The sequence below is a fragment of the Podarcis tiliguerta genome (genome assembly GCF_965153285.1).
Source record: "Podarcis tiliguerta genome assembly, chromosome: 3".
In the NCBI taxonomy this organism is placed as follows: Eukaryota; Metazoa; Chordata; class Lepidosauria; order Squamata; family Lacertidae; genus Podarcis; species Podarcis tiliguerta.
The window spans coordinates 7708827-7771489 of NC_139536.1; the positions used below are offsets into that span (position 1 = coordinate 7708827).

At 44.4% G+C, this 62663-nt stretch overlaps 1 protein-coding gene and 2 long non-coding RNA genes across 4 annotated transcripts; 1 reads left to right on the forward strand and 2 right to left on the reverse strand.

Annotated features, from left to right (window-relative positions):
* Nucleotides 1–1271: 1271 nt before the first annotated feature.
* On the reverse strand, nt 1272–5570 carry LOC310674048. Its single transcript, XR_014509356.1, has 3 exons — nt 5483–5570; nt 2675–2795; nt 1272–1399 (listed from the first exon to the last, which is right to left on the reverse strand). It is a non-coding gene; the product is annotated as an uncharacterized lncRNA (long non-coding RNA).
* Nucleotides 5571–19431: 13861 nt separating this feature from the next.
* Nucleotides 19432–23439, reverse strand: LOC310674430. The gene is made up of 3 exons (XR_014509591.1): nt 23307–23439; nt 21079–21326; nt 19432–19610 (listed from the first exon to the last, which is right to left on the reverse strand). It is a non-coding gene; the product is annotated as an uncharacterized lncRNA (long non-coding RNA).
* Nucleotides 23440–23487: 48 nt separating this feature from the next.
* Nucleotides 23488–33652, forward strand: LOC310674734 (uncharacterized protein). Of its 2 annotated transcripts, none has more exons than XM_083434342.1 (5): nt 23488–23649; nt 27014–27134; nt 30606–30627; nt 32987–33138; nt 33514–33652. In XM_083434342.1, the coding sequence occupies exons 1-5, from the start codon at nt 23577–23579 to the stop codon at nt 33554–33556; spliced, it is 411 nt and encodes a 136-aa protein (XP_083290468.1). In that variant the 5' UTR covers nt 23488–23576; the 3' UTR covers nt 33557–33652. The 2 variants fall into 2 exon arrangements, with proteins under 2 accessions (XP_083290468.1, XP_083290469.1); XM_083434343.1 differs by lacking the exon at nt 23488–23649 and adding an exon at nt 23656–23944.
* Nucleotides 33653–62663: the final 29011 nt, after the last annotated feature.

The window sequence follows — 62663 nt, forward strand, 5'->3', positions numbered from 1 at the left end:
CTGTCAGGGACCGTGCTGAGGAGGGCTGCACAGAGGAGGAATGGTAGGAGCCTCCCCCTGCTCCTGATCAGGATCCTGAATCTTCCCAGGAGCAGGAGGACAGTATAGATTTTGAACAGTGGTTTGCAGAGGGGCATAGTTCAGAAGGCAGAAGCTGAGAAGAAATGGGTGGGGAACAGCTAGGAGGAGGAGAACTGGGAGAGAGAGAAAGTTAACAGACTCACTGTTGTTAGAAAGCGTTCATCTACTCAGCCAAAGGTCAAGGTGAGGAGATAAGGTGGCAGCACAGAAAGCACAGTGGTTGTGAGACCAGGTGGGAAGACACGGTAGTGACATGTGTGGCTACGGAGGTAAGGGGTGGAACTCTTAATTGGAAGCACCGCCATTCCTCGGAAATGGATTCTTTGTTCTCTCGCTGTGATCATTAAAATTTCTAACTGGTAAGAAGACTCCTTTTCCTTTGTTCTACTTATCTACTCCCAAGATGGGAAGGAGGACAATTCCCTGAAGCCAGACAGCTGCTGAAATGATGGGACACACACACACACACACACACACACACACACACACCAAGAAGGACCATCTTCCCTTCAGATCAGCAGGTGCAAGGTGCATACAATGTGAATATAATTCTGCTGCAACAGGAACTATTTCATCAGATTTGGCCATTTGGTGCAATCTAGCTCATGTAAACAAGGTGGGAGATTTGGCAACCGAGTTCAGTGAAGTATAAATGGTAAAACATTAGAATTTGGGCTGCTCTTATTCAGTGGCGTTGCATGGGTTGTCAGCACCCGGGGCAAGGCAAGTAATTTGCGCCCCCCGCTGCACTGTCCCTCCCCCAGATAGTCCCTCGCTCTCTCTCCGCACTGCACCGCATGCCTGGCACACACACCCCTCCACAGTGGGCGGCGACCCGGCGGCTCGGATCAGATTTGCACAGCCAGCACTGCAGTGAGAGAGAGTGAGTGAGCCAGGCAGGGGCAGAGAGCTGCGAGTGTGAGCGCCCCCCCCCCCAGATGTTGCGCCCGGTGCGGCCGGCCCCCCCTGCACCCCCACGCTACGCCACTGCTCTTATTCAGAGACAACTTGCAGGGTCATAAAAGTGTCACTATCTCATCTGTGTGCATTAGGTCCATTGGCATGTGGTTGTACAGGGGGTGGGGAATAAAAAAGGAGTCAAAAGAAGCAATCCATAATCTTCCCATTCCCAAACATGAACCGATCCATTTCAGTCACAAAGTTGCATTACAAGTTGTTTTTATTTAGGTGGGAGGCAATCACATCTCTCTGTGTAGTAAAATCCCAAGTGTGTGGTCCATAGAAGTTTCACAGTGGCAAGAGGCAGTGAATTCCAAGTAGGCCATTGAGATGTGGCCAGGCGGTCGCCAGTTAACGCCTGCACAGATAAGGAGGACACAGAGAGACATATTTTATTCTAGAAAAATTTGACTCTAGAAAGTAAATTTGGCTCATATGAAACGTACAGTCATTCCCTGACCAGCTACAGAAATGCGAAGAGTGTCATTCAGCAAATCCCCAGCTGTTAAGAGCATATGGAAATCCTGCTTGGATCTGACAAACGATCCATCTAGTCTATCATCCTGTTCTCACAGTGGCCAACCAACTGCCTATGGCTAAACCACAAGCAGGACCTGAGCAGAGCAACATCGTCCCCTCTTGGTATTCAGAAGCTTACTGCCTCCGACCATGTAGGCAGAGCATAGCCACCATGACTAGTAGCCACGATACGGTAGCCATTGTTCAAGTAAGATGAGCGGAAGAGCACTAGATTCAGCCCACTGTTACAAACAGCCAACAGGTAATACGTTCCTGGTCCAAGTTGCATCTTCAGATGTCTAAAAACTCATGTGTTATATCATACCTTGGTATATGTCTGGCAAGGGATGACATGTACTGGAGATTTCCTAAGGATGCTTTTAGCCATTGGTTTGGTTCACAGTCTTTAGACCTTCGGGGAAATTGCTCCAGATATCTGCCATGGAGTTCCACTTGCAGAGCAGAGTATTGCGGGGGTGGGAGTGGGACTGATAATCTGCTATTTATTTCTTTTTTATAAAGTGACTAATAAATGGATTACTAAGGAAAATGATCTTTATTTAGTGCACTTTTATCAAGAGTACTATCACACTGGAGGTTCTTTAGCTTCTTAAACTTCTCTTCATTTCTCTTTCTCTATTTACTCTCTCTCTTCTCTTTCTTTATTTTTCAATTTCTCTCTTTTAATTCTCTTTCTTCCTTTTACTTTATCTCTTCCTCTTTGTTTGTTTGTTTGTTTGTTTGTTTGTTTCTGTCTCTCTCTCCTTTGCCCCTGGGTTAATGTTTTAATTTGGATTTTTTTAAAAAAAATATGAGAATAATCTTTGTATTTTTCTTTATAAACTGTATTATTATTGTTATTTTTAAAAAAGTACATCGCTTCATTTTTTACCATAAAAATCAATAATCATAATCATAGATACATATGTATATAACCTGCATTAAATCAGCAAGGGGTCTTGATTTGCTATTGTTTAAAGATAGTAAAGAGAAAACTATTTCCACCAAATTAGGCTCCTGAAATTAGGCTCCCCACTGAAGGGATCTTGACCCTGGCTCCTACGTTGGCAAAAATGTGCCTTGTTCTCTTTCAGCCAGAGATCTTTGCTCTCACCTGCAGCAGGCAATCTTTCTAGCACAATTCCCGATGCGCTTGTAGTCACCAGGACATCTGCGCCTCACACATTTTCCATGGGCTTCACGACACTGCTTGGCATTACCGATTCTAGAAAATCCTGCAGACACAAAGAGACACAAAATCAAGTTGGAGCAGAACTGAGCTCTTTGCAGTTTGAGGCTTCGGCATAAACAGACCAGCATTTCCTATTATTTTAGCATTGCCAAGTACGACATAGTCAATTTTATTTATTTAGCTTGTATGGTAAAACTGGGACGCAGGTGGTGCTGTGGGTTAAACCACAGAGCCTAGGACTTGCCGATCAGAAGGTTGGCGGTTCGAATCCCTGTGAAGGGGTGAGCTCCCGTTGCTTGGTCCCTGCTCCTGCCAACCAAGCAGTTCGAAAGCACGTCAAAGTTCAAGTAGATCAATAGGTACCGCTCCAGCGGGAAGGTAAACAGCATTTCCATGCGCTGCTCTGGTTCGCCAGAAGCGGCTTAGTCATGCTGGCCACATGACCCGGAAGCTGTACACCGGCTCCCTCGGCCAATAAAGCGAGATGAGCGCACCAACACCAGAGTCGGCCACAACTGGACCTAATGGTCAGGGGTCCCTTTACCCTTTACCTATGGTAAAAGTAGGGATGTTGGAGAAGTCTGGTGAAAACAGAAACAGAAGCAGAAATTGCCAATGTTCATTTATTCACCCCATTCTAGAATGGAAACCATTCCAACTTAGGGTTGCCATATTTCAAAGAGTGAAAATCTGGACACAAAAGTTGTTTTTGAGCTATTTTTAAGGAAATTTGCCAAAACAATAAACACTTCTGACATGGGTGGACAGACACCCAGGTTTCCCCAGATATTTTTACTGATTTTTGGAAAGTCCACACGGGCACCATTTCCGACGGACGAGTCCCGGATATGTCTGGGAAATCCCAGACATATGGCAGCCCTATTCCAACCAATATGATAGATAGATAGAATATCTATTTGCATCGGCCACTAGCCATAACAATAAAATAAAATGTACTGAAGATAGAGGTAAAAACCTAACAATAAAAAATACATTTTGGGGGTTTACATCAATATTCAAATAATAGATCTTATTCTCATTGCCCCTGCTTGCAGTTTTTGTTGTCACCTGATCATCTTGATCTGCTAAAAGAAAGGACACAGTAGCAATGGCTGAGTGACCTGGCTTGGACAATAATAGAGGGCTAATAACCTCACTCCTCAAATCCTTATAAAGAGTGCAAGCCAGAAGCACATGAACCACTGACTCAATACAGTGCTACCTCGGGTTAATTCGTTCCGGAGGTCCATTCTTAACCTGAAACTGTTCTTAGCCTGAAGCACCACTTTAGCTAATGGGGACCTCCTGCTGCTGCCGCACGATTTCTGTTCTTATCCTGAAGCAAAGTTCTTAACCTGAGGTACTATTTCTGGGTTAGCAGAGTCTGTAACCTGAAGCATCTGTAACCTGAAGAGTATGTAACCCGGGGTACCACTGTACTTCCATCTCCACAGGGACCTAACCATTTTTCCAGTGGAATTTTTTGAAATCGACCCTCAAGTGCAGCCGAAGGCAATATATTCAATCTTGCGAAAGTGAAAGCACATCTGTATTTTGGAATTGTTAAATTTTGCAAATAGGGTGCCAAAGTGTCAAATTGACTAGGTGGGAAATAATCATACCATGGACAAAATCTCCTTATTGTGGCCTTATTCCTTATTCTGTCACTCGATATCATATAGGCACTGTCTGATTAAATTATTTGCTTTACTGAAGCCCCGTGTTAGTAGCTGCTGTGGTGATAAACCAGAAAAGTAAAGCTTTTGGTTGACAATTTTAGTCCAAGCACTCTCATGCTTGTTATTTACTGTTGTTGTTGCTTTCAGTCTGTTCACATTAGGTAACGGATCACATCCCACCCATCCCATTTGCACTCAGATTCTTTGCATTGGAAAAAAATGGGGTAGAATAACACAATGGCAACATAATTTACCTAATTTATGTAATTATGGAAATTTTCTACAACAGACAGCAAGATGGTGTTGCTAGACTACAACTCCCATCAGCTGCAGACAGTTGTCCAATGGTCATGGCACATGGGAGGTGGAGTGCAGCAACATCTGGAGGACCACAGACTCCCTGCTAAATGACAGGAAAATGTAACAAGTGAAGCTTCCCCCACCATTTAATTTTCACACCAGGAAAAGCTTCCTCTACTAAATTTCTGCAAGCTAGACTCACTGCATATGTTTGCAAGGACTTGTCCAAGACTGAGCCATGGCTTAGCGGTCAAGGATTTGCCTTGCAAACAGAAGGTCCTGGGTTCTCCAGGTAGGGCTAGGAGAGACTCCTTCCAGAAATCCTGAAGAGCCACTACCACTCAGTGTAGACAATAATGAGCTAGATGGACCAATAGTCAGTAGAAGGCAGCTTCCTATGTTCCTAAGACAGGAGCTCCTTCCCATTCCACAATCAGAAGCTTCTGGGCTAACAACTAAATCTTACATCAACACTGGTAGCAAGATAGTGTTCCCAACTGCACCTCAGGCATCAGGATATACTAGGCACCAGCAGAGGAGAATGACTATGGGCCTCAGGAGGAACACCTGGGAGCTGCTGTTGATGCCTCCAGAATTTGTGAACATCCTCCTACAGTCTCATCTTCATCCTGTCCTCTACCAAAAGTTCTTACCTGCTTCTTGTCCACATGGGAGTAAGTCCCGTCAAATCACACTTGATTTTCACAGAGTTTATACAGAGACAAGGGTTGTTTAAAAAATATGGCATTACCTGGAACCACCAGCAGCATCATGCAGAGAAGCCCAAAAACAAGGTGAAGGAGCCTCATGGCTGAAGGTTCAACTGCAATCTACCACCACTGGCAACCTGAGATGGAGAGGGGATGTAATGCGGATATTTAAAGGCTTCTAGAGATGGTGACATACCAGGTTGTTGCAAAAAGGGGAAATCCAGACTTGGTTTTGCAAGTTCTTCATGTCAACAACCTGAGGCCATTTCACAGACCCAGCATTTCACCATGTTAGGGGCATCTCCAATGAACTACTGGTTCGCATTAGAGGACTACAAGGTGGAGATCTCCCTTAGCATTCCCATCTTGATATTTTACAATGCATCTTGATATTTTACAACCCATCTTGATCATTTTTAAAAGAGATGTAGGGAATGTCATCAGACTAAGTGTTCTGTAGAAGTTTAACCAGTCCCAAAGACTTCCAACAAAGTCTCAGCACTACAAAAATGTAGAGATGGCCACCAACTTGGATGGCTTCAGAAGAGGATTAAACAAATAATAGTAATAATAATAATAATAATAATAACAACTTATTATTTCTACCCTGCCCATGTGGCTGGGCCTCCCCAGCCACTCTGGGCAGCTTCCAACAAAATATTAAAATACAGTAATGCATCAAACATTAAAAGTTTCCCTAAACAGGGCTGCCTTCAGATGTCTTCTAGAAATCTGGCAGTTGTTGTTCTCTTTTACATCTGGTGGGAGGGCATTCCACAGGGCGGGTGCCACTACTTAGAAGGCCCTCTGCCTGGTTCCCTGTAACCTGGCTTCTCACAGTGAGGGAACCACCAGAAGGCCCTCGGGGCTGGACCTCAGTGTCTGAGCAGAATGATGGGGGTGGAGACGGTCCTTCAGGTGTACTGGACCAAGGCCATTTAGGGCTTTAAAGGTCAGCACCAATGTACTGGGAGCCAATGTAGGTCTTTCAAATGATGGAGGATAATGTCTACTGACCCTAAGGACTATGTGCTCCCTCCATTTTCAGATACAGTTTGCCTCTGAATACCTATTGCTGGGAATTGCAAGTGGAATGAGTGCCGTTGCTCTCAGGTTGCAGGCTTCCCATGGGCATTCAGTTGGTCATTGTGAGAACAAGATCCTGGTCTAGATGGGGCTTTGGCAGGGCTCTTCTTGTGTTCTTATTTTGTTCATAAAATTCCTAACCACCATCGCCGCCACCCCCACCCGCATTCGCCATAAGGTGCTTGGGTTCTTAATGGAATCAGTAAAAACAGAACAGCAAAGGTCACAGCAAAGGGACCTAACAGGAAACCAGCTGAAAGATGGGGTTATCTCAAAACTTTTTTGCCCTTTTTTATTATGCAACTTCTCACTCAATGACCTCCAGGAATGCCCTCAACCTCTGTTTCTATGGCCCAGAGCTACTGCTGGGGATTTTCAATGCAACTTCCAAAGAACTGGTATGCACCAACTGGCTAGAGTAAAACTGTGTTGTGCAACAACATCTGCAGCCTGTTGGAACAGGATGCTGGACTAGATGGGCTAATGGCTCTTCTTATGCTCCTACAGTCTTTGCAAAAGAGTCTGGCAGGCACCTACTGTTGTCATCAAACATGTCTCGGCCCAGATTATTTATTGGACTCCAAAAGCCCAACAAATTACCTTCTAGACAGCCTATTGGTTCATCTTTTTTAGGAATAATGAATCAGATCAGTCATATCGCACTGTCCTAGTGCTAAGCTAACCCATATAATGTTGTTGTTGTTGTTTAGTCGTTTAGTCATGTCCGACTCTTTATGACCCCATGGACCAGAGCACGTCAGGCACTCCTGTCTTCCACTGCTTCCCGCAGTTTGTAGCTTTGAAACACTGTCCAACCATCTCATCCTCTGTCGTCCCCTTCTCCTTGTGCCCTCCATCTTTCCCAACATCAGGGTCTTTTCCAGGGAGTCTTCTCTTCTCATGAGGTGGCCAAAGTATTGGAGCCTCAGCTTCAGGATCTGTCCTTCCAGTGAGCACTCAGGGCTGATTTCCTTCAGAATGGAGAGGTTTGATCTTCTTAACCCATATAATAGTATCTCTAAATTAATTAGAGGAACAATATAAGGTAGGACTTTTAAAATAGCAAAGCCCACCCCCTCTGTCATGTTTTCACTAGACCTGCCAAAGCTATGTTTGCCATACAACACATTTAGTCAGAAGGAATTCCCATTGTATTAAATGTGGCCTCAAACCTTTGACCTTCTGTTCTCTAGTTAGGGGATTACCCCACACACCCCCACACATTCACCTGTAATCTAGGAGGTTTTGGTTCCTTCTCAAAAGTTTCATTACCTCATCATCATGCAGGGCACCATTTAAAAAAGATTGTATTGTGTGACTTGATATTCCTGTTCTTCTTCTTTTTTTTACAGGATACTGAGTCCTGGTAAATCCCCAAGGGGTAGGAAGAAAAATAACTAGCCATAGATAGCTCCAGGGCATGGTGTATGTGGTATGTGCATGTCACCGAGAGCCTCTGCTATGATGGAAGAAGATAAGCATACAATGGAGGTCTTGTTCCCTGATGAAGAGAGCAAGAAAGCCAGTAGCCCTTTGGACAGAGCTGTGAGCAATTCAAGTTAGAATTGCTGTAGAGTTTATCCCCACCATTCTGGCACAATCCATTAAGAATTTGACCTCCTTTTCATCCATGTATTTAAAATAGATTAGGGCCCATCTGCACCCCATCAAAACAATTTATGCAACAATAAAACAGCAATAAAAAACTACACTTAAACAACAGCAATAATAATTTTATTAATTATACCCCACCCATCTGTCTGGGTTTCCCCAGCCACTCTGGGGCCTTATTGTTGTTGTTTAGTTGTTTATGACTGACTCTTTGTGACTCCATGGACCAGAGCACGCCAGGCACTCCTGTCTTCCACTGCCTCCCGCAGTTTGGTCAAACTCATGCTGGCAGCTTCGAGAGCACTGTCCAGCCATCTCGTCCTCTGCCGTCCCCTTCTCCTTGTGCCCTCCATCTTTCCCAACATCAGGGTCTTTCCCAGGGAGTCTTCTCTTCTCATGAGGTGGCCAAAGTATTGGAGCCTCAGCTTCACGATCTGTCCTTCCAGTGAGCACTCAGGGCTGATTTCCTTCAGAATGGAGAGGTTTGATCTTCTTGCAGTCCATGGGACTCTCCAGAGTCTCCTCCAGCACCAGAATTCAAAAGCACCAATTCTTCAGCGATCAGCCTTCTTTATGGTCCAGCTCTCACTTCCATACATCACTACTGGGAAAACTAAAACAGGCAGTGGGTGGCTAGGGATGCTCACTGTGTAGGCGGCTAGCAGTGCCCCCCAACGCTTGCCACAAGGGCGGTGAGCAGCTAGGTATGCTTGTCATGTGGGTGGCTAGCACTACCCTCGCAGGCTGGCTAGCTCTGCCCCCGCACTGCTCCGGGTGCCTGAGCAGGTACCTCTGCCTCTTATCTCAGATAGTGGCACTTTCTCATGTTCTCTCAAATGCACGATTCCACAATTTCTTTCTTTTTCTTTTTCTTTCCAGATTATCAAAAGAAATGAAAATAATCCACACTTAACGACCCAAAATTCTCATAATGATCTAAACTCTTTTCAAGACTCTTTTCAAAAGATGTAGGGAAATTAACAAACAGCTAAATCCATTCCTCAGCTTGGATCTTATAATTTAAAGGGAGGAGTTTTATCTCAGTTTTATGGGGATTGGAGAAAGCTTTGAAACCTCAGGTAGGTGCAAAGGAAAATAGGTTAGAATAAAGAAAAAAAATAAAAATATTATTCAAGAGCCAGCACAATATATTTGCATTAAAGTTAAAGAAAATCACTATAAACGGCTCTATCAATGGTATATGACTCCATACACAGTAGGATTTATAGTATGTACGATGGAAAACTATAGACATTTGAATATTAAGGGTGTATATGAAACACATTTGCTTAGAGTGAGAGATAGCAGTGGTAACCTGTTGGAACAGGTTAAAACTTAAAAAAAAAACTAGGCATTCACTTCCAATATGACTCCTCCTGGGATAACCATTGTAAACTCTCACTTAATGGAGTGGATACTTTTGCTCGGCCATTACTTGTTTCTTCTTCAACAGAGAGAATCAAAACATCCCAGCTGCACTAAAGGTAAAGGTACCCCTGCCTGTACGGGCCAGTCTTGCCAGACTCTAGGGTTGTGCACTCATCTTACTCTATAGGCCGGGAGCCAGTGCTGTCTGCAGACACTTCCGGGTCACATGGCCAGCGTGACAAGCTGCATCTGGTGAGCCAGCGCAGCACACGGAACGCAGTTTACCTTCCCGCTAGTAAGCGGTCCCTATTTATCTACTTGCACCCGGGGGTGCTTTCGAACTGCTAGGTTGGGAGGCGCTGGGACCGAATGACGGAGGCGCACCCCGCCGCAGGGATTCGAACCGCCGACCTTTCAATCGGCAAGTCCTAGGCGCTGAGGTTTTACCCACAGCACCACCCGCGTCCCAGGCATCCCATTATAGACTGGTGCAATCAGAACCTGTGGCTTAACCTTTGAGTCGCTGCTTATGCTCCCACTATTAGAAGCATTCCAGACATTCAAGCACAGAATAATAGAGATTTTATTCCAAACCCTTAGCAGCACAGCCAATAAAACCTGTTCCCCATGGGGGTTGGGAATTCCATCCTCATTTGGCCAGGATGCTCCATATTTACATCTCCTTTATTATCCCCATCTATACAGAGCTCTTTCCCTAGCAAGATTTAATGTTTTGCCGTCTGCAGTCTTGCAAGGTAGGTTCTTGAGAATCCCATATTCTAAATGGCACTGCCTTCGTGGCACAAAGCAGGTCCAATCCATCACACACATTATCACACACATTATATATTTTTGCATAAAATGGGCAATGAAATAAAAGTATTTGCCCCCCTTATTGAAGGAGGGGGTCTATGGCACCAACTCTCTCAGGTTGACTGAAGGTAAAGGTAAAGATACCCCTACCTTTAGTTGCAGGCGACTTTGGGGTTGCGAGCTCATCTTGCTCCATAGGCCGGCGTTTGTCTGCAGACAGCTTCTGGATCATGTGTTCAGTATGACTAAGTTGCTTCTGGCAAACCAGAGCAGCACACGGAAATGCCGTTTACCTTCCCGGCGGAGTGGTACCTATTTATCTACTTGCACTGGCATGCTTTCGAACTGCTGGGACTGAGCAATGGAGCTGGGACTAAGCAACGGAAGCTCACCCCGTTGCAGGGATTTGAACTGCTGACCTTCCGATCAGAAAGCCCTAGGCTCTGTGGTTCAAGACCACAGCGCCACCCGCGTCTGTTGACTAATTGTAGGAATGATGTTGTGGAGAATGTATAAAGATTTTTGAGTGACGCCATGAAATTGCGTTACCATATGTCCTAAGAGCCACTTTTGTATCTCACGATGTCTGGACAGTTTTATTCTAAACTGCCTCCTTCTATGTTTTGTTATCTGTGCTGGGATCCAATCTATGTATATGATGGTACTCTTACGATGCCAACAAAGGAGATTGATTGATTCACTAAGTGAGTGAGAGATGGGAGACAAGGAAGAAAAAAACAGATATTTATTTTGATATTATAGGAATATGGTGACTGTTAATATTCTGTATATTATGGGTGCTTAAAAAGTTTATAATTAGCTATTTGGTGTGATAACTGTATATTGTGTTTTGAAATTTAATAAAGTTCAATACGTTAGTAATAATGTTAGTCTCTTGAGAGTCCCATGGACAGCAAGAAGATCAAACCTCTCCATTCTTAAGGAAATCAGCCCTGAGTGCTCACTGGAAGGACAGATCCTGAAGCTGAGGCTCCAATACTTTGACCACTTCATGAGAAGAGAAGACTCCCTGGAAAAGACCCTGATGTTGGGAAAGATGGAGGGCACAAGGAGAAGGGGACGACAAAGGGCGAGATGGTTGAACAGTGTTCTCGAAGCTACTAGCATGAGTTTGGCCAAACTGCGGGAGGCAGTGGAAGACAGAAGTGCCTGGCGTGCTGTGGTCAATGGGGTCACAAAGAGTCAGACATGACTAAACAACTAAACAACAACAACAATAATGAGAAAAAGGAGGTGGTGAAGAGGAGGTGGAGAATAATAACGAATCATCTCCAGGATGGAGCTTTGTCAAAAGGACAAAATAACACAAACAACCCAGAACTTCTCAACTAAGCACACTTTATAGGGAAGGGCCATAACTCAGTGGCAGAACATATTCTTTGCTTGCAGAAGGTCTATGGCACCTTCACTTGGGATTGTGAGAGAAAATGGCCAGAAAGCCTGGAGAGTCTGACCTAAATGCTGACAAGGCAGACAAGGCTAAGTTGGATGTACCAATGATCTGACTCTGTATCTGTTCCCATGAAACATTTATTCATAGCCAGCATAATTTTGAAGGCATGAAACTGGGCTTTTTATTTCCATTATTTTAATGGTACGCAGCAAGGTGCCTTTTCATAGCAGAGCATCTTTTGCCTGTGGTCCGAAGGACAGTATTCTTCATCGCAGAAGCCTCCTATACTTTCACATTTAGCTTCACCTTCCTTTTTGTTATATTGTCCTGCACAAAAGAAGAACAATTGTGAAGGTAATAAATATAGCGTATTTTTCGCTCTCTAAGATGCACTTTTCCCCCTCCAAAAATTAAGGGGAAATGTGTGTGCGTCTTATGGAGTGAATTCAGGCTTCGGGCAGCTATCCCTGAAGCCAGGAGAGCAAGAGGGGTCGGTGCACACCGATCCCTCTTGCTCTCCTGGCTTCGCTTCACTGGAGAAGCGCTGCGCAGCTTTCCCTCTCTGCACAGTGCCCCTTCAGCAAAGCGGAAGGAGAAATGGAAGGGGCTCCGTTTCTCCTGTCACTTCGCGAAAGGGGCACTGCGCAGAGAGGGAGAGAATTTTTTTTTCTTTTTCTCCCCCTTTAAAACTAGGTGTGTCTTATGGTTGGGTGCGTCCTGTAGAATGAAATATACGGTACATGATTGTATGACCTCGGCTATATCTCTCCCCACCAAAGGAAACACTATTAGCAATGGATTTCAAAAGGGGTGGGGAAAACAATTCTTATCTGTTGAAATTGTCCAACATTATATAATGCCAGCCGCCCAGAGTAGCTGGGGAAACCCTGCAAATGGATGGGGTATAAATAATAAAAATATTGTTAACATTATTATTATTATTGGTGAACAATGGTAGAAAGCAGAGAGATTTCTGACTGCCTTCCTGGAGTTCAGTGATGAGGGAGGTATTCCTTTAATGCAGGGGTGGGGAAAGTTCAGACCCAAGAGCCCTGTACAGCCCACCTGGCCTCTCTGTCTGGTCTTTGGGACTCTATACACATCCTTGCCAACCCTGCTGAAATATACATACTCAGAGTCGAGAGTGGATTTCATGCTCTTTATTCAGCTCATAGTGGTGAGGAGGAATGGAAGTTCCCCCAGAATGTCTGCTTTATATACATTATTTACACAATGGGCCCCACGTGATTGGCTAATTCTGGGATTCTCTTGTAGGCCAATCAGGTTGTGGATTCAGTTCCACCTGGAGCTGGATTGGGTGGTTTCTGTGGACCAATCAGACCGCTGCATTCTGAATCCTATGGTTCTAGGACCAATCAGACTGCTGCATTTGGGATCCTATTCAACTCAGTACATAACACCTGCCTTGGGCACTTTTGTGTGGCTGGAATGTGTTCATAAATTTGTATGATGGAGGACATGGCGGAGGGGTGTCTGGTGCACACAGACCACAGCCCTCAGAACATCCTCAGACTCCTCTTGCAGCAGAGGACAGGGCTTAAAACCGCTTATCCTCCCTGCTCTTAGACCTCAGAACCCTTTTTCAACATAGGATTTAGGATAGCCTCCTTCTTCTCCCTCCCTCCTACAAACACATTAACTATTCCCAACCGCTTCCATAGAGATGTCTTTCTGCTTCTCTGTTTCCTCTGTCCTCCATCCACCTTTCTCCTCCTTTGTCTGAGGCTTGAAAAGCAGAAACAACCATTCCCGAGGCTACACCTCTGTTCTTCCAAACAGATGGTTTGGGATGGGAAGGAAACATAGCCAGCATCCCCTCCATCAAACTCAATATCCTGTCCATTAATAATTTGTCAGGCTGCAGGGGGGCAAAGCCACAGACACAAGCTCCATTTTTTATATATATAAAGTTGCTCAAACCTCCAGATGTCAGTAGACTTTCACTTGTAACTCACTAGGTAACTGGATACAGTTAAGATTGCAAGCCGTTAGAATGTAACCGTCCATCCAGTCAAAGTTAACTGCTGCAATTCTCCTTTGCTATAAGCAGAATCTGAGTCCAATTCACAAGAAAGTTCCCTTTGCAGAGCCTGTCGGCAAAGATCGGAAGCTGACTTCCTGTTTTGCTTCCGTTCTGCCAAATTGTAATTTTAGAGTCTAGTTCTAAGTTTAAAATGTTTTATTGGCTTTTACCTCTAATTAGGAAGATCTGCTGCTTCTGGTGATGGATCGTAGCTTCGGCAGCAGGCTGCATTGTTGCCGAAAGTGATCTCAAGCCTCTTCCCCTTCCCTCCCATGCGCACAGCAGCAGCCGGGAGGCGATCGGGGGGGGAGATTTCTCACTCTGCTGGACTCCTCAGGTCCCCACTCTCCTGTGGGGGTTTTTTGGGGGTGTGCTGAGCTCTAGCGCTGCCCTCCAAGCCTCTCTGCCAGCTCTGTGTCGCAGACGACACTCAGCACACCGCCATTGTCCTGCGCAGCAGACCGGAAGTCCCAATGTCTTTGTTTTTGTTTTTTAATTTCAATGCATGTCTTACCTGCAGAAAACAGAAGCATCTCAGAAAACAAAAGGGCAACCACGAAAAGCCAGCGCAAACGCATTGCTGAAGTTTTACTCAGATCTCAAGTTGAGCCGTAAGAGCAGACTACTGAGGCAGAATATGCTGGTGATTGTTCTGTGCCTCCTGGACCGCTTAATAGCCACCTATTTGTAGGGTTTTGTGATATACTGACATGTAAGCTCTGTGCATTGGTAATCCGGATGTGATGCGCATGATGACAGGAACTATTCATTAAGGATACAAAAGAGGAACATAAAGTGAAATTTATGACATTAACCGTGAAATATTTTAAGAGTTCAAGGATTCAATGGCATCTATTGTTTTAACAGTTGCTGTTTCCTGCTTTCAGTATTGTGGTCCATGGTTGTTGCTCCTCAAGGAAACGCGGAGTACCGAAGCAAGGAAATACTGAACAGTGTGCATTAAATTAAGGAAGTTTTTTGGATTCGGTGCATTGTAAATTTGATTTTATAACCCTTTGGTTGACAGCTGAGTGGAACACTAAGAGCACTATTTCTATTCTGCTGGCGGCCACCCAGAGTGGCTGGGGAACTAGAACCAGATGAGCAAGATATACATGATAGAATTATTATTATTATCTGAGAAAACTGTTGTGATTGTTGTTGTTGTTTAGTCATTTAGTCGTGTCCGACTCTTCGTGACCCCATGGACCAGAGCACACCAGGCACTCCTGTCTTCCACTGCCTCCCGCAGTTTGGTCAAACTCATGCTGGTAGCTTCCAGAACACTGTCCCACCATCTCGTCCTCTATCGTCCCCTTCTCCTTGTGCCCTCCATCTTTCCCAACATTAGGGTCTTTTCCAGGGAGTCTTCTCTTCTCATGAGGTGGCCAAAGTATTGGAGTCTCAGCTTCAGGATCTGTCCTTCCAGTGAGCACTCAGGGCTGATTTCACAAAACCAAATGCCTTGAATGCAAAAGTGCTCAGTTTGCATAGGAGACTGTAGGAAAGATGTTGTTTTGGTGCTCTGAGAGCATCCACAATATGGTTGAATGCAACTGGGGGAGATTTCATAACAAGAAGAAACTACATTGCATTTAGTCAAACCATTATTTCCTTGCTTTGGTACACTCTGTCTCCTTGAGGGCTACTAGGCATGGACTGCAATGCCTGAAGCAGAAAATAACATATAGGTAGAAACTTTTTAAACAATAGATGCTATTGAACCCCAGAACCCTGAATAAATATAATGGAGAATGCCATGGACTTTACTGTCTGCTCCTTGAACATTATGGCTTCCCAATGAATAAAATACAGAATATATGGCGATTAACTCTTTGTTTGTCTCCTTGATTAAGTTTATGTCATCACGAGCAGTACATTTGAATCATCCATTCATAGGGCTTAGATGTCAGTACGTTACAAAACCTCGTCAATAGATCAGCATTCAGCCTTCCATAAGACACAGAGCATTAATCAAAGTATTCTGCCTCAGTAGTGAACTTCTGCACCCAGGGCATGTGGGCCTGTATATGACAGCAGCCTCCCTAATTATTCCACTCAGTTGCCAAGCAAAGGGTCTGAAATGGAATTTACAGCGCACAGAATGCTGAATATTAATGCACTGATCAGCAGTTCCTTGATTTGGTACTGTATACTGTGTCTCCTTGAGCAGTAGTAGACAGGGACCACATCACCGATATAATTTTGTTAAAATATTTATTAAATTTATGTACTACCATTTTATCTGAAGATAGTAGGGTGGTTCACAACATTAAAATACAAATGAAAACACAAAATGCATCATAAAACAAAAGCAAAACAAACCAATGACAAATAACAAACAGAAACTAGAAACGTTATTGAATCCAGAACTCTGCATGAATAACGTCATGAATTTTACTCTTGTTTCTTGAAAATTCCCAACAGAAATGCTGAGAGGTGGTTTCTGTCATGGCTAAAGTCTTTGAGGTCAGATACTGGAAAAAGCTGGAAGATTCTAGAAGGTTCATTTCTTTCGGAAATATTGCTTTGACTATCTCAAGGTCACGCTAATAAATTTGTGCAGTCAGCAAGCTGGTCATTTTTTTTCTCCCTTTCTCTTACTTTCGTTTGTACCTTGCATGTCTGAAGTTCTTTTTCTCTGAAGATTTTTTTGTAACAAAGTATTTGCATTTAGTAAAAGTTTCTCTCTTACTGATGAACGTCTGACTGTGTATTTTATTTACTACACAATGCAGTTCATCAGTTTCAGTTCCTCCCTCGTTACACACGCCATGGCCTTCTCTTGCAGTGTTGGGAACAAGGATCTGTGCCACAAGACATGCATGACTCCAGGATTGTGATCCTCTACAAGAACAAAGGTGACTGCTGGACTGTAACAACTACTGTGGGATCTCTCTGCTGAGTACTCTGGGGAAAACCTTCATCCGTGTAGTTCTCAACAGATTACAGTCACTTGCTAAAAGGTAGTTGGACGAGGGTAGCACTGCGGTTTGAACCATTGAGCCTTGGGATGCCAATCAGAAGGTGAGAGGTTCAAATGACCCATAATGGAGTGAGCTCCCGTTGCTCTGTCCCAGCTCCTGCCAACCTAGGAGTTCGAAAGCACACCAGTGCAAGTAGATAAATAGGTACCGCTCTGGCGGGAAGGTGTTTCTGTGTGCTCTGGCTTCCATCACGGTGTCCGTTGGAGCAGTAGCAGTTTAGTCCTGCTGGCCACATGACCCGGAAAGCTGTCTGTTGACTGTTAACAGAGAAATCTGAGGGCTCCCTTGGACAAAAAACAAGGGCACCAACCAAGAATGCCAGAGCAAAACAGCAGCCCTGATCTTTATTGAAGACTGTTGCAACAGGACTCCCACCTGCCGCAAGGTGGAAGCCCTGAACCAAAGAGAACCCAAACTTTTATTAGCTGCTAATCCCCATGTTACACCCCCCCCCCAACTACATCACTGATACATCATGGTTACATCATGAAAGGGGAGTCTGGTGGAAGTAATCTGAGCATCCTGGATCCTGCCCCCTGATTCCCCTTGCCCTCCACCAAACACCCATCAAGTGTAACAAAAGAGATATTTACATTTCCCTGTTTCCCAGCCAAGTTAATCACACCCTTTTGTGAGAGCCAGTGTGGTGTAGTGGTTAAGAGCAGTAGACTCGTAATCTGGTGAACCGGGTTCGATTCCCCGCTCCTCCACATGCAGCTGCTGGGTGACCTTGGGCTAGTCACACTTCTCTGAAGTCTCTCAGCCCCACTCACCTCACTGAGTGTTTGTTGTGGGGGAGGAAAGGAAAGGAGAATGTTAGCCGCTTTGAGACTCCTTCGGGCAGTGATAAAGCGGGATATCAAATCCAAACTCTTCTTCTTTTGTCTTCATCTGGGTTTGTTATTTCTGGAATGGCTATCTGTCTGGCACTCAGGTATCAGGATGCCAGGAATTATCACTCAGGCAGAGGGGCTGTTGAGTAGCTGAGCTCACTTGTCTATATGAATTTCTTCCCAGTTTTCCCAGTGAGCCAGTACATAGATACATTTGTCAGCGAATTCTTACATTTGGTATTGTGCAGCAGAGGCCCTTTGAATAGATAGGAAGAAACTACGATGAAGTGTTTTGTGGGGACAAATCACAAAAGCCACAAAAGTGATTGTGCTGATTTTGGTAGTGGGCTGCATGTGCATGATATCTGCTGGAGGAGCAACCCCCCCCCCAACCTATACATAAATTCCTGCAACAGGACAAACACTGGTTCCCTCGGCCTGAAAACAAGATGTGTGCTGCCGCAATCCCATAATCGTCTTTGACTGGGCTTAACCTTTAGCTTTATTTTACAGTCCCTTGCTGAAAGGGTCTATCCCAAGTCACAATGCAGTTTTGGAGCTCAGAGGTCAACAGCCGACATAATTTTCTCACTGCGTTCGCTGTGGGAGAAATGTTGAGAACAAGGACGCCCTGGGTACACTGTCTTCATAGACCTGACAGAGGTCTTTGACCTTGTCAGCTGACTCACTTCACAGCTCAACAAGATAGGATGCCCACCTAATTACAGTCATACCTCTTGTTACGTTAGCTTCAGGTTACATCTTTTCAGGTTGCGTCCCGCGGTGACCCATAAGTACCGGAAAGGGTTACTTCCAGGTTTAACCGCTCGCGCATGCACAGATGCGCAAAATGACGTCACGCGCATGCACAGAAGCGGTGAATCACAACCCGCCCATGCACAGACATGCAGACGTGGCTTGCGTTCCTTTCAGGTTGCGAACGGGGCTCCGGGACGGATCCCGTTCGCAACCAGAGGTACCACTGTATATGAATACGGGAAATGTTAATGTTATGGGTACTTAAAAAGTGTATAAAGAAGGGACATGGAAAAGAGTTAAGAGCCTCAGACAGAAGATCACCAGGTTGATGGACTATATGGAACTGATAGAAAGGATTGACAGAATCCGAGACCAGGGAGAAGAGACGGTGGAAGAAGATTGGAAAAAAGTTTATAAAAATTTATTTAGAGAAATATTGTAAAATTAATGAGTGTTAGAAAAATGTTGGAATGAAATTATATGGCTTTAGTAGAAACATTATAAGGAGTTAAGTATAAATAAGCTTTTAGGGTTTTAATGGCAAGATAAGGTTAAAATGAATTAAGACAATTAAATGACAGAAAACAGTGAAAGATGGAAAGGATTTGCTGAAATGATTAATAACTAGAATATAAAAAAGGGAGGTGTGAGGAGGTCGATGAAATAAGTTAATGAAAGATAAAGATATGGAAATATTGGATGTGTTTTTAACGGTTTTTGCTTTTGCTTTTGTTTTGATGTTTTGTGTTTCTTGTTTTTTTATGCATTGTTATGTATTGATTTGTATTGTTTATTTTTTCTCTTTTTCTTACTTTTTTCTGTAATATTTAAACTTTTAATAAGTATTATTATTTTTTAAAAAAGTGTATATAGTTAGTTATTTGGTGTGATTCTTGGGTAATTTTTAAAAATTTAATATTGTTAAATACTAATTATTAAAAAAGAGAGTGAGGAAGTAGAGGAAAGGGATGTAGAGAAGAATGACAATGGAGACAAGGCTGAGCTGGAGGGGCCAATGGTCTAACTCAGTATATATTCCCATGACACATTCATTCACAGCCAGCACAATTAGGAAGACATTAAAGTGGACTTTTTATTTCCATTCCATCCTGACTTGCTCTTAAGAGGGTATGCAGCAAGGTACATTGTCGTAGCATAACTTTAATTCCGTGTGACCTGAAGGACAGAATTCTCCAGCGCAATGACCTCCTTCCTTGATACAAGCTTCTTTACCTTTAATTATATAATCCTTTCCTATACAAAAGAAGAAGAATTGCATGAGAGGTGAAGGAAATAAATATAAATCGCTGTATGACTTCAGCCATATGTTTGGGGGCACTCTCATTTTGACTCAAGAAAATCACCATTTTATAGTTCAAATCAGGGGAAATAAATACAGTAAATGGGCAAAAGTACAAAGATTCACAAAATGTTTAGGGGTATGTGTACCCCTGCATCCCCCCAGGAAAAAAACACTGCTCTTAGCAATGGATTTCATAAGAGGGGCATAGCTGTCAACTTTTCCCTTTTCTTGTGAGGAATCCTATTCGGAATAAGGGAATTTCTCTTAAAAAACGGGAAATGTTGACAGCTATGAAGAGGTGATGGGGGGAATATTAATAAGGGATTCCAACGTATAGTTAGCAGAGTAACAACTTAAACACATTGCAGGATTCCCAATAAATAGACCAGAGGCAATTCTATTTCATCCAGCAGAGCTTTACTGCTACTGAAAGCAAATGAGCATAATGGTCACAAATCTAATAAATTCAGGATTGGCACCATCCATAAGAAATCCAGTTGCAGGAGAGAGACTTAACTTAAACTTATAATAAGTCTAAACTATGTACAGAACACCACACCAGAAGGAAAAGAGATAGAAAGAGTGAAACCCAGGCTCCTTTTGGCCTTACTTTTATAGCCAGTTCAAACCAGCTGTACTCAGCTTCTCTGAAGGAATAACCCAAACATCATGAACCTTCTGCTTGTTTCTTTCACACAGAGAAGCTTCCAGAGGTTTCCAGAACCCTCTTGAATTAAGTAGAATAGGAAAGATCTCTACATATCAGATCAATACTTAGAATCATAGAATCATAGAATTCTATGATTGAATTAAGTAGAATAGGAAAGATCTCTACATATCAGATCAATACTTCCTGCACTAAGAAATGCAAACTGACAGTATAGTCCACTGAGCCTCTCTGTCAGGTCCTCGGGATTCTTCCCTATACGCCTCATTGGCTGTTCTTGCTCATAAGCTTATGGGCCTGGATGGAGGACATGGGATTGCGTGAGTAGAAAGCAACCTATGGGGCACAGTGATTACAACGCTCAGAGCATTCTCAGATTCCCCTTGCAGCAGAGGACAGGGCTTAGAGCTGCTCATTGTCCCAACCTTTAGACCTAAGGACCCCTGTTCATCATAGGGCAGAATTTAGGACAGTGTCCATTCTTACCCTCTTCCCTAGAGATATCTTTCTGCTCCTCTCTTTCCTTTGCCCTCCATTCACCCCCCTCCTCTTTCTCTGTGGCTTGTAAACAAAGCCAGCATCTCCTTCATCTCCATCACACTCAATACCCTTTCCGTTCATAATTTGTCAGGCCGCAGGGGGGCAAAGTCATAGAACATAACATGGGCATGATGGCACTGCATGACTTCCAGCCCCATTTCATTCTTCTGTCATTTCTGTCTGGATGTTTTTAATTTCAATGCATGTCTTACCTGCAGAAGACAGAAGCATCTCAGAAAACAGAAGGGCAACCATGAACAGCCAGCGCAAACTCATTGTTGAAACTTGACTTGGATCTCAAGTTGAGCAGCAAGAGCAGACTACTGAAGCAAAATACTCTGATGATAGTTCTGTGCCTCCTGGAAGTTCGAATGTCCACCTATTTGTAGGTTTTTGTGATATACTGACAGATAAGCTCTGTGCATGAGTGATCTGGTTGCGATGCACGTGATGACAGGAACTATTCATCAAGGAAAGAAAGGAGGAAAATAAAGTTAAGTTCTTGATATCAACCATGAAATTTATTCAGAGTTCAAGGTTTTAGTGGCATGGATTACTTTAAACGTTGCAGTCAATATAAAATTTGCAGCTTTCGGTATTGTGGTTCATGGCAGATGCAAATTTATTTATTTTTTAATATAATTTTTATTACATTTTCTGTATTACAATTTCAGATCAACATTTTACATACTTAAAATATCAATGATTTCCCTTCTTCTCTTTCCATGGTTCATTTTGCATATCTTACATCCCTGCATATTTTACAAAAACTTTACCAATTGGTTTTCCATTATTACATCCATCAAAGATTATTTACACTGTTGAATTTATCTTAATGCTGCCAGCGATTTCAGCTGTACACAGTTATTTTCCATATACTCAATAAACGTTTTCCAATCTTATTTAAACGTATACTCTCCTTGTTCTCTTATTCTATATGTTAAGTCTGCAAGTTGTGCATATTCTGTCAACTTAAGTTGCCAATCTTCTTTGGTTGGGACCTTGTTCATTTTTGGGTTAACAAAACACGGGGCGCAGTTGTTACATACATAAATAACCTTTGGCAGATGCAAATTTAGAGGAGCACAACTGGTTTGTCCACACTGGGCGCCAAGCTGAGAAGGCACCATAAGGGGGGTTGCAACAATGACTTAGAGGTGAGAGGCAGGTGGGAGCTGAATTTTGTTGTCGCACACGAGACCACTGAAATATGAAAGCCCAAAGCCTGTCACTGCCATGGCAGTTTCTCCTCAAGGAGCCACGGAATAACAAAGCAAGGAAATGCTGAACAGTGTGCATTAACATAATGAAGTCTTCAGGATTCGGTGCTTTGTAAATTGGGTTTTATGACCCTTTGGATTACAACTGAATGGAATGCTTTGACTAAAACAGGGAAGGCTGTTGTGAAACAGGCCCCCATGCCTAGGATGCTCAGGCTAGGAGAAAAATCTGTCTGTCTTCCACAGGTCTGGGTGTACTACCAACCAATTTAAGCCATATTCATTATACATTTGAGAGCAACCAACTTCTGTATGCCCCCAGAGTACCAAAAGTTCATCTTTCCTGCAGATAGCTATTCACCTGTCCCGGGCTCCTAGTATACGAGGACTCAGACCATTCTTATCATCGAGCCCTCACTGGGGATAATGTACAAATTTCCTTCTCTGCCCCTGCCCCTTGATATGATGATGGTGGTGATGATGATGATGATACTTGCACCCCTCCCAACTGACTGGGCTGCCCCAGTCACTCTGGGTGGCTTCCAAGAGAATATAAAATACACACAATACATCAGAGATTACGGTAAAAGCTTCCTGATACAGGGCTGCCTCATAAGAAATCGCCTGCCTTCCACTGGGTTGTAATCCAATAAAAGTTCCCTGACTGTTCCTGTTGCATCTCCAGCACTGAGGGAATGCTTCATTTCACTGAGGCAAAGATCTACATTGGCTCCCAGTATGTTTCCAAGCACAATTCAAAGTGTTGGTGCTGACCTTTAAAGCCCTAAATGGTCTTGATCCAGTATACCTGAAGGAGCGTCTCCACCCCCATAGTTCTGCCCAGACACTGAGGTCCAGCGCCAAGGGCTTTCTGGTGGTTCCCTCGCTGCATGAAGCCAAGTTACAGGGAACCAGGCAGAGGGCCTTCTCAGTAGTGGCAGCAACCCTGTGGAACTCCCTCCCACCAGATGTCAAAGAGAACAACAACTACCAGAGTTTTAGAAGACATCTGAAGGCAGCCCTGTTTAGGGAAGCTTTTAATGTTTAACAGACCACTGTATTTTAATACTTTGTTGGAAGCCACCCAGAATGGCTGGGAAAACCCAGCCAGATGGGCGGGGTATAAATTTATTATTATTATTATTATTATTATTATTATTATTATTATTATTATTCTAACAAAGAGGTCTGTATTGCTACTGCCAAGGCCACTTTCTCACCCTCTTTATATAAGTGGTTTTCCTGTGTTTTTTTAGGATCCCTGGTGTTGTTATAATATCTTTCATAATCCGGCTGCCTGGGGGATGCAAGGAATGTATACAATTGTTTGGAGTGAGGGGGAAGTGTTCTTGGCAGCCTCGGGAACTGTTGCCAAGGAAATTGGAACCTTGGGCAGGTGATCCTTGTAGGGCAGTTAGGCCAGCAAGGAAGGGTATGGGGAGGAATGTTGAGCTAGTGAGAGAGAGAAAAGTGCTGTTGGGGGCTTTTAAATGGCACTGGATGACGGGAGACAGCACTCAGAGCCTTGGCGTGGCTGTGGTGGAGGTCAAACAAAACATCAAGGTGGAACAGAAATGGCTGCAGCTGTAGACTTTGGGCTTTCAAATTGCAAGCGGCACACTTTGCGAGGCCAAAATTTGGTGCTTCCTTGCCTCTCACCTTCTATTCTACTCAATTCACTATGCCATAGTTGCAATGCCTGGGGCACCACTAGGCTCAGCACCCAGTGTGGTGGAACCCGTCACACAGCCCTAACTCTGCTTCTGAAAGCTCTGGGGACAACCAGGAGCCCACAACACCCAGGAGTAGCATGGGGACATTGCCTCATGTGGGCACCCAGGCAACTCTGCAGAATCAGGTGGGTCTTAACATGAAAAAGAGACTCATGATTAACTTCTTATTTTTTTAGGGATTTGCAGTGGCACCAGATTTCTACTTCATATTTAAATTTTGAATATGGAGGAGATTTCATACCAAGAAGAAACTACATTATATTGAGTCTGATCTTTATTCCATCTAGCTCAATATTATTTCATTTTCATTTATTATCCACCCTTCATCCAGGGTGGGTTTCCAATGATTAGAAATGCAGTTCTAAATGAGATCACAAAAACATTGTTGGTCTGAAAAGATACATCTCAGTCATCTAAGGCCAGAGTAAACAGGTTTGTGGAATGTTGGCTGCAGCTGCATAGAGTGCCCTTTAACTCATCTCCTGCAATCAGTATCTTCAGTGGAAGAACGTATGCTATCACCACCTGAGGCATGACTGGGCCAAGCAGCACCACCACTCTCCTCTCGCCACCCACAAATCAATCTTGACCCTGGGGTGGAGCTGCAGATGGTGTCATTGGGCCATCGTGTGAAAAAGCTGTCTCAGCAGCTCCCTTGCACCAGAGCCAGGCTGGTTGCACCCCCTAAAAACACACACACACACACACACACACACACAAAACGCCCAGTGCCATGGCCTCCCAGCCCCGCTACACTATGCCACTGACTGTCTTCACTTCAGTGAGATAGTAGGGATAACACTCTTTGTAGTACACCTGAGCATTAAAATCTAACAAATCCTTGTACAGAAGAAGACAATTATGAGCTTCAATGACATCATTCCTTTTAACTTCTGATTCCATGTCTTCTTATAGCCACATTTGCAGACTGAAACAGTTCTAAGAGGGTGGGGGGTGTTGTGTTGCGGACTATAAAATTAGTCTCTGCTAGGCTCTGGAATGTCAGATTTCACCGAGAGCTAATATTGTTAGAATTCCTGCTCCATGATTGCAGTCATGGGATTTTTGTCTATTAAAGGTAAAGGTACCCCTGCCCGTCAGGGCCAGTCGTGACCGACTCTAGGGTTGCGCGCTCATCTCGCTCAAGAGGCCAGGAGCCGGCGCTGTCTGAAGACACTTCCGGGTCACGTGGCCAGCGTGACGAAGCTGCATCTGGCGAGCCAGCACCAGTGCAGCACACGGAAACGCCGTTTACCTTCCCGCTATAAAGCGGTCTCTATTTATCTACTTGCACTTAGGGGTGCTTTCGAACTGCTAGGTTGGCAGGAGCTGGGACCAAACGACGGGAGCTCACCCCGTCACGGGGATTCAAACCACCGACCTTATGATCAGCAAGTCCTAGGCACTGAGGTTTTACTCACAGTGCCACCCGTGTCCCTTGTTGTCTATTACATGACGGTATATATTTTGACTCCACAGAGTGGGAAGTGACAGAGGCAGGGTGTTTGTGTTACTGTGTTCTGTGAAGTGGGACTATTGCTCTTTTTGTTCTTTTTCTCTTTGCTGTCTGATGCTAGAGAGAGAGGGAGCCATGTTGCAGTGCTCCATGTGTGTTTATATGTAAATAAAGTAGATTAGCCAAAATGCTGAGTTGCTGAGGTCTGTTACACACACTGCAAACACTCTGCGGATCCCTATGTGTGCCGATGTCTGTTGGCATTGGTCTCTGTGATGTTCGGGCTGAAGAAAGCTTCTGAAGTGCCTGAATGATCAACCAGGAGGGAGAGAACATGCTAGTCGGGCATGTGTCTCTGCCAAGTGTAGGAAAAGCTCCTGACAAATAAATGGCTGATCTATATTTGCATGTGCATATACGTATGTTTGATAGGAAGCTCACAAGCAGGAACCAAGTGTGCCAGCTTGTGCCCTCCCCACTTGTGATTCCACAGCAGCAGGGTACTTGCCAGTCAACTGGCTCCAATCTTGAACTCATGATCACTGCTATTCTCAGCACCACCCAGCTCATGAGTTTGTGTCCCTCTATTTTAAAGCCATCCAAACTGGCAGACATCATTATATATTATGGTAGCAGGTGTTATTCTTTCACAATGTGCTGCTTGAGGAAATGCTCCCCCTGCCCATGCCCTGAATCTCCCAACAATCTGCTTAACTGGATGAATATTATGAGAGAAGAAGGGACAACATATCTCTGTCTGGCTTTTCTATGCCACACACCATTTCATGTGCATCTATCATGATTCCCTGTTCCTTTCAGACCCAATATTTCTGAAGATAAGGCTCACCTGTGGTCTGTAGAGACACAAGACTGAGATCAGAACAGTCAGCTTTTAAAGTGGGCTCTAAAAATATGAGATTGAGGGACTGCGGCACATTGGGTTCCTCCCTATCACCTGCAAATGAAGAAACCCAAATAAGGAGTTGGTGCAGAGAAGCAAAACAATTCAGATTATTCCATTTAAGGAACATTTCAATCCATGTCCACCAGAAGGAACAAGATTTTCCTTTGATCTGCCGAGAAGTGACTGGATATATGCAGAAGCACCATCAAGAGAACACTTCGTACAAAAATGCCCCCTTTAAGAACCTTTGCCAGCTTCATGAACTGTTGCAAACATCCCATGGAGGACCGCAGTGCCAACCTGCTTTTAAAGGCTTGCTGAGTTCTCATCTCTCAGTTTTGCTCATCCTCCCCAGCGGCAGAGTCTTCCCACCTGTCTTCTTCCAAACATGAAGATCTTTTGCATCAGTTTATTTCTGGTCTCGATGGTTCTCCTGGAGGCATCTGGTCAAGAGCTATTGAAGATGGACTTTGGGAAGAGCATTTGTCAAGGTTAAGGGTTCACCAGACACTCAGTGGCTCCAGGGTGTGTCAGTGGAAGAGACAGGGGCATAAATATTCTCCACGGACTTAAACTGAGCTAATTGTTATCTCTCTCCCTAAGCAACTGCTCTACAACTCTCAGGATTATTTGGGGGAGAAATCTGATGAGGACTTAAAAAACAATAATGCTATTCACGTCTTCAGGTTGAGAGAAATGGGCTCCCAACATTCCATATCTTACTTTTTTAGGGGTGTGCACAGACCACAAGATGAAACTTGTATCTGTAACTTTGGGGATATTTTCTGCACCTCTCCAAAAATCTATCTTTAATAGAGGGCTTCCTTTCTGTAGGCTATATGGTTCCAGCACTAAAGCGATGTATTGATGCTGACGGCTATTGTGCTATTGACTTATGTCATCCAGGTGATACATTTATTCAGCGATGCTACAGAAGGAGGCCTTGCTGTCAAAGGTGAGAATATGGGGCCGGAGGGACAAAATGGGATGGAAATAAAAAGTCTAGTATGTTGCCTTGACACTTTCCCCATGAAAACCCACTCTTTAACCCTTTCAGCAATTGTGGAAAACCTAAATTGCTGTTGGTTTTGATTCAGTGTTAAATATCAGGTTTTCCCAGGGGAAGCCGTGGGAACAAAAGGAAAGCACTCAGACATGGATGAGAAAAGTACAAACCAGAGCAAGTACTTCTGAGCTGGAGCAAGGACTTCTGAAGTTATTTGCAGTGCCTTGGTGATTCAGATGTAAAGGGGGAAATCCTGCAGATACGTGTCTGATCAAAATTATGCTTCTAAGCTGACTGTATAAGTCAGAGGTTCTCAACCTTTTTGAGTCCATGGCTCCATTGACCAACTACATTCTTTCCTCTGTGGGGCTGAGGAGCCCAGTTGTGTCACCTGTTGCCTGCAGAGCTGGTAGTCTCTCGCCCTTTTTTGAACACCCTCCCTTGTGGAGGCTTCCCTCAGCCTCCTCTCCCCTCTCCTTGGGAGTCTTCTGGGCAGCAGCTGCTGCTGCCCCTGGTCTCTGAGCTCTCCCCACCCCACACCAAAGAGAGGTACCTCCTCCCACTACCCCACAGGGGCCTGGGACTTGTCTGTCCATTCCCAGCAGCAAGGACTGGTAGACTGGCTGGCTGTGCTCCCTTGCCCTCTTGGTTGCTTACTCTGAGGCCACCTCAGCTCCTGGCAACCAGCCCCAGAGGCACCATTCGCCTGGGGAACTTGCAGCCAGGGCTGCTGCAAGAAACAGCTGTGTAAGCCTTTGGGAGGCAGAGATGCTAGAGGGAATCAGAGGAGAGGAAAGATGGACAGAGGCCAGTGTTGCCCACGGCACCCCTGACCATCATTCAAGGCCCCCTAGGGTACCATGGCACACTGGTTGAAAACCACTGGTATAAGGAAACACCAGGACGAGAAGTGGGACAGGACAGCTCCTTCAAAACTGACAAGTGCAGCTTGCAATGAGAGGGCATGGTTTTACAAGTGCTATCCAATCAGCATGTTTTGAGTGAGGGAAATAAAATACAGTGGTACCTCTGGTTAAGGACTTAATTCGTTCTGGAGGTCTGTTCTTAACCTGAAACTGTTCTTAACCTGAAGCACCACTTTAGCTAATGGGGCCTCCAGCTGCAGCTGCGCCACCGCTGCACAATTTCTGTTCTCATCCTGAAGCAAAGTTCTTAACCCGAGGTAATATTTCTGGGTTAGCAGAGTCTGTAACCTGAAGTGTATCTAACCTGAAGCGTATGTAACCTGAGGTACCACTGTAGTGATATAATACATACCCTCCAACTTTTCTCTGATGGAAATAGGGATGTCCTATTCATTATTATTATTATTATTATTATTATTATTATTATTACTACTACTACTACCACCCCACCCATCTGACTGAATTATCCCAGCCACTCTGGGCAGCTCCCAACATGTATAAAAACATAATAAAACATTAAATATTTAAAAACTTCCCTGTGCAGTCAGCTTTCAGGTGCCTTTTAAAGGTTGTATAGTTACTTATCTCCTTGGCTTGAGGGCAGTGGCGGAGCAAGCCGATCGGTCGCCTGGGGTGGTACACGTGCCCTTCACCCGGGGGAAGGGCCAGCTGGGGCAGGATGCTCCATGGGGCCTCTGAGGAGTTTGCCTGCCTCTGCCCACTCAGCCACCCTACAGCTGAGGGGGAGGCAGTGGGCGGACCATTTTGTCAGCACGGAGCCTGCGCACGCCCAAGCTAGACATGCTCAGGCGTGCTGCAGGCCCCGCGGTGAGTACCGCCTGGCATTTTATTATTATTTTTTTAAGTAATATTTATTAGAGGTTTAATAGTTACAGAAAAAAGTTGGGGGGGAAACAATAAAAAATTTAACAGACAATACATCGAAAATAAAAAGAGAAACAGAAAAAAATACAGCAGAACAACAACAACAACAAAACCATTTAAAAACACATCTAATATTTCCATATCTTTACCTTTCATTTACTTGTTTCATCGACCTCCTCACACCTCCTTTTTTGTATTCTAGTTCAATTAGCTATTTCAGCAAATCCTTTCCATCATTCTCAATTTTTTGTTCTGTAATTTATCTTAACACAATCTAACTTTACATTTTCCACTTCGACCCATTAACAATCAGTTTTTGCTTAATTCTTTATAACATTTCTGCTAAAACCATATAACTTCATTCCAGCATTCTTCTAACATTCATTAATTTTGCAATATTTCTGTAAATATACTTTAAATTTTTTCCAATCTTCTTCCACCGACTCTTCTCCCTGGTCTCGGATTCTGCCAGTCATTTCCACCAATTCCATGTAGTCCATCAGCTTCATCTGCCATCCGCCTGGCATTTTGTCACCCCCCCCAGTTGTGACACCCAGGATGGACCACCCACAATGCACCCCCCTTCCTCCACCCCTGCTTGAGGATCGCGTAACTCCATTCTCTCCAACATTTATCCAGTGAAAAGAGGGACATCATAAGGAAATGCAGGACATTCCGGGATCAAATCAGAAACTGGGATGGCTTCTGTAAATCCAGGACTGTCTCTGGAAAATAGGGACACTTGGAAGGTCTGGTAATATAATTGCTTTGCTTTCCAGCACTTCTTGCTCTTTGCATATGAGAATCTTCATTGTAATAGTAGTACTCTGTGACAGTTCGCATTTATTTCCATGACTTTTGTGCAGTTGAGGTTCTCAGCACTGTGTGCTGGCCTCTCTAAAGAGTTAACAAGTCTGCGTTCTTAATATCCACCTGTTTATAAGGGTACCCCTCCTTTCCCTGAAACACCTGCTGTGTGTTATGCTTATCTTCTTCCATCTCAGCAGGTCCCCACGCTGTCATTGCAAAACATGTCCCCGGGAACAATTTGTGCCGTGGGGATTTTACTGAAGTTGGCTTAATGTAAAAATAAGCAGAATGGGCACGAGAGGAAACTTTTTAGCAGGAAGTAAAATGTCCTTGATTCCAGGGGAAAGGGGAGAGATATCCAACCCAGAGAACCGAAAGTGGGAGTCTGAGCATAGTTTGGGGTGGCCTAGTGAGAAGATCCAGAATGCTGCTAGACGCAAGAGAAGAGTACAGTAAATCTGGTCCAATTTGTTAATGAGATAATGACTTGGATGTCTAAAAGTTAATCCATATGTTTTTTAGGTCTGTAACTAATCAGGTCTAATCTCTAGGGTTTGGCACATGTCTGATGGCGCCAAGAAGTTAAGTCCCATCAAATGTAAATACCTGGGGAAGTAGGCAAATCATAGCACTGTTGGTCTCCTGCTTTGGGTTTCTAGGGAGAAGGTGAAAAGGAGACAAAGCCATCTATTTTCTATGCGGTCCATCGCCACCCTTCTCCCAAATTCTGAAGCACCCCTTTTCTTGTTGTCTCCATCTGGTCTCACTATTTCTCCCTGTATTTTTCTTCTTCTTCTAGAAAAGATGACATTGAAGTCGAAGTAATTCCAGGTATAATGAATCTGTGTATACATGTAGTGGGAATGGCAATGATCCTAAACTGAATGTAGGGTGGAGTCTGATTAAGAGCAGTTTGCTCCAGATGCATAGCCGGAATACATAAATATACATTCACCACAGTTTCAAATTGTTTACAAGCAGAAAGTTCCAAATCCATAATATCCATATCCATAATAACAAGAGAGAGAGAGAGAGAGAGAGAGAGAGAGGAGGGGGGATTGGAGGGGGGGATAGACACTAGGCAACATGAAACAAACTCCCAAATGAAAATAAAATGCACTCTTAACACAATCACTTCCACAGTATCATCCTCACCATCCATTCACACAATCACAACTGTTAAGCACCTCGTGCAATATTTTGACCAACCAACCACTCATGCTTAAATCAAGCACATTCAAGAACATAACAACCAGCAAGAAGTTATGACTTCCAAGTATTTGACAATGGCAGCAACAAAAACGACTCTCTGCTGAAATGAGGTTTCTGGGCTTAGGACAGGGGCTGGCAACCTAAGGCCCATGGGCCAGAAGCGGCCCAGGGAGGCCATTTAACCGGCCCCTGAGCCGCCCCTGAATTGAGCTGCCCACTCGGCAAGTCCCCACACCACGCTGTGCCAATTTAGTGCAGTGCAGAACAGGGACTCTATTCTGAGGCTCCGGAAATCGCTTCTGCACATGCCCAGACTCCGAAAATCGTGCCTGCGCAGTCACAATTTTCGGAGTCTGGGCATGTGCAGAAGCGATTTCTGGTGCCGCGGACATGAGCAGACGCGATTTCTGGCATTGCGCTGCGCCGGCCCGGCGCACAGAGTTTCTCCACGGGAGTGATCCAGCCCATGCCCAGTAAGCCTTGCCGACCCCTGGCTTAGGATCTTTACATTCTTAAGAGTGTGTCCTTGGCATCTGGCTCTGGTTTGTGGAACGTGGGGTTCTAGTAAAAATGAAAGCAGTTCCCGTAAGCCTAATTTCTTCCCAAACCTCCTTTAATCGCTTTAGGGGGTGGGAATGTGCTTCTGTTTTGTTCTTTTGACTTTTCTGAGGAGGGGGGAATGGGAAGAGCTTGCCACTAATGCTCAGGCAGAGGGGCCCATCCACAGCTAGTGACGGAATGGGGGTGCTGCATCTACAGCCATGCCCCACAGAGAGTTCATATTACTACATTGGAGTACTGTGTCCAGTTCTGGGCACCACAGTTGAAGAAGGATACTGACAAACTGGAACGTGTCCAGAGGAGGGCAACCAAAATGGTCAAAGGCCTGGAAACGATGCCTTATGAGGAACGGCTAAGGGAGCTGGGCATGGAGAAGAGGAGGTTAAGGGGTGATATGATAGCCATGTTCAAATATATAAAAGGATGTCACATAGAGGAGGGAGAAAGGTTGTTTTCTGCTGCTCCAGAGAAGCGGACACGGAGCAAGGGATCCAAACTACAAGAAAGAAGATTCCACCTAAACATTAGGAAGAACTTCCTGACAGTAAGAGCTGTTCGACAGTGGCATTTGCTGCCAAGGAGTGTGGTGGAGTCTCCTTCTTTGGAGGTCTTTAAGCAGAGGCTTGACAACCATATGTCAGGAGTGCTCTGATGGTGTTTCCTGCTTGGCAGGGGGTTGGACTCAATGGCCCTTGTGGTCTCTTCCAACTCTATGATTCTATTATTCTAGTTGCCTGACAATTAACATCCCTAGCACAAGCCTTGTCTGTAACGCTCGAGAGATTTGGTGGATGGGAAATAAAGATCATTATATTCAAAGCTAATGTGTCAGCTGTACCAACAGGGAACATCATAGGGGTCTGTTAAATGGATAAAGCATTTTTGTATTCTGAGCCAGGGGGTAATGGAGGTAATGTTTGTTTTGGGATTGGAAAGGTTAGTTTACGGCAGCCTTCCTTCCCAGCCTGGTGCCTTCCAAATATTTGGGACTAACAATTCCCATCAGACCTAGCCAGCAGTTGGCAAAGACTGGTTAATTGAGCCATGCAAGAAGTTATTTTCCCAGGCTGATGCATCTGCAAACAAAGAAGTGAAGCAGTCCAGATCTCTGAGTCCCTCTGCCTGTACAACTTAGAAATGTTACTGAGTAATGTGCTTTTCAGTGCTCAGGGTGCTTTAATGATTGTTAACAGACTCAGCTTTCACAACAGCTGTTGCAGGTAGACTAGGTCATATTTATATCTGTCCATCTGTCAGTATGAAGCTAAGATATTGCCAGCACAAGCTTTCTTCAAAATAGCCTGCAGCCGACCACAGGTCTGAAACCAGTGAAAAGCAGCTCCTACACAGGAACCTAAGGAATCCCAAATCTTAGAGTTAGATTAGCTGGTACTGCATTTTGATTAGCTGGTACTGCATTTTGAAATATTTAATAGTAAAGACGAATGTGACGTTGTTGGAGGGGTCTGCCATTTGAACACCTACAACCCTGGGAAGTGCTGGAGTCTTTGTTATATACCGCTCGGATACTGCATCCCAAAAGGTGTTTGCTGTAAAAGGTGAGTATGAAGGCTTACTCCCCATAAAATAAAAATTCATTGATTTGAACGTGGAATGATTCGCATGTTCTTGCCTGGAGTTAAGGATGGGGTGAATTTAATTCGGTTCACATTTAAAGGTGAGCTTACCTAAATCATGCTTTCCAAATGTGAAAACTATGAACACATTTCTGCTCAGCAAAATGTGGGGATCCTGCTGTATACCTATCTCCTGTGTGTGGATGCTGCTGTTTTGGCAACTTAGTGGTCAGAGAATGAATTTGCTACTTGTATTACTGACACCTACACAATGACTGAGACTTTTGAAATTAGGACGGGGTGGGTTAATTGTACATGTGGATGTTAACTCGGAATGTCAAAACCTCTAAGTTTTAGGCCAGACAGCTCCTTGCCAGAAAACCTTCACCTTATATATTAAGGCCAGCCGGACTGCCTCAAGGACTTTTCACCATCTGAAGGAACTCAATGGAGTATTTGCAAAGTAATAAATGCAATGTAGTTGTGCTAGTGAAAATCACTCTCTCTTTTTATTTGAAAGAGGCGGGTAGAGAATATCGTACTTTTATCCAGAAAACCAGTTCGAACGAAAATGTCTAATGCACAGGTGAGGAATCTGTGGCCCACCAGTTGTTGACGCCATCCAGTTATGTCTGAGGGGTGGATTACAACTTCCTACCCCTCTGTGGTCTCATTGAGAGTTGCCCTGATTTAGGCCTTATTTTTGCAAGTAGTGGCTGGAGCATGAGGGGCCTAAACCTTTCCCCAAAGTTGCCCCGAGAAAACAGCTACCATCACAATAACAGCAGTGGTCAAGTTATCACAGTCTAGAAACAACAATTGCCATTTGCTAACTGGACCAAAGACACTCCTAACAACTAAGATCACCTAAGCATGTTACGTGTCTGTCATATAACCAAGAGAATCCACAACAGATGATCAAATGATGTTATACAGATGTTACTGGAACTGTTCTGTAAACATTGCAAACTATTTCCAAGCATGAATCACTCAACTATTCAAGTACCAATTCCTTATAATGAAGTGACTTTTTGACACACACCCCTCTTAAAAAAAAAAAGGCAGTCAAACTAGTCTTAAGTGCACACAGTCTCACCCCTCAATGTTTGCATTATGGCCCGAGCAAGGGAAGTCACTGACATTGTTTTGAACTGTAGCATGTTCACATCTTGAAAATGGATTTACAACGTATTCTGAATTATAGGCTGTCCTAAGCCAAACGGAACCTTACTTGTGTGAAGCCCTTTAACTGGGCAAATTGTGTTTATTTGTCTAGCTGTCTGATCTGAAGGTGATCTGGGAAGGGGAATAAGAGTGATGACTGCATGGGTCGTCTCCATGCCTACCTGTGGCATACAGCAAAAATGGCTGCATGGAAAGGGTTACTCATATTCTTAATCAGGGCAGAGTATAGTGAAAGGACTAGTCAAAGGCGATTCAGAGCAAAGGCCCATTGTTATCAATGGAACTTCCTTGTCTTGTGTAATACCTGTATTACTTCAGCAAGCAAAATAGTACAGTCTCAGAGTTGTCAGATCAAGGCCTCATTTCCATGCTTGTGAGCCAGCATGGTGTAGTGGTTTAGAATGGTGGACTCGTAATCTGGTGAACCGGGTTCGCTTCCCCGCTCCTCCACATGCAGCTGCTGGGTGACCTTGGGCTAGTCACACTTCTCTGAAGTCTCTCAGCCCCACTCACCTCAGAGAGTGTTTGTTGTTGGGGAGGAACGGAAAAGGAGATTGTTAGCCGCTTTGAGACTCCTTCAGGTACTGATAAAGCGGGATATCAAATCCAAAATCTTCTTCTTCTTCTTCTTCCACCAGATGTAGTATGAGCTGCTTTGTCACACTCCACAACAGCCACTCCACAATCCTGAGCATGGTCACCTCACCTTATTAACAGCTGTCCTCCAAAAACTAGCAGCAACAGTTTCTCTGTAGTTGTTCCTCATCTCCTCTGTTTCTGGCTTAACTGCCCTCCAAGTGTCACTCTCCCTACATTCTGACCCCCTTGGCAATGGTTGTCAAGGCTGCCCAAAACTCCTTCCCTTTACTCGTTACAATATTATTCATTCCTTGTTTTCCCCGGGCAAAACAACATGAATAGATAACATCATCTGCCACACACTATCCCTTCTCAGGTGGAGAATGGTTAAAGGAGGAGCCTTTTCTGGATTACCACCCACCAGCAACAGCTCATTTTGTGAAAAATTGTGAAAAATTACTGAGGGGCAGGGAGATAGAGATGTGCACATTATTCCCAGAGGGGTGAGAAGAATGGGTTTTCCTGGGGAAAGCAGGGGCCAAGGGCAAAACTGCTCAGACACATGCTTTCTAGGCACAGGAGAAATGCAAGTCTGAGTGAGTTGTAATATTACTACAACTCTATACTGCCTTAGTCAAGCCCTGGCTGTGTCCAGTTTGGAGCACCACAGTTTAAGAAGGATATTAACACAATGGGACATGTAGAGAGGGCATCAACCAAGATGGTCAAGGGCCCGGAAACCAAGCCTTATGGGGGAGTTGGCTATGTTTAGAGTGAAGGACAGAAGACTGAGAGGTGATACGTAAGGTAAAGGTAAAGGTAAAGGGACCCCTGACCATTAGGTCCAGTCGTGACCAACTCTGGGGTTGCGGCGCTCATCTCGCTTTATTGGCAGAGGGAGCCGGCGTACAGCTCATGGGGCCAGCATGACTAAGCCACTTCCGGCGAACCAGAGCAGCACACGGAAATGCCGTTTACCTTCCCACCGGAGCGGTACCTATTTATCTACTTGCACTTTGATGTGCTTTCGAACTGCTAGGTTGGCAGGAGCAGGGACTGAGCAACGGGAGCTCACCCCGTCTCGGGGATTCGAACCGCCGACCTTCTGATCGGCAAGTCCTAGGCTCTGTGATTTAATCCACAGCACCACCTGCGTCCCTAGAGGTGATACGTAGCCATCTTCAAATATCTGAACTGCTGTCATATGGGAGATGGAGTAGGCTTGTTTTCCTCTGTTTCAGAGGGTAGGACATGAACCAATGAATTCAAATTTACAAGGAATGAGATTCCAGCTAAACATTAGGAGGAACTTTCTGACAGAGCTGTTCAACAGTGGAACAGACTTCCTCATTTCTCAGGAATTCTAACTGTGATTCCTGCATTGCAGGAGGATGGATGTAATAACCCTTTCATCCCTTCCAACTCTACAGTTCTACAATTCTTTGACTGTATTTTTCCACTCAGTTGTTAACCAGCTTTCCAATCTGCTGAGCCTTCAGTCATTCAGCAGCTCAATGGACTGTTCAGTATTTCCTTGCTTTGGTACGCCTTGTCTTCTTGAGGGATAGCAGTTGTGTATCTCAGCACCTAAAGCAGGTAATAAAATATAGACAGAGAGTTCTAAAAACAATTACTTTGTTCCTGAACTAAGAATAAATATCAGGGGTAATGTCAGGAAGTTTATGTTCCTTGAAGATTATGTCTTCCTGAGTAATAACATGCAATGTATAAGATAATAATCTCTCTCTTTTTGCTACTTCTGTCATCACATGCATTGCATAAAGATCATTACATGTCTGTATATCAAGAACCCTATAAATAGGCAAGCATTCAGCCTTCAAGAAGACATTCTCCCTCAGTTGACTTCTCTTGCCGTTCAAGTTGAGATCCATCTGAGTCAAGCTTCAACAATGCATTTGCACTGGCTTTTCATGGTTACCCTTCTGTTTTCTGAAATGCTTCTGTTTTCTGCAGGTAAGATATGCATTGAAATTAAAAACATTCCAATCTAAACAACAGAAGAATAAAATGGGCTTGGAAGTCATCTGTTACCAGCATGGCCAGCTTGTGTTCTATGAGAGTGTAGTGGTTAACAGCAGTGGACTCGTAATCTGGTGAACAGAGTTCGCTTCCCCGCTCCTCCACATACAGCTGCTGGGTGACCTTGGGCTAGTCACACTTCTCTGAAGTCTCTCAGCCTCACTCACCTCGCAGAGTGTTTGTTGTGGAGGAGGAGGAGAAAGGAGATTGTTAGCCACTTTGAGACTCCTTAGGGTAGTGATAAAGTGGGATATCAAATCCAAACTCTTCTTCTCTTCTCCCTCTATGGATTTGACCCCCTGTTTAAAAGTTATTGAGTTGGAACCAAACCCATGTGTACTGCCCATCTGTACTACAGGATGGTAGAGGTGGAAGAAAAATAAGGAAGCATCCTTCTGCAATAGTTATTTGATCTCTGATTATGAATATGGTTTATATGTTTTTATTTGTAGACAGAAATGCACAAGTCCTCAGGATCTGAAAATATAGATTTTTAGTAATACAAGCCAAATCAGAGACATGGTGAGGGAATTCCACAGTGCGGGTTTCAGCAACATCAGCTAACCATTACTACAAATTTGCAAGCTATCTAGTTAAGCGAAAGCAACTCAGCAGATATGTTAAGCAGAAATAACTAGTATCATATCTTGATACACCACAGTTTTCCTCTATGGTGGAATCTAGACACATATTTAAAAACACACTGTGAAAATGCTTTTTTAAAAAAAAAAAAAGTTTTGAAAAATATATTTAATTTGCCATAGCTCACCATTGCCATCTACCATCACATTTGTATAATGCACTTTACAACACACTTAAAACGTTTTATTTGCAGCTGTATAGCTGAGTCCTATATCTATCTATTTAACTATCATTTAGCACCTGACACTTGTTGTTTGCCATCTGCCATGCATATAATCTATCATCTGTCACCTAGCAATCATCTATCGTCATCTATCTTTGGGATGAGCAACACTTCGCCCCCCCCCCCACAATGCTCTCCAAGCTATTTGTGGATGGCAAAATGAGAGGGATCATTTTGCCAAATATCCAGTGCTGTGGGGAGAGTAAAATTCTCCTATCGTTTCCCCATCAGCCTCATCCAACAGGGCCAATCTGGGATAATAGGAGATATTATCCAACAACATCTGGAGAATGCCAGGTTGTGGACGTCTGCATGAAAGACTAACATGAGTTTTGTGGGAAGCGTCGGCCAACGAGAGGTGGGGTTCACATGATGGTGAACGTAATAGGCATAGACAGGTAAAAAACTATTGAGGAAGCAGCTGAATGTATACATATTTAAGATGGTGACATGTAAGAATCATGGAACACATCTGTTTCTCATACATTGGTGGGCAATCTCAACAAATGAGAATGGTTATTAATCCCACCTCTTACTGCACATCTATCTAGGCCTCCCCAGCCACTCTGGGCAGCTCCCAACAGAATATTAAAAACACAATAAAACATCAAACATTAAAAACTTCCTTAAACAGGGCTGCCTTCAGATGTCTTCTAAGAGTCAGATAGTTGTTTATTTCCTTGACATCTGGTGGGAAGGAGTTCCACAGGGTGGCTGCCACTACCGAGAAGGCCCTCTGCCTGGTTCCCTGTAATCTCACTTTTCTCAATGAGGCAACCGAAGGAAGGCCCTCGGAGCTGGACCTCAGTGTCCAGGCAGAACCAGAGCATGCACCACTCTGGCAAGAGAGTCTGCAGGCAGGTAGGGTCTCAGCCTGTGTACCAGATGGAGCTGGTAGACAACTGCCCTGGACACAGAAATGACCTGCGCCTCCATGGACAGCTGTGAGTCCAAAATGACTCCCAGAATGCGCACCTGCTCCTTCAAAGACACAGTTGCCCCATTCAGGACCAGGGAGTCCTCCACACCTGCCTGTCCACTGTCCCCTCAAAACAGTTTGTCTTGTCAGGATTCAGCCTCAATCTGTTACCCACCATCCATCCATATGAGTCAAATGCATTACTAAGAGTGTTTCTTTTTTTGCAGAAGATATGGCTGAAGTAGGATGGCTGATTTATACTTGTTTTGTCCTCCACTCACGGAATCCATCATCAATAGAATGCTTATTTTGTGGAGGAGAATCTCCAAATGAAGCTTTAATTACGACATCAGGAGGAGCCGGGGGCAGAGCTAAATGCGGCAGCAGCACAACTTCAATGGCTGGCAGTTCCTCCTATCTGGCAGTCAGCCTCCTCGCCCTCTTCCTCCTCCTGCTGCTGCCATCAGCCAGAGGCTGCTTCCGCCTTCCTTCCCCTCCATGGCAGCAGCAGAGGGAGAGAGAGCCAGCCACCAAAGCCAGGGCATGCTTGGTTCCATGCTTGGTCTACTCTGCCTGATGATTTTTTTGGAACATAGTGGGGGACCAGGCTTCCCCCCAAAAAATTATTGGGAAGCCAAAAGAGCTGGACCCCTAGGATATAGCGCCCCTATATCCTCCTAATAGCAAGACAAAATGTGATGGAAAGCCCAGTTTAATGTTATCATCTTTACAATGGCTGTGAATGAATGTTGGCTACCCCACCTCTCCCAATTCTACTGGGAGGGAGGGAACAAAATGTTAGGTGCTATTAACCATAATACACTTACCACTACTGAACTAAAGATTTCAATTATTGGACAAGTCCACCAAATTTGTTTCATATATGTCCTTGAGTGTCCACATCTCCAGCACGTCTCACTGCAGCTAGCATATATATATTTACAGTGGTACCTCGGGTTACAGACACTTCAGGTTACAGACTCCACTAACCCAGAAATAGTACCTCAGGTTAAGAACTTTGCTTCAGGATGAGAGCAGAAATCACATGGTGGCGGCAGCAGGAGGCCCCATTAGCTAAAGTGGTACCTCAGGTTAAGAACAGTTTCAGGATAAGAACGGACCTCCAGAACGAATTAAGTTCTTAACTCGAGGTAGCACTGTGTCTGTGTATGTATTACTGAGTCTGTATGGAGTCCTATACCTTTGGTTAATGTGCTTCCTTTGTGCAGGAGAAACTGAGAATGAAAAGTTGAGAGGCATACAAGCATGTGAGGCTAAAGGAGGGCGCTGCGCTGACACCCGCTGTCCTGAGGGATCCGTGGAAATAAAAGTTTGCTATTACCTGTCACCTTGCTGCGAACCCACCAAATAGCAAGACACAATGAAATGGAAATAAAAACACCCAGTTTAATGTCTTCATAATTATGCTGGCTGCTTATGAATGTTCTGTTTTGCACAGAAACTCCAAGGTTCCAATCAATGGACTCCCCCAATCCTGAATCTGGTGCCTTCTGAATGCAGACTATGTGTTCTGCCCTTGAAGACGACACAGAAACTTCAATTGGTCGAAAATGCATTGATCAGATTACTGGCTGGGGTTCATCCAGATCTCATATAAATCCTGTTTTAAAACAGCTTTGCTATTTGACGGTTCATTTCTGGGTCAATTCAAGGTGCTCACATTACTGTTTAAAGCCCTAGATGTCTCAGGCCCCATATACATAAAAGACTGCCGCCTGCCGTACAGACCCTCACAGGTGATATATAATAATTTATTATTTATACCCCACCCATCTGGCTGGGTTTCCTCAGCCGCTCTGGCTGAGGAATAACCTATTAAACATTAAAAGCTTCCCTAAACAGGGCTGCCTTCAGATGTCTTCTAAAAGTTTGGTAGTTATTTTCTCTTTGACATCTGGTGGGAGGGTGTTCCACAGGGTGGGTGCCACTACTGAGAAGGCCCTCTGCCTGGTTCCCTGTAACTTGGCTTCTCACAGGGAGGGAACCGCCAGAAGGCCCTCGGCACTGGACATCAATGATAAGAAAGATTGGCAAAGGGAGTTTTACCACTGTCATCAGAATCTCAAAGGAAAGGGCAATCTCAGTAGCAGCCACTAAGCTGTGAAATTCTCTTCTCATGGAGATGTGTCTAGGACCTTCATTATAGAGCTCTGATGGGCTGGCCAAGTTGGGATGATGCAGATGGAGGACCTGAGAGAGGGCTCCAGTGGGATGTAGCAACCCCCACTGTGAGTGGAGGAATCTGCCAGTGAAGATCCTGGGAGGGCGCTTCCTCAACTTGCTCTCTCACCTTATCCATCCCTGCCATGGCAGCTGCAAGATCCATCCCTCTCTCTGTCTCTGCCTTGCTCTCTAGGCTTGGAAGAGCTGTTCTTTGACACACCTGCTCTGGTATCATTGGATACACGGAGTAGCTCTTTCAGTCTAGAAGGGAAGTTCCACTGGTTCCAGCTACTTTGCAAGAGCCGGAGACTCATTCCCCCATTACCTAGGTCTAAGAGGAGTTGAAAGAGAAGGAAACAGAGGGCTCAGTCCACCAGGAGGAACAAGTGGCTGCAGAAATGCTTACAGCCTTTATAAAAGTGCCCCAGAACTGTGTCAGTGTCAGATCATCATCTATGGCTTCTGGCCAGTTAGAGCACTTGCCTTTGTGTAGCTGCACATAGGATTAGCTTGTCTATTGCCTGAATTGCCTTCATTTGCATATGTCCCACGATATACAAAACATTAAAGTCTTGTGTTGTGTTTCATGGAACCAGGAGGAAAGCTTTCAGAGAAACCTGAAAATTACTTCTGTATCCTGGCATTTGACACTTGAGATGCATATCTTTTTCAGGATACCTGTATTATTTCTGTAATTTCAAGCAGTTTTAAACTGTTTTTTAAATATTGCTTTAATTGCTGTCGCCCACCCTGTGACCTTAGAATGACATGCAGGAAATAAATTGTAGTTATCAACATCAAAGTTACTGTGACATTAGCCCATACTAGAAATTGTGATGGTAGCGACCCATAGTAAAATAAGGTTACACACTTTTTGAATTTAGTTAGGCACCAAGTCCTTACACAACTGCAATGCTTTGGTGTCTACAGCTTCACAAGGAAGGAGGATGGGAAGAAAACCAGAACAGCTTGGTCTCACCTATGTGACTTCCTTGGTCCACAAGGCCATGGAATAGAGCATTAGCCTGAGTCCCATATCGTTCACCACCACCATGTAAACAAGAGGAAGGGAAGGGTGAATGAGTAACTGGTGGCAACAACTGTAGTGCCAGACCACAACATTGACAGTGGTAGAAGTCCCAGTGGTGATGTTAGTGCTGGGGTCCCAGGGGCCCAAACGGTGTCTGTCCATGTCAATCCAGGGAAGCATGTTGTGATATGTTTGCTAATTATTTCAAGGATGAAATAAGCAATGTTGTAGAATAATCATGGTGCTGGAGGAGAATAATCCATGGTAGAATAATGGTGCTGGAGGAGAATAATCCATGGTGCTGGAGGAGACTCTTGAGAGTCCCATGGACTGCAAGAAGATCAAACCTATCCATTCTTAAGGAAATCAGCCCTGAGTGCTCACTGGAAGGACAGATCCTGAAGCTGAGGCTCCAATACTTTGGCCACCTCATGAGAAGAGAAGACTCCCTGGAAAACCCTGATGTTGGGAAAGATGGAGGGCACAAGGAGAAGGGGACGACAGAGGACGAGATGGTTGGATAGTGTTCTCGAAGCTACCAGCATGAGTTTGACACAACTGCAGGAGGCAGTGGAAGACAGAAGTGTCTGGCGTGCTCTGGTCCATGGGGTCACAAAGAGTCGGACACGACTAAATGACTAAACAACAACAACAGAATAATCCATGTTCTACATTCCACATTGTAGAATATATGAACTCTTTTGTTCATCTCTACAACATCCATTCAATAAGTTTAGACATTCAGGGCATTATCTGGCCTTACCAACAAGAACCAGTGAAGATCATCCACACACCCATTCCTATTCTTCCTTTACATTTGAGTGGGGTGAGATAGTGAATGTAGCGAACCAGTGCTTGGAATCATGAATGAACTGGATGAGGGTTAATTGGAATTCCATCTGGATAGGATGGAGAAAGGGTGGGTGGGAAGATAGATCAGGATCTACTGAATCTGGGTGCTTTGCAGAAGAGTGGCCAAGGTTTCAGATTCCTAAATTATACCGGGGAAAGAAAGTCAACCAGCTGAGTAAACAGGAGTAGTTTTGTGTGTATGAGAGGACTACAAACTCCACTCAAGTCTGGTGCTCAAACGTCTTTAACTCTTTTGTAAATGTATTTTGCACCTGCAGGAACTCCCATGGGCTCCCCAGGCTTGCTGATAGCTTCCTGAAGCGTGGAGAGCGAGAGGGGTCGGTATGCTGCTGTCATGTTGCTCCTACATAGTGCAGGCTCCTGGATCTCCTAACAGCTATTCTGTCCCACATTGCTGTTTCGTTCAGCCTCCCCAAAAGCCATTTCATGATCATGAGACTCTCCTTTGTCATCAGATGTCCTGCAAAAGCTCCTAACAGCATTTTATTTATTCTCCGTAATCCAATATTTCTCCCCATTTCCACCCTTGCTGATTGCTTTGGTATTCAGTGCCTCCTTTAGGTATTGCAGTGGACCACAGTACCTAGAGCAAGAATTCATATTCAGACAGAAACCATTAAAACAATAAGTGATATTAAACCCTTCAACTCTGAGGAGATATCAAGCTTAATGCCATGAAATTTACTTTCCGTTCCTTGAGCATTATGACTTCCTGAAAAATAACATGCCACGTGTATCGTAATTACCTTTCTTTTTGTTTCCTTGATTAACAGTTTATATCTTCACATGCATCGTATCTGGAACATTTATGCAGAGACTTTATGTTTTAGTATATCATGAATAGTAATAAATAGGAGGGCATTCTATCAAAAGAACATTCTGCCTCAGTAGTCCACTCTTACTGTTCAACTTGAGATCCGAGTCAAGCTTCAACAATGCCTTTGTGCTGGCTTTTCATGCTTGTCGTTTGAGTGTTGCTTCTCTTTTCTGCAAATAAGACATACAGTGGTACCTCAGGTTACAAACGCTTCGGGTTATGCATTTTCAGGTTGTGGACTGCGGGAAACCCGGAAGTACCGGAAACTGGCAGGTTTTGTCGCTCGAACATACACAGAAGCGCTAAATCGTGCTTTGCACATGTGTAGAAGTGCCAAATCGTGTCACGCGTGTGCACAGATGCAGCGCTGCAGGTTACAAACGTTGCGGGTTGCGGACGTGCCTCCATCATGGATTACGTCCGCAACCCGAGGTTCCACTGTACACTGAAATTAAAAACCTTCAGACATGAATGGCAGAACAATGAAATTGGCATGGAAGGCATTTACCACCAGCATGGCCACCTTATGTTCTTTGGCTTTGCCTCCTTGCGCCCTGACAAATTATTAATTGAAAGACCATTTTTTGTGGCTCTGATAGAGAAGATTTGCTTCCTTTCCACCAATGCCACTTGTTTGTAAAAAGGTCTGGAGGTACTGCAGGAGGGTGAGTGTGGAAGAACAGAGGCATGCAAGCTGCAGAGAAAGAAGGATGGAGAACAAAGAGTGGTGACCCCGGGGGAGTGCCTAGTTGATGTGCATCAGCAGGGCTTCCCCTACTGGTGTTAACCTTCCCGGCCTCTCAGACAGACAGACTGAAGCCGGATAGTTGATTAGGACCAATGCCTAAGCCAATACCACTCATCACCTGTAACCAATAATGTTGTGGCCAATTTTAGCCCATTAATCTAAATGATATTGTCCGGTGTCTTTATTTCTGCTGGTGGGAGGTGGGAACTCGCCACGCAACAGTATCAAGGAAGCAGAAAGCAATGTTGAGGAGGTGAGATGTAAGAAGCATGTAATTCACGTGGTACATATCAGTTGTTTGACAGTCTCAACAAATGAGAATGGCTATTTCTTCTCATGAAACCATTGCTGTTTCCTTTTTGTGGGTGATATGGCTGAAGTAATACAATGATGTGTATTTATCTCCTCCACCTCTCATACAGACTAAAATTTACCAAGTGCTTCCTTTTCTGCAGGAAAAGTACATTTGTACCTTAGTACTCAAGCGCCTTGGTTCCCAAACGCCAAAAACCCAAAAGTAAGTGTTCCAGTTTTCAAATATTTTTCGGAAGCCGAACATCCGATCCAGCTGTTAGCTATTGTTTCCAGGGCACTTGCACCAATCAGAAGCCACACCTTGGTTTTTGAACATTTCGGAAGTCAAATGGACTTCTGGAATGGTTTCAGTTTGGCCCTTTTGTTTTTGCTATTTTGCACTTTTGGTTTTGAGGCTTTTTCGGTTAATTTGTTTTTGTGACTGATTGGTTGATTGTGTAACTGTGGAAATTGATAAAAAAAAAAACCCATCCAAACAATGACTATCATCAGTGCAGGTAAGAAAAGAAATTAATTTTAATTTTTATCATACAGTCTTATTTATTTTATAATACAGTACATTGCTTGTTGCTTAAATTTTATGGATCAATGGTCTCGTTAGGTAGTACAATTTGTGTTAAATTGATATTTTAGGGGTTGTTTTTAAAAGTCTGGAACATATTAATCCATTTTGCATTACTTTCTAGGGGAAAGCATGCCTTGGTTTTGGAATGCTTTGGTTTTGGAATGGACTTCCGGAACGGATTAAGTTTCAGCACCAAGGTACCACTGTTTCTGCAATTGGCCCAGCAAGGGCAGATGCAATGAAAAAGATATAAAGCTGGAAAAGGGCAAACAAAATGATCAAAGCTTTGCGAGAAACAAAGCTACAGGGAACCAGGCAGAGGGCCTTCTCAGTAGTGGCACCCACCCTGTGGAACGCCCTCCCATCAGATGTCAAAGAGATAAACAACTACCTAAAATTTAGAAGACATCTGAAGGCAGCCCTGTTCAGGGAATTTTTTAATGTGTGACATTTAAATGTATTTTTCAGCCAGATGGGCGGGGTACAAATAATTTATTATTATTAATGGGATGGAGCGAGTCCTCTATGAAGAAAGCAAGCGGCATTAGGGACTTTTTAGGGCTCTTTCTCAGCATCAGGGTCTTTTCCAGGGAGCCTTCTCTTCTCATGAGGTGGCCAAAGTATTGGTGCCTCAGCTTCACAATCTGTTCACTAATTTGGATGGCTTTAAAAGAGGATCAGACAATTTCATGGAGGAGAGGGCTATTGATAGCTACTAGCCATGGTGGCTATATTCTGCCATCACAGTAAGAGACAGTAAGACATTAATGCTTCTGAGTACAAGTTGTTGGAAATCACAGGTGAGTCATGCTTGCAGGTTTCCCAAAAGGGGCATCTGGTTGGCCACAATGAGAACAGGATGCTGGACTAGATGGACCACTGGCCTGATCCAGCAAGCTCTTAGGAGAAGGCTGTGATGGCCTGGGACTCAGGCTCAGACTCGGAACTGGAGGAGTCTCAGTCCGCACCGGATCCTCTGCCTCAGGTGGCATCTGAACCGAGTCTGGGGCCTGATTCTGAAAAGCCCCAGTCTGCACAGGTTCCCCTGCAACAAGCACCAGCTGGGCCGAGTCAGGGGCCTGAGCCTGCCCTGGCTCCAGGGGATTACCTCATTACCCTCTGCTGGGCAATCACGTGCAGCTGCTCCACTACCAGTTGGGTCAGGAGAGTCTGAGGTGGCCTCTGGTCTAGTAACCCACCGACATTTCCCGAGCTGCAGAGACTCAGGTCTGAGAGAAGGAGAGACCTGAGTACTCGCAGGAGGAGTGCTCACCTTCAGGCAAGACAGGGAGGTGAGGTCACTGGGGGATCAGGACCGGCCGTTGCCCCAACAGAGATAAAGGGCTGTTGGATCCCGCCCCAGGTTGCGGGAGCAACATTGCTGCTTGCTGGAACCTGCCTGAGACCCTGTGCCTGACCTAGCCTGGTTTCCTGCCTTGTGACTTGCCTTGGCCATGTTGGACTGACTCCTTGCAGAATCCTTGGATTCAGGACCAGACCTGGACCGCGTTGTTTGGGTTTACTCCTGGGCCCAGCACAAGGGCAGCCACAACTCCCCTCCCAGGCGTGGTCATATTTTTTCCACTCAGCTCCTTGTCATCCAAGGGTCATGAAACCAAATTTTCCATCCACTGAATCCAAAATATTTTATTAGGTTAATGTACTATTCAGTATTTCCTTGCTTTGGTACACCGTGTCTTCTTGAGGGAAAGCAACCCTGGAGCACAATACCTAATACAGGAAATAATATATAAACCTTAAAACAATACATGCTATTGAACCATTCAATTCTAAAGAGATACTGTGCGTCATGTGATGAACTTTACTTTCTGTTCCTTGAACATGATGGCTTCCTGATGAAAAACATGCAACGTAGATGGTAATTAGCATTTGTTTATTTTTGTCTCCTTGATTAATAGTGTTGGTCACCACGTGCATCGCATCCAGATCGTTCATGCACTGGGCTTACAGAACATTATATCACAAACCCCTATAAATTGGTGGGCGTTCAGACTTTCAGAAGACACACAACTATCATCAGAGCTTTCTCCTTCAGTAGTCATCTCTTGCTGTTCCACTTGAGAAAAAGTTTCAACAATGCCTTTGAGCTGGCTTTTCATGCTTTCCCTTTCTGTGATGTTTTTTTCTTTTCTGCAAGTAAGATATACACTGAAATTTAACAGATTCAGAACAATAAAATTGGACTGGGGGGGGGGCACTTCTAGCACCAGCATGGCCAGTTTATGTTCTATGGATTTGACTCCCCTGCAAACTGAAAAACTATTAACTGAAAAGGCATTGATAGTGGTGAGGACAGAGGAGATCCTGAGTTCGTTTCCTCCCCACTCACACCACCAATTTGGAATCAATCCCACATGTACGGGAAGAAAGTGGGATTGAAGAAGGAAGAAATATGAGGGGCTTAATTCTGCTTTATGGGACGCGGGTTGCGCTGTGGGTTAAACCACAGAACCTAGGACTTGCCAATCAGAAGGTTGGCGGTTCGAATCCCCGCGATGGAGTGAACTCCCATTGCTCGGTCCCTGCTCCTGCCAACCTAGCAGTTTGAAAGCACATCAAAGTGCAAGTAGATAAATAGGTACCACTCTGGCGGGAAGGTAAATGGTGTTTCCGTGTGCTGCTCTTGTTCACAAGAAGCGGCTTAGTCATGCTGGCCACATGACCCAGAAACTGTACGCCGGCTCCCTCGGCCAATAGAGTGAGATGAGTGCCCCAACCCCAGAGTCGGCCACGACTGGACCTAATGGTCAGGGGTCCCTTTACCTGTAATTCTGCTTTACAAGCCAGAAAGAAAGAAAGAAAGAAAGAAAGAAAGAAAGAAAGAAAGAAAGAAAGAAAGAAGGAAGGAAGGAAGGAAAGGAAGGAAGGAAGGAAGGAAGGAAGGAAGGAAGGAAGGAAGGAGGAGGAGGATGGAAGACAGAGAGAATCAGAAAGACATATCTATGGAAGAGTGGAAGAATGGTTGATGCGATTGTAGGAGGGAGGGAGAAGTAGAAGACTATCCCAAATTCTGCCTATGATGAATGGGGGGCTCTTAGGTCCAAGGCCAGGGACCACAAGCAGTTCTAAGCCCTATCCTCCGGCATAAGAGGAGGCTGAGAATGCTGATTCCTGAAAGCTTGTGCACAGTCAGGGTGGGGCTGCAAACCCATTCTCATATAAACATGAAGATGCACTGCCCATGAATAGCATCCTGAACAGAGGCAAGCCACAGGTATGACTGTTGAAAACATTCCTATGCTGCCAAGCGTACTATGGCAATCTGGAGGAGGGGAGGAACCCTTCCATAACAATTAGTAGATCTCTGATTTTAAATGTTGATTTGGTTTGCATGGTGTTACCTGTGGACAAAAGCACACAATCTTTCAAGCCCGGAGAATATAGATTTGGACTAACACAGCCAAGGACTATTGACTAATAGAGGTCAATGAATTATCCTTTGGACTAAGAGAATGAATTTCCTGGGAATTCAGAAAGCACCTTGTTGAGAAGGGAATTATGCAGGGGGAAGGGCCAACATCATGTTTATTTTGCTCTAGGAGCCTTAGTTTGGTCAGAATCAAGTATATACTTCCAGAGTTAAAGCCAAATACATTACTTCTGGTAAAGGAGCCACCATAGTCAGCAGAGGGCCATGAAAAATTGTGTCCCGGGCTTTTTAGACTCGTCTACCCATGTACTATCTGAAACCAAAGGGGTACACTGGTTGCCACATGTGGATTCCCCCCCCCAACTCTCCTACCCCACTATTCAGGGATGGTGGGAGTTACTGCAGAGTTGTCATACGTCTGGAATTTCCCAGACATCACCGGGATTCAGCCATCAGAAACAGTGTCCGGGCAGAAATAGCTGAAATGTCCTGGCAAATCTGGACGTATGGCAACCCATGTCCTTTAAAAAAACTTCAACAACTTTGGGCCAAAACAGCTCAACAACTTTTGTGTCTGGATTTTCACTTTTTGAAATATGGCAGCCGTAATTTACTGTCTGATGACGTCTGGAGGCTGGCAGGTTGTGTCAACTTACTTTGGCATGAGTTTGGTGGCAGGTAATTCAGCCAACACAGTGGTGGGGTTCAGATGATGGCAGGTATAATAGGCACACATGGCTTTAAAGGTATTGGGGAATGAGCTGAATTTTTTTAAAAAAATGTGGGATACATGCAATACACCAGGTTCTTGTATACTTTTGGACCATCTCAACAAATGAGAATGGTTGTTTCCCCCCACCTCCACTGCTAATAGACTTTCCCATTCACAGGAGATATGGTTGAAACCATACAATGATGTGTATTCATCTCCGCCACCTCTCATACAGACCAACATTACCAGAGTGCTTCCTTTGTGTAGGAGATGCTGCTGTAATCAAGCCTCGCCATCAACCAGCTGTAAAAGCATGTGAGACAGACGGAGGCTACTGCGATGGAGAAATTTGTCGTCCAGGTTACTCACGACTAAGGATGTGCTAAGACAATATCCCTTGTTGCATACGCTATTAAAAGTGGGACAAAAAAGAATGGAAGTAGAAAGTCCAGTATAAGGTCTTAATTATTGTGCAAAACAAAGTGGAATGGAAATAAAAAGTCCAGTTTAAGGTCCTCATTATTATGCTGACTGTGAATGAATTGGGTTATAAGAACATATACTGAATCAAACCACTGGTCCATCTAGCTCAACCTTGTCTGGATTGTCAGCATCTGTCAATTTAGCTCAAGCATTCCAGAGTTTCAGACCAAGACTTTCTCCAAGTCTACTAGGATGTGCTGAGACCTGTGACTTTCTGCATGCAAACATATGTTGTGCCACTGAGCTATGGCCTTTCCCTGTGATGGGTTGTTCCTTTCCTTTCCTTTCCTTTCCTTTCCTTTCCTTTCCTTTCCTTTCCTTTCCTTTCCTTCCCTTCCCTTCCCTTCCCTTCCCCTTCCCCTTCCCCCTCCCCTTCCCCTTCCCCTTCCCCTTCCCTTTCCCTTTCCCCTTCCTTTCCTTTCCTTTCCTGCTTCTGCATTATCTCCATTCTTAAAAGAGGTGCTCAATTATTTTCCTCCTCCTCCTTATTAGCATTGTACCCAACAGACTAAATAGAACTGATTTGACAACAGCAGATTGATAAATTTAGGGCCAAATTTAAAATAAGCTAATGAATTTAATTTTTAAAAATCCATTTAACACAATCAAATGCTTTTTAAAAAATCCAGGGAGGATTTATTATTCCTAAAATAATCCATTATGCTAAAAAGTCTACAATACGCTTACGTACATTAAACTCAAACTGATCTGGCTGGATAATTTCCCCAACATAGCATTTAAGCTATTTTGTCAAAATTGTATACACAATGGTTAAAAATGAGATCTGTCTATATGAATATATTTCCAATGGATCTTTTTGTGGTTTCAAAAAAGCTATGGTACAGGAAGCTATAGTTCCCAACCATCAGGCACCCTCCAAAATCCCACTAGGCAACGGTAATAGATGTGGTAGAAGCATGTTGCTTCTATTCTTTATTCTTTATAAAAAGCTCCTAGAAACTCATCAGAGCCTGGGGATTTATTGTCGGAGTTTGCATACGACCAAGCTGTAATGGCTCTCCTCCTCGTCGTATCTTCGGAATCCATCAACCTCTGCTCCGACGGTGATTAATGGCCTAAGCCTTTAATGAGGCTTCAGGCATGCTCCCATCACGCAGAGTGTCCAAACAGCAGCAGAAGGAGAGAGAAATGTGTGCTACATTGCTACGTTTATTTCTAACTACTCAGGACAGAAAGAATATGCAGCTGCTCTCTGTGAGAGACAGAGAACAACAGGAACAAAGAAACAGTAAACCAGTAACATCAACATCCATCTGCTGTGAGACTTCCAACAGTCTGGAATGTCAACAGAGTCTTGTGACTCCAAAAACTGCACAGTGGCATAACAGAAATCTAACATTTATATGGTTTCAGCTGCTTTTTTAAACATATGCCACAGATTACTGCCTTCATAGCTTCTTGGAAAAGTGTGGGACTTATTATGGGCTCTGACTTTTCCCTAAAGCAGTGTTCCAGACCCTCCTGAATAATTTGTCTGCAACTCTATGTGGCTAGTAGAGTTGGACTGAACCTCCACACTAGGACAACCCAGTGGAGGAGGCCCATCTCACCGACTTAGAGAACCAAGTGTTATCTGTGATTTTGATTGGCCCTATTTTTGCTTGAGCGACCTGGCTCATCACCTTTTTGATTACTAAAACGAAATCCAGCTTTGCAATATGTTCATGGTGGTACGGGGAAAAACTAAAGCTTTGGTCATAGGGATGAAGTTCTGCCCATACTCCTTTCAAATGTATTTTTAGAGATCTAATAGAATGCTAGAACTGCAAGTTTGAAGGGACCCCAAGGGTCATCTCGTCCAACCTCCTGCAATGCAGGAATCTCAGCTAAAGCATCCATGACAGGAGGCTATCCAAGCTGCACTTAAAAACCTCCAAGGAAGGAGAGTCCACAACCTCCCGAGGGAGACCATTCCACTGTCAAACAGCTCTTACCATCAGAAATTATTCCTGGTGTTTAGTTGGAATCTCCTTTCTTGTAACTTGAAGCCATTTGTTCAAGTCCTACCCTACAGAGCAGGAGAAAACAAGCTTGTTCCCTCTTCCATTTGACACGAGAGTTGAGGACTCTCACCATTGGAGGTCTTTAAGCACAGGTTGGACGGCCACTGTCATGGTTGCTTTAGTCAAGATTTCTGCATTGTAGGAGGTTGGACAAGATGACTCTTTTTGTCCCTTCCAACTCTACCATTCTATGATTTAAAGTTTTACAATTTTTTTACCACAACTCAAATAATGTTATCTAGAGACTTGGGCATGCCTTTGGTAAACAAATATTTCAAATACTTGGGAGGTTACATCACCTAAAATCTGAACAACTTATTTGCGATGAATAATGACACAATATGGAAGGCATTTCTAGTAGGTTTGCAACAATGAAGTAAGCCGACTTATTGCTTATTTAGTTGTATTGCTACTTTTAAAATGATGGTTTCAGCAAAGCTTTCATTTGTGTTCTATGTCTGAGACATAGCCAGGCAGTAAGTAGCCCAAGATCACCCAGGGAACTATTCGTAGATGAGTGCTACTTTTAACTCTGGTCTCCTACACCCTAGTCTGTTAAATATCGTTCCACATTCTGGAAAGAAGGCACAGAAGTGAATAAGTCAAGAGGGGTCATCTTTTTCCACATGGCTTTTGGGGCTTAGTTAGGCACTAACTGCTTATAAAACAGCAATGTTTTAGTGTCCACAGCTTTGCAAGCTATGAGGATTGGAAGAAAGCTAGAACAATCTACCCTTGCCTAAGAAGAGTAGAAGAGTTTGGATTTGATATCCCACTTTATCACTACCCTAAGGAGTCTCAAAGCGGCAAACAATCTCCTTTCCCTTCCTCCCCCACAACAAACACTCTGTGAGGTGAGTGAGGCTGAGAGACTTCAGAAAAATGTGACTATCCCAAGGCCACCCAGCAGCTGCATGTGGAGGAGCGGAGACGTGAATCCGACTTACCAGATTACGAGTCTTCCGCTCTTAACCACTACACCACACTGGCTCTCTTTTCCCCGCCTAGGTGGAGTCCCACTGACATGACCCCCTTGGACACATACTGCCCTACCAGGTAAGAGGCTACCAGCTACCACTGCCATTGTACCAGGCTTAAAGCCATCAGGGTCCCCAGACTCTGAGCTTTCGTTTTTAGAAGAACCAGTCTCTAGCCCTCCAAGGAAAAAATGTTACAAAAAGAAATGTGCAGGTATCTCTCTGAGCAGGGCCATCTTAAGCATATCCAGTGCAGTGGTGCAAAGATCCCTCTGCCCGCCCCCTTTTCCCAGAGTTGCCGACCTTTTTTAGGGAGGACGGCACTGCCGGCGACGTGCCCAGATTTGCGGGGCTGGAGGAGGCGGGCAGCGGCTAGAGGGCAGCTCCTCCAGCGGGGAAGAGGCTGGACGCGGTGGCTCCCAGCTCAGCTGGCTGCTTTGTGCCATGATGGCCACGGCAGGCAGAGTCTCCAGGCGCAGTGCTGCTTCAGCACGGCATGGTGGGCGAGGGCAAGGGCAAGAGCGGAGAGCTGATGCCAGGAGGTGCCCTCTAGAACTTGGCACCCTGCCGCCCTGCGCCACTAGCCTCTATGGGTAAGACGCCCTGCCTCTGAGACAAGTCAGCCTGGCTCTTCATGTCTTTCTGTGTTCCCACCCAATGAATGAAATAAATGTTGACTCAGTCGTGGCTTGGCAGAGAGACAGGAGCTTGGTCACAGAGAGTGCCCGTGATCTGCAAATAAGTTTCAAATCTGTATTTTTTGACATACATTTTAATGAGTGGAATAAAGTGTTTTATCTGCGTTGAAACGATAACAGAGTAGCTTTCTTGGCTTCCCCAGCTGAAGAGCCATCACTTTTTTCTGGAAGTTGGCATTATGAAATATGCGCTGACATGGAGCTGAACCTCATTTTTTCTTGCAGCACACTTCACGCTTGCCACAGTCAGATTCATGGTGTATTGCCTTGCACTTTTTCTTAGGCATGCATTCACCTCCGATTACCTGACAACCTGTTCCTTTAGCAGTTTCTGTAAAGGGGGGAAATGACCACACATTTAGAAGAGATGAATAAGAAGGGTAAAATTCTTATTTGACTGACAGGCTGATCAACAATGTCACAAACATGGCTGAACCTCAGGTTATAATTCTTTCCCTTCAACTCCAAAAATTCCATACAATAAAAAACCCCAGGTTAAGAAGCTACCTTATGACATGTTAGAGCAAGTGAGAAAGGACCATTTGTTTCCAGGAACTGTGAGAAGATTCTTGAAGATTCTCCAAGCATTCAGGTGCAAGATTGTTTAGTCTACAGCAGCTATAAATAGCTATGGGGCACTGTGGCGTTTGCCCTCCTAGGTGTGTGACATCATACTGGGTTCATAAGGAAAGGGTTAACTAATTGTAAAATGACTAACCAATGGGAACCCAAGGGGAGTTAGAGTTAGAGTTAGGGTGGTTGAGAAGTCAGTCTGGAGTTAGAGAAGAGACTGAGAGGATAAGTCTGTGGGTTGGGCTAGTCTGATGTGTGAGAGTGAGAGAATCTGTTAAGAGGAGTCAGTCAAACAGTTGAAATAATCAGTCAGAAGGTATTAGGAAGGTATAGGCTGGTAAAGAAACTAAAGTTAAGAAACTGAGAGGAATATTATCTGAGAAACCATAAACTTGTTAATGCTTATAAAATAAACTAGTTTATTTGGTTCAGTTTTAACAACGGTCTGGACTCAGTGTTTTACCCAAGAGTAACGGGTTGGTGGCAGCGGGGAAGCGACCACAGTGGTGGCACAGGGATCAATAGACTGTTAAACGTCCGGGGACCCTGTGTGATCGCCACAGGCACTTGTCTATGGACATGTGTGATTCCCACAAGGGAGAGACTGCTGAGCTGTGTGCAAGCAGCATTTAGGACTGAAGTGTGCCTTACTATCAGTGCGGTAGAAAAGTTGTAAATAGTCTTCTACCAACAAGATGGTGATTGCCTTTCAAGGAAGCAGTGCTTGACTGAGCTTTATTGCTTCCATGAGTGTTTTACTATCAAATTGCCTTTCACCTGTGTGCAATTTGAACCTTCAGCGCTTAAGCTGCGCAGTCATTACTCTGCCACGCAAAGGAGCTAGCATTCACGTAAGGAAGTGTTGCTAGACCACCCTCAAGATTTACAGTTGCAGATCGTGAAATCTTCTTCACGACAGCTCACACTGCCTAACTGTCCAGCACGGGGGGGGGGGGGTGACAGAAGGAACTGAGAGAAGGGAAAGGGGGTGGCAAAAAGAGGAGGAACAGACCAAGGAAAAATGGGTGACTGAATGAGATAGAGCAGAGCCACAGAAGAATAAGGGAAGGGTGAATGAAAGAGAGAAGGAGAAGAGGGAAGGAAAAGAGAGAAGGAATGCTCTCTCTCAAAGAGAGCAAAAGAAAAGAATGAGGCACCATAGATTTAGCGCTGTGAATTAGGTAAAGGTAAAGGGACCCCTGACCATTAGGTCCAGTCGTGACCGACTCTGGGGTTACGGCGTTCATCTCGCTTTATTGGCCAAGGGAGCCGGCATACAGCTTCCAGGTCATGTGGCCAGCAGGACTAAGCCACTTCTGGAGAACCAGAGCAGCACACGGAAACACTGTTTACCTTCCCACTGGAGCTTTGAGTGCTTCTACTTGCACTTTGAGGTGCTTTCAAACTGCTAGGTTGGCAGGAGCAGAGACCGAGCAACGGGAGCTCACCCCGTCGCAGGGATTCGAACCGCTGACCTTCTGATCAGCGGGTCCTAGGCTCTGTGGCTTAACCCACAGCGTTACGGGTGTCACCCAATTAAAACAAATTTACTGTATGGCTTTTAGAGAAAGAATTGATTGATTGTATTTTGAGAAACCTTCATAAGCGTGGAACGATAGTTCAAAAGCCAGAAGCGCAAGCTGCCTGTACAAGATGCACTGATGTGTAGCATTTCTGTAGAGACATCCCACAAGGGTGAAAATGGGATTCATCCCACCTACAGTTTTTTAAAGGATGTTATGCCAAATTACGGTATATATATTTTTAAAAATGCTGCCTGTGGAAGTGCAGCCAACTATCTTTAATTGATTAAAACCATTGAACTGATTGGTCTAGTTTAGGAATAGAGAATCTGGGTCCTGCGTCCAAATGTTGCTGTCAGCCTCAACCAGCATAGCCAGTGGTTAGGGATGATGAGAATTATAGTTAACTGTTCTTATTTATATTACCTTTTTTCCCTTTGCTCGGTGTGCTACCTTGAAACGCTGCCAATGAAAAAGAAGAGGTATAAATATAATAATAATAATAATAATAATAATAATAATAATAATAATAATAATAATAATATGTCAGGGGCTGGCAAGAGTTGGCTGGTGAAGGGGCGAGGAGAGAGGGAACCCAGGAGGACTCCCCTGCTGAAAGCCTGAGGACCCAGTCCTGATAGGCCTCACAAGGACTGCTGCTGCGGCTGCTGCCCAGCAAGGACTGGTGTACTTGGGGAAAAGGTTTTGCTGTTGTTACTGATATTAACTGATACTAACTAAACGGCCTCGGCCCAGTATACCTGAAGGAGCGTCTCCACCCCCATCGTTCAGCCCGGACACTGAGGTCCAGCTCCGAGGGCCTTCTGGCAGTTCCCTCACTGCGAGAAGCAAAGCTACAGGGAACCAGGCAGAGGGCCTTCTCGGTAGTGGCGCCCGCCCTGTGGAACGCCCTCCCACCAGATGTCAAAGAGATAAACAACTACTTGACATTTAGAAGACATCTGAAGGCAGGTTTTTTAAATGTGTGACATTTTAATGTATTTTTAATCTTTGTTGGAAGCCACCCAGAGTGGTTGGGGAAACCCAGCCAGACGGGCGGGGTACAAAAAATATATTAGTAGTAGTAGTATAATATTACTGATATTAACTTTATAAGCCGCCTTGAGCATTGTTTTAACTGTGGAAAGGCGGCAAGTTGTGGGGTAACAACAACAACAACAACTTATTATTTATACCCCACCCATCTGGCTGGGTTTTCCCAGCCACTCTGGGAGGCTTCCAAAAAAATATTTAAAATACAATAAAACATCAAACATTAAAAACTTCCCTGAACAGGACTGCCTTCAGACTGCCTTCCATGTCACACATGAGGAGAAACCTTCCCTCTTCCACAATTCTTTCACCAGTGCCAGAAGTAACTCCGAGGCAGCTGCTGGAAGACTCTGAATCGGAGTCTTGGCTCCATTCCAAAGAGATGGCATACAGCGTCCCCACCCTAACCCCCCTCAATAACCTTTCCATTTAAACTTTCTTAGGGTGCAAGGGGACAAAGCCACAGTGCACAAGCTGGCCACACTGGTAGCAGATGCCTTCTAACCTCGTTTTATTCTTCTGTCATTTATGTCGGAATGTTGTTGTCTTTCTATTTCAGGGTAGATGTCTTACCTCCAGGAAAGAAAAGCATCATAGAAATGGCAAGCATGAGAAGCCAGCGCAAAGGCATTGTTGAAGCTTGAACAGCAAGAGCAGACTATAAGGCAGAATGCTCTGTGTCTTCTGGAAGGCTGACGTCCCACTATTTATAGTAATTTCTGAGACATTAACCTATAAACCTTGTGCATGAATGATTCTGATGCGATGCATTCGATAGCAGAAAATACTCCTCAAGTTAATTACACTGTACATTGAACTTTATTCTTCGGGAAGCTATTACATTCTAAGAACATAAAGTAAACCCCGTGATATTAGGAACAAGGTTTAATAATCGTTAAAGGGTTCAATAACATTGGTTGTTTTAAAACATGGGTAGGCAAACTAAGGCCTGGGGGCCAGATCCGGCCCAATCGCCTTTTAAATGCAGCCAGCGGATGGTCCGGGAATCAGCGTGTTTTCACATGAGTAGAATGTGTCCTTTTGTTTAAAATGCATCTCCGGGTTACTTGTGGGGCCTGCCTGGTGTTTTTCCATGAGTAGAATGTGTCTTTTTATTTAAAATGCATCTCTCTGTTATTTGTGGGGCCTGCCTGGTGTTTTTACATGAGTAGAATGTGTGCTTTTATTTAAAATGCATCTCTGGGTTATTTGTGGGGCATAGGAATGCGTTCATATATTTTTTCTTCAAAATACAGCCCAGCCCCCCACAAGGTCTGAGGGACAGTGGACCGACCCCCTGCTGAAAAAAGCTTGCTAACCCCTGTTTTAAAAGGTCATTCATACTGTAAAAAATATTTCCTGCTTTGGTTTGTTATGCTCCATGGCTGCTACCCCACAAGGAGACGCAGTGTACCAAAGCAAGGAAATGCTGAACAGTACATTAACCTGATGAAATCTACAGGATCCAGTTAATGGTAATTTTGGTTTCGTGCCTTTTGGATGAAAATTGAGTGGTAAGCTCAGAAGTCTGAGAAGGCTGCTGTCATATACAGGCCCACATGCCTTGAGTGTAGAAGTGTCCAGGATGCCTCCAGAAAGAGAACCAGTGTGGTGTACTGGTTAGGAGCGGTGGACTCGTAATCTGGTGAACCGGGTTCGATTCCCCGCTCCTCTACATGCAGCTGCTGGGTGACCTTGGGCTAGTCACACTTCTCTGAAGTCTCTCAGCCCCACTCATCTCACAGAGTGTTTGTTGTGGGGGAGGAAGGGAAAGGAGAATGTTAGCCACTTTGAGACTCCTTCGGGTAGTGATAAAGTGCGATATCAAATCCAAACTCTTCTTCTTCTCTTCTTCATGCCCCACACTGGGGGGCAGAGAGCAGGCAGAGGCGGGGCTAGTGCGTATCCTGGGAGCATGGCGCGCCACCTGCAGGGACATGGCACGCGTCCTGGGGACGTGGCATGCTGTCTGCGGGGGCATGGCGCCCAGCACGGGTGGGGGGGGCAGTCTCAATGACACTCCACTGCCGGGGACGGTGTGCTCCCCCCACACCCCTCTTCCTCCGCCAGTGCCTCCAGGAAGATATTGGAAAGACTCCTGCCTGCCATTCTGGGCAACCAGGGCCCACCAATATTTTAAATTGTTGTAATTCACCCGGGGACCTTAGTGTTGAGGGTGGAGTTATGAAATAAAGCAAGCAAATAAATATAAAAGTCTGTTGCTGTGTTATTCCATCTACGCTTGTGAGTCAACTTAAGGCAGTGACTTCTCATTATGAAATCTCTCCTGATTGAGAGCTTGTGGGTGCTCTCTGAACACCAAAACCTCCCCTTTTCTTCAGATAGCTATTGAGGTGTCCCAGGATTCTAGTATAGCCATGTTGGGTCTCTTCTCATCATTGAGCTCTCCCTGGGGATTGCCTGCCAATTTCCTCCTCCCAGCTCTCGCCCCAAGTTATTTCTGTAAGGAATTCTAAGCTTGTTAAAAGTTCTGTGAGATACCTTGAAGACTAGCCTACAACACCTTATAGAAATGACACCAAAGAAGGATGTTCTTCTCATTATAGGGGATTGGAATGCTAAAGTAGGGAGTCAAGAGATAAAAGGAACAACTGGCAAGTTTGGCCTTGGAGTTCAAAATGAAGCAGGGCAAAGGCTAATAGAGTTCTGCCAAGAGAACAAGCTGGTCATCACAAACACGCTTTCCCAACAACATAAGAGACGACTCTACACATGGACATCACCAGATGGGCAGCATCAAAATCAGATTGATTATATTCTCTGCAGCCAAAAATGGAGAAGATCAATACAGTCAGCAGAAACAAGACCTGGAGCTGACTGTGGCTCAGATCATCAGCTTCTTATAGCAAAATTCAAGCTTAAACTGAAGAAAGTAGGAAAAACCACTGGGCTGGTAAGATACAATCTAAGTCAAATCCCTTATGAATACACAGTGGAAGTGAGGAACAGGTTTAAGGATTTAGATTTGGTAGACAGAGTGCCTGAAGAACTATGGATGGAGGCTCGTAACATTATACAGGAGGCAGCAACGAAAACCATCCCAATGAAACGAAAATGCAAGACTTCCGGGTCTGAACGCGATCGGAAAATGGCTGCTTTCCTCTGATGTCTCAGAGGGAGAGCTCCGAGAGGGACAGGGTTTTACTGCTTCGACGACGCAGAAACCCCATAAAACCGCAGGCGGGGAAAGCCTACGGCCGTGGGACTCAGCAGGCACCGAAAGCGCAGCTCCAGATCGTCTCCGGGTCGTAAATAGCCCCGGGGAACGGAGGGGGGGCCGGCGTGGTGCTGTGAGGCTATCGCTACCTTCTCAGAGCGACGTCGCATTGCCAAACCGGACAGCGTTCGACCTCTTCTTGTTACAAATTGGATTACAAAACAGAATAATCGTGAGTAAACTACAGTAAATTTGAAGGACTTTAATCTGGAAAATTTGAATTGGAAAAGAATTGGGACTTTAAATTTCTTTAAGAATGATCGGAACAGAGGCGGGAAGGTCTAAACAGGAAGTCAGCCTTCCGCTTTGTATATAGTAGAAAGTAAAGACTATGCTTTAACATTCTAAAATAAGAGATTGAAAAATCTACTCTGAAGCCACAGAAAGGATTGTAACCCCCCTCCCAAGAACTGGAAAGGAGGGGGAGTATTCTGGGAAAGTCTAAATCCCCCGGAGTAAGAGGCTGCAGTAATAGAAGCACCGCTCTGACTCCCAGGTCCTGAGCTGTCAAACTTGGAAATACTAGCCTCAGAAAGGGGACAGTGGACGGCGCTTGCTAAATGAGAGTTAAAACTGCTATAAAACTGTTATAAAGGTGTTAGAACTATAAAACTGTCGCCAAAAGGATTGATGATACAATACGGTCTTGATTGTAAACCAAAGGACACTTTGTTTCTTCTGATTGTGGAACCTTAGAGTCCCCCTAGTGGGCACAGACATTGTTACAAAGTCTACTGGTAACTTTCCACTGTAATCTCTTATTGCAACTTCTTATCGGACTGTCTGTTAGTGCCACAAGCCCAGCTGCAGCTGCAGCCTGACCGTGGGAAAGTTTATCTTATGGCTGAGAGTTATCAGGAAAAGATGACAAGATCAGGCAAATCCTTCCTCCCAGGAAGAAGAGGTTCTTTAGACCCTACAGGAGGTACCGCCTCACAACAGAAGGGGAAAGGAATGTCAAATACAGATGAACTGATAAGTTCTGGCTTTGCAAGGCTACAAGGGGCCATCGATAAACTTACAGCGGAGGTGTCAGGGACGAAAAAGGAGATTTCAGAAATCAAAAATCAGGTGGTAGAAACGAATAAAGGGATTGCAGAAGCATCTTCTAAGATAGATCAGAATACACTGAGCATCCGGCAAAATACAGCCGCAATTCAAAAATTATTGGACGACTCTGACAAAACGCGAAAGATTGCAGAAGAAGCTCGACAGGCTGCGGCAGCTACGGAGGAGAAATTACCATCTATGACCAGACAGTTGGAGGACTATAAGGTTAAGTTTTCCCTAATTGACTTGAAAGAACGAGAGGCAAATCTTAGGATCAGAGGCTTGCCTGAAATTGAGAAGGAGAGCCTGCGGGACTACCTGACACAAGAATTTGTGAAATTTTGGGAATTAGATCCGGAAAAGGAAGAAATAAAAATTTTGAGTGCCTTTCGACTGGGAAGAGCAAGTAAAAAGATCAAAACCAGAGATTGTCTGATTGCATTAAGATCCAAGGAGGAAAGGGATAAGATCCTAGGACTGCATTTTCACAAACCTTTGGAAGTTTCCCAATCGAGAGCTGAAATTTTTAGAGACATCCCCAAACATTTGCTCGATCTCAGAGCCAGATACAAAGACCTGGTGACTTTGTTGAGGAGAAATAGTATCATATTCAGGTGGGAATTCCCAGAAGGACTCTCCTTTAATTTCAAAGGACGAAAGATTAAAATAAAGTCAGTGGAAGACAGAGACAGCTTTTTGGAGGCCTGCGGGGAGGACCTACAGAAAGGGACAGTAGACCTACTAGAGGAAAGAAGAAAGAAGACAGCAGAGGCAATATCGAATTTAAATTTGGATGGAAAGGCTCCACCGGGAGCAGAAGAAGACAAGTTATCAGAAGCAACGGGAGGAACAGAATAACAATAATTCAACATGTCTCTGCAACTTTTGAGCTGGAATTGTAATGGTTTGAACATTTGTCAGAGGAGGAAATCCATTTTTCACATATTAAAAAAGAACAAGTGGATTTGATTTGCCTGCAAGAAACACATGTGACCAGGCTCCATAGAAAAATTTTAATTAATAAAAAGTTGGGACAAGAATTTATTTCATCAGACAAAGTTAAAAAAAGAGGAGTTGTAATCTATGCTAAAGAAAGCCTGGCACCAAAGTTTATCTTTAAAGACGAGCAGGGAAGATATTTGGCTATTGAAATACAGTACCATGGACAGAAATATTTGATGGTGGGCATATATGCGCCTAATGAAGGGAAATCAGAATTCTTTAAAAGACTGCATGAGACATTGCTGGATTATATGGAGTACAATGTGATTTTAATGGGAGATATGAACGGAGTAGTCTCGACAAATATGGATAAGGCACAAAGACAGGTAGTTACTAAAGATGGGAGACTACCGAAAACCTTTTTTGAAATGACTGATAATCTGGACTTGATTGACATTTGGAGAACAAAGCACCCCCTGGAAAGAGAGGGAACCTTCTTTTCTGAAGCCCAAAAGACCTGGACCAGAATTGACCAAATTTGGACCACTAGAGAACTGGCTCCAAAGATAAAAAAGGTTGAAATCTGCCCAAAGACTTGCTCCGACCACAACGCTGTTAAGATGGTAATGAACTTACAACCAACTGGATCCTTTAGATGGAGGATGAATGACTCTCTTTTTAGAGATGAGGAATTTGTAAAGAAAGCCCAGAAAACTCTGAAAG

Excerpts from the sequence above, each read along its gene's own strand:
- LOC310674734 (XM_083434342.1), top strand. The coding sequence starts at position 23,577 with ATGGCACTGGATGACGGGAGACAGCACTCAGAGCCTTGGCGTGGCTGT. Across the intron at positions 27,135-30,605 it reads AGGAGGCCTTGCTGTCAAAG|AAAAGATGACATTGAAGTCG; the intron begins GTGAGAATATGG and ends TTCTTCTTCTAG. Across the intron at positions 33,139-33,513 it reads AAAGGTGTTTGCTGTAAAAG|GCCAGACAGCTCCTTGCCAG; the intron begins GTGAGTATGAAG and ends TCTAAGTTTTAG.